Source organism: Lissotriton helveticus, chromosome 3_1, assembly GCF_964261635.1.
Source record: "Lissotriton helveticus chromosome 3_1, aLisHel1.1, whole genome shotgun sequence".
Taxonomy (NCBI): Eukaryota; Metazoa; Chordata; class Amphibia; order Caudata; family Salamandridae; genus Lissotriton; species Lissotriton helveticus.
The window spans coordinates 753588009-753660097 of NC_136061.1; positions in this window are offsets into that span (position 1 = coordinate 753588009).

The window sequence follows — 72089 nt, forward strand, 5'->3', positions numbered from 1 at the left end:
CATTTGTGGTGTCCATTGATCGGTGGAAAGCCGAACAAACTTCTCAATGTCGGGACTTTCTCGCTGGGTAAGGCGGCTCTGACAATGTAATTAGCCACACTTTTTTCTTTCTTATGTGCAAACAGCGGTAATATTTTCAAGTCTTCATGTAGTCCTTTTATCAGGTGCCAATTTGATGTAATTAGTTTCTTCAGTTGATTTGATGCCGGGCAAAATGTAGACACGCAGACTATCCGTTTCTGTTCCTTTTTGGGCCTTTTCTGTAGGAGGGATTCACGGGGCGTCCACCAAGCTCTCTTCAAAGAGTTTTTTAATAGTTTGTTGGGGTAACCTCGTTGGAGGAGTCTGTCTTTCAGTTGGTGGGCATGTTCGAAATAATCCTCCTTGCGTGAGCAATTCCTTCGTACTCTAAGGAATTGGCCGAAGGGTAAATTCTGCCTCAGGCCGCGTGGATGATTACTAGAATAGAGTAGTGCTTTATTCCTATCGGTCGCCTTACGGAAAAGTGTGGTTGCTAGTCCTCCATCTAATGGTTCTACTTTAACGTCCAAAAATGTAATTGATCTACTAGATGAAGTGCAACTAAACTTAATGTCGTTGCTTCGTGCATTCAACCAGTTCACAAATTCATTTAGGCTCTCGGGGCTACCAGTCCAGATGAGGAATACATCATCGATGTATCTCATGTAGTGGGAGATTTGCTCTTTAAACGGGTTGTCATTGTAAATGAATTTTTGTTCATACAAACCCATGTACAATACTGCTAGCTCAGGGGCAAAAGGACACCCCATAGCTACTCCTTTTACCTGTAAGAAGAATTCTGAGTCAAATGTAAAGAAGTTTTTTTGTAGGGCCATTGTCGCCAATTCAACTAGGAAATCCGTTGGTACTTGAAATGGTCTTTCCCGTTGGTCCAGGAAAAATGTTAATGTCTCTATGGCTTGGTCTTGAGGAATTTGTGTGTACAATGAAACAACATCTAATGTCACCATTAGTTGTTGGTTTTGGTCAAATTGTACATTCTCAATGCTTTGAAGGAAAGCGGTTGTATCCTTCAGGTGAGCTGGCACTAATTCAATGAATGGTTTTAAAAAATAATCTATGTACTTAGCTATTGGCTCAAAGAGGGATTCGCATCCAGATACTATTGGACGTCCGGGTGGATTGCTTTCGTCTTTGTGTATTTTTGGGAGAGCGTAAAATACTGCAATTCTGGGGGTTTTATTTTGTAAAAAAACCAATTCCTTTGGTCCGACAAACCCTTGTTCGTATCCTTTTTGTATGATTGGAAATAGTTGGTTCTGGAATTCAATCGTAGGATTTTTCGTGATACGTCTGTAACAGGTAGTATCGTTTAGTTCTCGGTGGACTTCCGTTTTGTATTTATTGACATCCCAGATCACCACTGCACCCCCCTTATCCGCTTGCTTTATGACAACTGATCTGTCATTTTTTAATGCTAGTAATGCGTCTTTTTCTGTTTTTGGTAAATTGTATTTCACGTAGTTTCTTTTTTTCTCAAACGTAGAAATTCCTGATAGAATTGTGCGCTCAAAGGTAATAACTTCTTTAGGTATTTTTGACCCTGCAGGGCAGAACGTGGATTTATTCTTTAGACCTGACACTTCTAGTTGATGTTCCTCAATGGTGTCCGAAAAAAATGTTTTCAGTCTGATTTTGCGACAGAATTCTAGAACCTCTAGTTTCATTCTGACAAAATCTGTTGGTCTAGATGGAACAAAAGCTAAACCTTTGGTAAGAATCGATGTTTCCGCTTCTGTTAGACTTTTTTCCGATAAATTAAATATTGGGGGAAGGTTTAATTCTTGTAGAATCGGGATCGTGTCCTCATTTCCCATGGTTGTACTGGGCGTGTACGACCTCTCCCCTTCTGTGGGTCCTGGCCTAAAAAAGAATTCTGATTCTGTTGTTGTCTTTGTTGTTGTTCTGATGGGTTGCTTTGTCTATTCTGATATGATCTGTTTGAGCTATTTGCTTCACTCCCTGAGGAGGATGTATCAGAAAATGAAATGAACTTGCGACGGGACCGTCCTTGATTATCCTGTAGGAATCTCCTTGATTCTGAGCTACTATAAAAATCTTTCCTTAAGTACGGGTAGACGGACTCCAGGGAAAAATTCTTCTTATCTAATTCAAATTTATTGCTTTTTTGAGCTACTGTAAAGTCTTTGAATTCTGCAACTTCTTTTTCAACTTTTTCAAGAAGTGCTTTGGAGTCGGTGATCAATTGATTGTCCTGAATTTCTTTCTCCAATATTGCAATTTCTTCCAATTCCTTGACAGATATTAGAGAAAGAAATTCAGGACAATCAATTGATCACCGACTCCAAAGCACTTCTTGAAAAAGTTGAAAAAGAAGTTGCAGAATTCAAAGACTTTACAGTAGCTCAAAAAAGCAATAAATTTGAATTAGATAAGAAGAATTTTTCCCTGGAGTCCGTCTACCCGTACTTAAGGAAAGATTTTTATAGTAGCTCAGAATCAAGGAGATTCCTACAGGATAATCAAGGACGGTCCCGTCGCAAGTTCATTTCATTTTCTGATACATCCTCCTCAGGGAGTGAAGCAAATAGCTCAAACAGATCATATCAGAATAGACAAAGCAACCCATCAGAACAACAACAAAGACAACAACAGAATCAGAATTCTTTTTTAGGCCAGGACCCACAGAAGGGGAGAGGTCGTACACGCCCAGTACAACCATGGGAAATGAGGACACGATCCCGATTCTACAAGAATTAAACCTTCCCCCAATATTTAATTTATCGGAAAAAAGTCTAACAGAAGCGGAAACATCGATTCTTACCAAAGGTTTAGCTTTTGTTCCATCTAGACCAACAGATTTTGTCAGAATGAAACTAGAGGTTCTAGAATTCTGTCGCAAAATCAGACTGAAAACATTTTTTTCGGACACCATTGAGGAACATCAACTAGAAGTGTCAGGTCTAAAGAATAAATCCACGTTCTGCCCTGCAGGGTCAAAAATACCTAAAGAAGTTATTACCTTTGAGCGCACAATTCTATCAGGAATTTCTACGTTTGAGAAAAAAAGAAACTACGTGAAATACAATTTACCAAAAACAGAAAAAGACGCATTACTAGCATTAAAAAATGACAGATCAGTTGCCATAAAGCAAGCGGATAAGGGGGGTGCAGTGGTGATCTGGGATGTCAATAAATACAAAACGGAAGTCCACCGACAACTAAACGATACTACCTGTTACAGACGTATCACGAAAAATCCTACGATTGAATTCCAGAACCAACTATTTCCAATCATACAAAAAGGATACGAACAAGGGTTTGTCGGACCAAAGGAATTGGTTTTTTTACAAAATAAAACCCCCAGAATTGCAGTATTTTACGCTCTCCCAAAAATACACAAAGACGAAAGCAATCCACCCGGACGTCCAATAGTATCTGGATGCGAATCCCTCTTTGAGCCAATAGCTAAGTACATAGATTATTTTTTAAAACCATTCATTGAATTAGTGCCAGCTCACCTGAAGGATACAACCGCTTTCCTACAAAGAATTGAGAATGTACAATTTGACCAAAACCAACAACTAATGGTGACATTAGATGTTGTTTCATTGTACACACAAATTCCTCAAGACCAAGCCATAGAGACATTAACATTTTTCCTGGACCAACGGGAAAGACCATTTCAAGTACCAACGGATTTCCTAGTTGAATTGGCGACAATGGCCCTACAAAAAAACTTCTTTACATTTGACTCAGAATTCTTCTTACAGGTAAAAGGAGTAGCTATGGGGTGTCCTTTTGCCCCTGAGCTAGCGGTATTGTACATGGGTTTGTATGAACAAAAATTCATTTACAATGACAACCCGTTTAAAGAGCAAATCTCCCACTACATGAGATACATCGATGATGTATTCCTCATCTGGACTGGTAGCCCCGAGAGCCTAAATGAATTTGTGAACTGGTTGAATGCACGAAGCAACGACATTAAGTTTAGTTGCACTTCATCTAGTAGATCAATTACATTTTTGGACGTTAAAGTAGAACCATTAGATGGAGGACTAGCAACCACACTTTTCCGTAAGGCGACCGATAGGAATAAAGCACTACTCTATTCTAGTAATCATCCACGCGGCCTGAGGCAGAATTTACCCTTCGGCCAATTCCTTAGAGTACGAAGGAATTGCTCACGCAAGGAGGATTATTTCGAACATGCCCACCAACTGAAAGACAGACTCCTCCAACGAGGTTACCCCAACAAACTATTAAAAAACTCTTTGAAGAGAGCTTGGTGGACGCCCCGTGAATCCCTCCTACAGAAAAGGCCCAAAAAGGAACAGAAACGGATAGTCTGCGTGTCTACATTTTGCCCGGCATCAAATCAACTGAAGAAACTAATTACATCAAATTGGCACCTGATAAAAGGACTACATGAAGACTTGAAAATATTACCGCTGTTTGCACATAAGAAAGAAAAAAGTGTGGCTAATTACATTGTCAGAGCCGCCTTACCCAGCGAGAAAGTCCCGACATTGAGAAGTTTGTTCGGCTTTCCACCGATCAATGGACACCACAAATGTGGATCATGTACCTGTTGTGAGGAGACAATTGAAGAGTCAGTGTTTTCTTTTAATAACATTAATTGGAAACATGAGACGTTTACAAATTGCAAGACGAAAAATGTTGTGTACGCAATAATATGCCCATGCCCGAAGCTGTATATAGGTAAAACCACTCAAGAAATCAGACAACGCATCACCCAACATAAGTCGAGGATACGGAGGGAAGTAGCGAACGCACCCTTGGTCAACCACTGGATTACCATGAAACATGACAAAGCTAAGATAAAATGGACTGTAATCTCTAAAATCGAAAATGACCCAAGAGGTGGGAATATTGAATCAAGACTAAACCAGAGAGAAGCGATGCTCATAATGAAATATGATGCAGCAGTGAATGGACTTAACGAACTGTCAGAAATTTATAGACCAAGCACGTAAATATCTCCTAAAATTCTTTGCGGACTACAGGTCCCAGAATCCTCAGGTTGTAAGCCACTCCCCCAGCGCGTTTCGTTGGTAAGAGTCACACTCAGCGTCCACAGTCCAAAGAGGAAGGAGTGAGAACCAGCGCGGCACATACTCTATACGGCATTCAAACTAATGGTAAGATCCACCACCACGAGACTCACCGCTTCCCCGCGGCCGCCGTTTCATATGAGAGAAGTGCGAGAAAATCAGCTCGCTCATACGTCTCCATTTGTTGTCTTCCAGGGCATGTATTGACTACATAACACTACCGATTTTACAGTCTTTGACTGGAGCGAGAGCCGACTACCTTAGCAACGCGGAGTTACACTCCGCAACGGGTAAGCCAACGCCTACGGCGCCTCACCGACACAGCCAAAAGCTTTATCCGCCAAACAGCCAACACTTACGTCTTCCCCATTCTGCCCTTTTGCAGATTCCACCTGCCGAACTGAAAACCCACAGAACAGGTAGGCTCACTACACCATGCCACCTCAAATAGTTGAATGTGCAAGTATAAATGTAGTGCACTAATTGCCTCTCTTTCAACTTGTTCTAGCCTTTCCTCTTTTCTGCATCACGTAACATCGTGTTGGAGCTATGACCCACATTAGAGGTAGGCTGAGATAGGATTTGGTGCTCATTAGGTGTTGAACCCTTAGAACCCACATTCATTAGTTTGTTCCTTTCCCTTGCAGTAAATGTTTGGTCCTGAAGAGAACCCTGACAATTACAGGGCTCGAAACGCGTCGACCGACCAGGTCCCAGGTCATCATCTAGAGTCTACCTTAAAGGAACCCCTTAGGGGAACACGAGAAAAAATTGTTTTGTTTTTCCTTTTTTGTCTGAAAAGTTAAAATTTAACTTAAAGTAGATCAAGAATAGACTGTACATTGGTTGAATTTAACATTTTATTTGACACTGGGACCAGAGTGTATGTTTTGTATGAATGGAAGGCCATGAATGAGTTGTATGGAAGTTGTTTATTCATTGTACATACCGAATCACTTGTTTATTTAGTTTTGTTTGTATATAAATGTATATAGAAAGTGTTTGTTGTTCCCATGCATAAAATCAAAAAATGATGCAGATCTGAAAATCAGATAACAAAAGAAATAAATAATCACTGCAATTCCTAAAGCAGGTGTGTATGTCCTTTGTGATGCACGCCATAAGGTTGAATAGTTTGTTCTAAAGAAATTCCCCAGCACTGGCAATTGTTGTGTTTATTACGTAGTATATTGGTTCAGCCTTGCTGTAGTTAGGAGCCAAGACCCGTTCGGTTTCCTAGACTGTATGTATTACAGCCTGTATCCCATCCAAACGAGCTATTGCTAAAAATGTACAGATGAGTAATGTTGAAGTGATGAAAATAATGATGATTGACATTGACGATGAACATCCGGATTACTTCCATTATGAGGTAGCTTCAGCTAAATGCTAAAAGGGCCGTCTGTCGTAATTTGGCAGCACCTGAGTTAGCATTTAGCTCAGCTGCACGAGCTCTTACTGTTAACTTGACTAAACGTGCGGGGGCCATTTTGTATTTGGTGGCTTCCATTTTGTATGAACATGCGGCCTCGTGGTCAGCGTGCCCTTTCGTCCTTCCTCCATGCCAATGAACCATTACCCTGCCCAGCAACAGGCTATTTTTAGCACTGGTCAATCTCGCACATGCGTACACACGATCTTTGGACTAACGAGTGGTCACTTCTTAGGAATGTTCCCCAAACTGACCAGTGGCATCAAACTCCTCCCACATGTTGGCTGTGTTCCAAAAATGCCCTTATATGTACCTAAAACTGTTCAAATGTATACCTCCTACCTTTTTATTACTGTTAAACTTGTATAAAAGAGGTCGCGCACCGATGTTCGGTGTGATACTTCTTGCATTACCGAAGGGTGCTGTAGGAATGTACCACCACCCCATGGGGTCCTAATAAACTTGTCTTTTGCATTTTCCAGTTTCCGTGCCAACTTCTATTTTATGGTGTTCGAGAGTTTTTGCAGAGTATGTAGACCTGACGAAACCCAATACCACAAACCTTGTGTAAAAACAACCCCAAATTCACCGAAAAATGGCAAGCTATACTAAATAAGTGCTCGTTGGACCCTATATTGCTCATTATAGAAGAACTAGCAAAACTCATAGATGACCTCATGAAAGAATCTCATCAACTCAAACAAGAATTAAATCAAATGTTGACGAAGGAAGAATTGGATAAAACACTAAAAGATATTAACTACCAACTAGAAATTTACACCAAATAAATCAATGAAAGAAAGATCAGGAAATTTAAAAGAGACATGTTAGATTACAAACTGGGCGAGGTCTACAGTTGGGCCGACATCTACGTGAGACGCAGACAACAAAGGCCCAATTTCAAGTCTACTGATGAAACATCATCATCTGACGAATCGCAACAGAGAAGGCAGCCACCTTCTGGAAGAAGAGATCAAAGTAAGAGCAGAGAAGGAGCATCAACATCGAGTGAAGGAACACATACCACTAACGTGTCTTTTTTAGAGAAAGACCAAACCCTCAGAGAAGACCCAGGAGGGGCAAAAAAAGCAACCGAAGCGGGCCCCGTGTCCAAGAACACGAGGTCTCAAAAAACCTAATCATCAACCTTTCTAAAACAAACATCACAAATTTTGAGACACAGGTACTACAGAAGGGTACAACATATGTACAAACTTTTCACTCTAATTTGTTGGACACACAAATATGTACCTATAAATTCATGAGTAACCATTAAAGAAAATGAGGTAGCCCACAAGGTATGGACCTGGGTATATTACGATATAAATAAACAGTGGTCCTAGACCTATTGATCACATAAGTTGACTCAATCAATCTTCATTTCTTAATTTTTGACAATCCAGAGCACTTCACCTGAATCTGCTCCAATTAAATTAATAATCTTAGTGAAAAGGAGATAACAAGCCACTACAACCAAAGGCAGAGATACAATGTGTTTAATTCATTGTCTCAACTTTTTAAATTCATTTTGTACAAATAATGTATTATTTCAATAAGTAAAAACCAACAGAGAGGTTGCCCAAACAGAGCGTGCAAGAAAGAGTGATCAGAGTGTTAGGTGAACAAGAAGGGAGAAGGAGTTCACAGTAGTAATCATAACAGTTTCACATTACTTATCAATCAATAACGGTATTATAATTCTTGCCGTATTGAGTACCTGGCCAAACACAAATTACTTTAAATAACCATTATAATCAAATATTTTGACAGGGACATTCATGCCCACAATATGCACTATGTAAGGTTGAAAATGGTCCAAGGTAAGGGTGATAGCGTCGACATTTCGACTCGACTTAAGGCCAACCGGTCATTTGAACCTGGGACATGCGAGTCTTCATCAGGACAAGATAAAAGCAGGGCAACCAAAGGGTTATCGATGACCCTGTAAAAAGATAGAGGGGATATTACCCAATTGTAGTGGCAATGGTGATTAATTCAAAAGGCCCATGAAGGGAGGGGGCATATGCTTACCCTACGGTGGAGAAGCAACGAGGTGAGTATCCTCGATCAGCAGTGCCTACTTGGTCTCCTGTAAAACAAATTTATATAATACATCTAGACTTGATCAATTCCAGTTATTTAGTCATCCATCTAGGCTCATGAAGGAATAGAAGTTTACCTTGATGAAAAGGACTCAATCGTCAAGTCTAAGGGGTGGGCACAATATCTCATGTATGTGCCAATGTCATGGTTGTACCTAAAGAATGAATAAATGGCAACATCAATCTACTGACCTGCCTCAGTATCAATCAAGGAAGTTGGAAATTAATTCACGGCTGTTACCTTAATCAAATTCACTATCCTTTTGGGTACATCCAGAGACACTCCTGTTAACAAAGTCCAGGCAGCTGTTTGAATGAAAGAGGAGGAAAAATAAATCACTCCATTTAAAATCCTAAATTAAAAAATCGGCCGAGGCGCGATGTAAATATAGTTACTCTGCTTGTTCAGCTTGTCAGAGCACACCGTAAGTACACTGAAAAGGCAAGAAAATTACCGTTTGGCCGCTTGTTCTGCACGAGTAAAGTGCCAAGCCTTAGTTCTGCAAGGACGCTACTACGTGGGACGTACTGTAGGAGAGGTGTGGCGCCGCGGCCAGGGCGACTGACGCTGGAATCTGGGGACCATGGTTCGATCCCCGGCTCCGGCGGCAGGTTAGCCCAGCACCATGCGACTCTGGGCAATAGTTCGCTTAATCTTCCCGACGGCCCCCAGCGCCTAGAGACCCTTACGGGTGATTGTGCGCTATACAAATGTGGACTTTACTTCCGCGTCCAAGTTATTCGGTTCTGCCCTGCGGGGATAGTCATAGAAAGGGGACTATCCTTCATTTGCAGAAAGGATACGCCAATGTGCGTCCCTACCCGGGCCAAATATTTCAAAATCCAAGGGGATCTTTCAAAGGATTACGATTAACGAATTAACAATATATAGCAAAGGGCAACATTCTTATCGTCTTATTTCTCGGTATAATAGCGGTCGCCATTTTACTATGGGATAAGGCATCCAAGTTATTCGGTGACTCCCGTCGGTGGTGATCATAGGAAAGGGACTATCCTTTTTGTTTACAGAAAAAGGGGAGAGAGACCACCTATGTACTTGGTCAATGAATTATCCATAATTTAGTCGTAAATATTACCGGTAACCACCACCAACATTCTTTTTGGAGGGGGAGGTGGCCCGATAATAGTCATACAATAATAGCCCTATGGTGATATTACCTGATATGAATGGGCAGTGTTAAGGTACAATGTGGAGATATCAGACAAAATATTGTGTTGCATTAACAAGACTTTTAGTTACAATTTCTCTGATGACAGAATCTTTTTAACCACAATATTACAGCGTTACCTTCTGATATAATTATGTACAGTCTGAAGGTTGAATCAAGGAAATAGGACAAGGTCAGTTTTTTTCTAATAAGTGTAGTCACATATTCATACATAAGTGCCAACGAGGAGTAAACAGTATTATTTCATATACCATATACACAAGGTCATATTGCATATTATTGCCTGTGATCATACAGTAATCTCACTTTAGCAAAGCTTACGTATCTTCTCATATCCTTAGCAGTGACACTTGTTTATTTATCTCCTCCAGTTCATTCAGGCCCTTATTGACTGTGTCTAAAGAGTATATCCATTTACACTCTCTTCTATTTAAAGTATTATGCAGGTCACCACCATGTGGGTTTGCTGTTACTTTTTCGATGACCCACCACTTCAAATTGTTCTCTGAGTGTTCGAATTTACTGAAGTGGTCCACTAAAGGAGCTCCTTGGACTCTACAGCGTATCCGACTCATATGCTGTAGAATCCGACACTTCACTTTTTGTGAGGTCTGGCCCACGTACATGAAACCACACGGACACATAATGGCATAAATTAACCATGAGGTATTGCAATTAGTGTGATCCGTGAGCTTATATATCTGATTGTTATGGCTGAACGTAGTTCCCTCTACAGTGAGCGGGCTGGCTTTACAAGACCCACATTTCTTATGCCCCGTCACTGCTGGCATTCCCCACAGTGTGGATTGACTTGAAGATTGTTGTGTAGGCAGCAATGATTTTACCAAATGGTCATGGATGTTTCTGCCCTTTCGGAATGCATGCAGTGGCGGAGGGATGCCCCCTAGTTCATTGCTGATTAGATGCCAATGCCGGTTGACGCATTTTTTGATGGCATTGCTTTTTGTATTAAACGTCGTTACACATACTAATCTTTCTTCTTTCGATTTTAAGTTCACATTCAGTAAGTGCTCACGGTGGTTATGCCAGGCCCGTTTACGGGCTTTCTTAAGTAATCGCATTGGGTAGCCTCGTTCACTTAATCTTGCCAATAAAAGTGCAGATTCATCAAGGTAATCTTCCTTTTTAAAACAATTCCGACGCAACCTCAGGAACTGTCCAAAGGGCAAATTGTCCCTGAGGTTGCGTGGAGGATGGCTCGTTTATCTAAGAAGGGTGTTTCTTTCACTGCTCTTTCTGTACAGAGTGGTGTATAGGCTTCCTTCTTCTGTTTTAATTTGTGCATCTAAAATATTGATGGACATCGCATCTGATTCTAGAGTCCTGGATCTCCTTGGAGCAATTATTCACCCAGCCATGGAAGTTCGTTAGTTCTGACTGTTTGCCCTCCCAAATAAGGAGGACGTTGTCAATATACCTTACCCATAATAAAATATTATTCCGATAAGGATTATATTGATTCAGAATGTATTTGTTCTCATATTCGCTCATATAGATAATGGCTAGATTGGGGGCAAAGCTTGCCCCCATCGCCACACCTTTAGTTTGAATATAATATTTGTCCTGAAATATAAAGGAATTCTTAGTCATTGCAATTGTTAATAATTGAATGATAAAGTCTGTAGGGACTCTGTGTCGTGCAATTCTCATGTTCAATACCCTTTCCATACAGATTAGTGCCGCTTGTTGGGGGATATTGGTGTATAAAGCTGCAATGTCCATTGCAGCTAATATACACTTGTTGCAATCGTATTGAAGTCGTTCCACCAATTGGATGGTATGCATGGCGTCCCTAACATATGTAGGAGTGGCGGTAGCGATGGGTTTTAAAAACACGTCCACATATTTACACAAAGGTTCCAACAGTGAACCACAGCCCGAGATTATTGGTCTTTCAGGGGGGTCTTCTAATCTTTTGTGCACCTTGGGGAGGGTATATTTTGTTGGCATTCTTGGGTTCATGTTATTTAAGAAATCATGTTCTTGTTTGGTGATAACCCCCTGCTCCAAAGCTCCTTGGATCAATTTTTGGATCGAGTCACTGATAGTTTTTGTGGGATCTTTTTTCAAAAGTATATAATTCCCCTGCACTGCCAATTGTGAAAGGATTTCAAGTTTATATTTCTCCAGGCTTTGGACCACAATAGCCCCGCCTTTGTCGGTGAGCTTTATAACAATGTTGCTGTTGTTCGTCCCAGAATGTAGTGCAGTCCTTTCCTGCCGGCTTATATTGTAAGGAACATATTGTTGTGCAGCTAATGTTTCATCAACATCTCTTAAAACCACTTGCTCATAAGCCATTATTTTATGGTCTAGCGAGTGAGTAGGGGGATTGAACTTTGACGGAGGCCGTAGTCCACTTCCCGAGAAAACTGGATTGTATGGAATTTTCAAAAAATAGTGTTTAAGACGGACTTTTCGAAAAAATTGTTGCAACTCAATTTTCAAGTTGAAATCATTAGGCATTGAAGTGGGCGGGCACAAAGGATAGTCCCTTTGACAGGACGTCCTGTTCTATAGGGGTCAATTAATAATCTGATATATTGATTATAGGGTTTTCTGGTTTATGGGTCACCATTTGTAATGTTGGCGCCTCGTTTTGATTTCTCCGTGGGCGTCCTGTTGGAAGTGCGTTTGTTTCCTCCCACGTCCTGTACCTCTGTTCCACACTGGAGTTCTCGAGCCCCTGGGCATCCCCCAGGGACGACCTCTCGCAGGTGGACCTCACCATTGGTCCTCGTCTAAAAAAGGTTGTTGTTCTGGGTTGTTCTGAACCAAATTGTTGGTAGATGCACCAGTACTAGTACTGGGGCGTTCTGAATCACTGTCCGAACTGCTCCCAAAGGAGGATCCAGAGAAAGTGTTGTATCTCTTATATCCCCCTCTGCCTCAGCTAGACAAACCACCTCGTTGATCCCTAACAAAGTAACCCTCTTGTAGGTAGGGATATGTGTTTTTTTTGTCATACACTTTGATGTCTTTGGCCACTTTCTCCAATTTCGTACCTTGTGGATAAATGTCAAATTCCCTTATGGTCTTCTCCAGCCTCTCCAAAGCCTCCTTTGCATTTACAAGGCCTTGTCATCGATAATTTCCTTTCTTAAATCCGCTATTTCTTTTGTGAGTCTTTCGACCTCCTCTACTGCAGTCTCAATGCCCAACACCATCCAGTGTCTTGAACAGGTGTTGGACACGAAACTGAAGTTTTCCTTAAACGTCGGATTTTCAAGGAAAATGGCCGGTTTGTTACGAACCTGAAGACCAATTGGAATCACGTTCGAACGGAGATATTTTGCTAAAGAGTGGCCATGGAGCCTAGTTCTAATTAGCTTTTTCTCAAGTCTCTCTAACTTTGAGATTTTACCATTCAATGATAGATCATTGGTCACGGTACTACCAGCTATGAAAGTCCCCCCTCCCTCTTCTTCCAGGAGTTTGTCTATATAGTCCTCACTATATGTAAGGGTCTCTTTTTCAGACATCGTCTAGTGTCTGCAACTGTTATAACATTTAGAACAAACAATAATAACAAACTACATAAATTTAACAAATACAACCCTCGCAGTCATGCTGCACAAAGGTAACCATTATAGAAAATGGGGTAGCCCACAAGGTATGGACCTGGGTATATTACGATATAAATAAACAGTGGTCCTAGACCTATTAAGGTAACAGCCGTGAATTAATTTCCAACTTCCTTGATTGATACTGAGGCAGGTCAGTGGATTGATGTTGCCATTTATTCATTCTTTAGGTACAACCATGACATTGGCACATACATGAAAGATTGTGCCCACCCCTTAGACTTGACGATTGAGTCCTTTTCATCAAGGTAAACTTCTATTCCTTCATGAGCCTAGATGGATGACTAAATAACTGGAACTGATCAAGTCTAGATGTATAAATTTGTTTTACAGGAGACCAAGTAGGCACTGCTGATCGAGGATACTCACCTCGTTGCTTCTCCACCGTAGGGTAAGCATATGCCCCCTCCCTTCATGGGCCTTTTGAATTAATCACCATTGCCACTACAATTGGGTAATATCCCCTCTATCTTTTTACAGGGTCATCGATAACCCTTTGGTTGCCCTGCTTTTATCTTGTCCTGATGAAGACTCGCATGCCCCAGGTTCAAATGACCGGTTGGCCTTAAGTCGAGTCGAAACGTCGACGCTATCACCCTTACCTTGGACCATTTTCAGCCTTACATAGTGCATATTGTGGGCATGAATGTCCCTGTCAAAAATTTTGATTATAATGGTTTTTTAAAGTAATTTGTGTTTGGCCAGGTACTCAATACGGCAAGAATTATAATACCGTTATTGATTGATAAGTAATGTGAAACTGTTATGATTACTACTGTGAACTCCTTCTCCCTTCTTATTCACCTAACACTCTGATCACTCTTTCCTGCACACTCTGTTTGGGCAACCTCTCTGTTGGTTTTTACTTATTGAAATAATACATTATTTGAACAAAATAAATTTAAAAAGTTGAGACAATGAATTAAACACATTGTATCTCTGCCTTTGGTTGTAGTGGCTTGTTATCTCCTTTTCACTAAGATTATTAATTTAATTGGAGCAGATTCAGTTGAAGTGCTCTGGATTGTCAAAAATTAAGAAATGAAGATTGATTGAGTCAACTTATGTGATCAATAGGTCTAGGACCACTGTTTATTTATAAATTCATGAGGAGATTGAGGCTAAAACATTTCTTTTGCAACATTATACCAGCACCCACGGAACCAAGAAAAGATACATTACTTGGATTACGAAATAAAAGCAAATTTATTCCTCCAACAAGCCACAAGGTATTAGACGCCTTTGAAAAGGTGGTACACAAAGAAATTGAAAGTATATACAGACAACCAAAATCGAAAACCACAAATATTACAAAGAAAGAACAACAAGTTCTAAAGAACTTGGCCAATAACTCAGAAATCACCATTCGACAAGCGGATAAAGGAGGAGCATTAGTTATCCTAGATACAGAATTCTACACGAACAGAGTAAACGAACATGTCCATGACATCCAAACATACTCCAAGATTGACCAAGATCCCACCAGAGAATTTTTAAAAATATTGAATTCCATCATTGATCAGGCATCAGCACTAGGAACAATAGGGACAAAAGAAAAAGAATACCTTGTCAAAGAGAATCCAGCCATACCATATATTTATATGGTACCTAAAGTACGCAAACATTCTACACTTCCTCCATGTAGACCAATAGTGTCCACAGTGAATTCGATCCATGAGCCAGTGGGAAGATATTTAGACAAACATTTACAGCCAATCGTACAAGCAATGAGTACTTACATTAAAGATACAACATACTTCTAGACAATTCTGGAAGACCATGCAACATTGTATTCCAAAGATATGATAATGTGTACCATTGACGTGAATACTTTATATACGTCAGTTCCGCACAACCTAGGAATGGAAGCAGTGGCAGCTCACCTCATGCAAACAAACATGGAAGAAGATTTGAAAATATTTATCAAGAATCTCCTACATTTCTCACTTTACCACAGTTATTTCACCTGGAACAAGGAATTTTTTATCCAATTGTCGGGAACATAGATGGGAAATTGTGCGGCACCTGCATGCGCTAATTTATTTATGTATCAATTTGAGTTGGAGAACATCTTGACCAAACCAGAATGGTCCAATAACCTCCTCCTATATAAAAGATACATAGATGATATCTTTGTCTTGTGGAAAGGCACAGAAGAGGATCTGACAGAGGCCATACTAACATTAAATCAAGTCAATGATCGCATTGGATTTACACATAACATACAGAGAGAACAAATACATTTTTTGGATGTCATGATACTAAACAAAACCGGAAACCTAGAAACCAGAGTTTATACAAAAAGTACTGACAGAAATAACCTCTTACACTTTCAAAGTTTCCATCAACATTCTCTAAAAAAACATCTCCCATACTCACAATTGCTAAGACTTAAAATAATTTCATCCACAGATACATCCTTCAAAGAAAGAATGCAACAAACATTAACTAAATTTGAGGAGCGAGGGTATCCAAAAGGTATCCTGGAAGAGGCAGTTTCAAAATCACTGAAGCTTGATCGAAAAACTTTATTACAACAAAAAACGAAACCTACAGAAGAAACTAGACTGGTTTCAATTTCAAAATACTCCACAGAAAGTTACCAGATCAAAAGAATAATCTTAAAACATTGGTCACTACTATCCATGGAAGATGACTTTAATGGCATATATGCCTTGCCACCCAGATTTGCATTCCAACGTACAAGAAATATTAAGGAACTACTTAATCAAAAAGATGAAAAAACAGCAACCGAATATAAGGGCACTTTGCCATGCCACAATTTCGGAAATTGCAACGCAATAATATAGGGAAAAGAATTTCAACAACCCAGCAAGGGGACTAACATCAAATTAAGAGTTTCAGCAACATGTGATATTCGAAATTTGATTTATATGACAAAATGTCCATGTGGTTTGGCCTATGTGGGGAAAACAGAAAGAAAAATAAAAACTTTATTAATAGAACACAAGAGCAATATCAGGACTAAAAGTGCAAAATCACCATTGGCAGTTCACTTCAATACGAATAATCATACGCCCAGGCAACTCTGTTTTTTGGTGTTAGAACAACCGAAAATTCTCCCTGGAAGAGACAACACACAACACTTACTTCGTCGAGAAGTGTTTTGGATTAATTTTCTCTGCACCGTCCATCCAAAAGGATTAAATTATCGAGTAGACTTTAATTGATTTCTCTCTTCCCTTTCAGGACGATAACAATACTATTGCTTAGACATGCAACTATACTTGTGACAATAACTCTTTACAACAAATGTATAATATAAACATGTATATATTGAATGAAAATGAAAGGTAACTTCTTGTGTTAACTTAGACCATTTAGATCATTTTTAATTATTGGCAAAGGTTAAAGCAAAGCGATTGCTATACCTCATTTACATATACCACACAAATTCAAAACATAATTTTACCCTGGTGGGTCATCGAATCACGATTTATTCATTAATTTGCACCACCATAATGGACCACACTCCACAGTACCAATCTGGTACATTACACATTTTTAACGTTTTTTAGATGCTAGACAACCTTCTAGTACCTATACCTCCTCAGTATTTTCGCAATTTCTATCGTAGTTTTTCAAACTGATCATCTTAACCGTCCTCCATTGGAGGGCCGGTACCACATGACAAGCACACGTGAGACACACATGCGACTTTTTGTAGTTCCCTGCAAAAGCACCCACTGAAACTTATTCCTGGAAGTAACGACAATAGGAAGCAACATCGGAACAAACCACCGGTGAGTTTATATCCCATGCGCTTCGTTTTGCATATTTTGAACAAGACGAAACTAAAAACTGATACCAGTTTTCTCTTGTAAACAGATCAATCAATCAATCAATCAATCAGGTCATTTGTAGAGCGCACTACTCACCCGTAGGGTCTCAAGGCGCTGGGAGTGGGGGGGTGCCGCTACTGCTCGAACAGCCAGGTCTTGAGCTTCTTCCTGAAGGAGAGGTGGTCTTGGGTCAGGCGCAGATTGGTCGGAAGTGAGTTCCAGGTCTTGGCGGCCAGGTAGGAGAAGGATCTTCCTCCTGTTGTCGCTCTTCGGATGCGGGGGACGGCGGCGAGGGCGTGGTTGGTTGATCTGAGGAGGCGCTTGGGAGTGTAGAAGTTGATCCGGTTGTTGAGGTAGCTCGGGCCTTGGTCGTGTAGGGCTTTGTGCGCGTGGGTGAGGAGCCGGAAGGTGATTCTCTTGTTGACCGGGAGCCAGTGCAGATCTCTCAGGTGTCCGGAGATGTGGCTGCGTCGGGGGATGTCGAGGATGAGTCTCGCCGAGGCGTTCTGGATCCGCTGGAGTCTCTTCTGGAGTTTGGCAGTGGTTCCGGCGTAGAGGGCGTTGCCGTAGTCCAGTCGGCTGGTGACGAGGGCTTGGGTGACCGTCTTCCTCGTCTCGGTGGGGATCCACCGGAAGATCTTACGTAGCATGCGCAGGATGTTGAAGCATGACGAGGAGACGGCGTTGACTTGTCTGGTCATGGAGAGGGAGGAGTCCAGGATGAAGCCCAGGTTGCGTGCGTGGTCCGTCGGTTTGGGTGCGGTGCCCAGGGCGGGGGGCCACCAGGAGTCGTCCCAGGCGGAGGGCGTGGAGCCCAGGATGAGGACCTCCGTCTTGTCTGAGTTCAGTTTCAGGCGGCTGGTCGTCATCCATTCGGCTACGTCTCTCATCCCTTCGTGCAGGTTGGCTCTGGGGGTGGCGGGGTCGTTGGTCAGGGAGAGGATCAGCTGGGTGTCGTCGGCGTAGGAGATGATGTTCAGGTTGTGTTGGCGTGCGATGGCCGCGAGGGGGCTCATGTAGACGTTGAAGAGGGTTGGGCTCAGCGAGGATCCTTGGGGTACGCCGCAGATGACTTTGGTGGCCTCTGACTTGTACGGTGGTAGGCGGACTCTTTGTGTTCTTCCGTCGAGGAAGGAGGTGATCCAGTCCAGTGCCTTCTCCTGGATTCCGATGTTGCTGAGGCGCTGTACTAGGGTGCGGTGGCAGACAGTGTCGAAAGCCGCGGAGAGGTCCAGGAGGATGAGGGCCGCTGTTTCTCCGTTGTCCATCAGAGTTCGAAGGTCGTCGGTGGCGGCGATGAGGGCGGTTTCGGTGCTGTGGTTCGCTCGGAAGCCGGACTGTGATGGGTCGAGGGATCCATTCGTCTCGAGGAAGGCGGCCAGCTGTTTGTTGACGGTCTTCTCGATGACTTTGGCCGGGAACGGGAGGAGCGAGATGGGACGGTAGTTCTTGAGGTCGGTGGGGTCTGCTGTGGGTTTCTTGAGGAGAGCGCTGAGTTCGGCGTGCTTCCAGCTCTCAGGGAAGGTGGCGGAGTCGAAGGAGGTGTTGATGATGTCCCGCAGGTGGGGTGCGAGGACAGCGTCGGCTTTGTTGAAGACGTGGTGAGGGCAGGGGTCAGTCGGAGATCCGGAATGGATGGAGTTCATGGTGCGGATGGTGTCTTCGGTGCTGATCGGGGTCCAGGTGCGGAGGGTGGTGGTGGGTGGCGTCGTTGCGGTTGTGGCTTGCGTTGGTTGGTTGTTGAAGCTGTTGTGTATGTCCGTGATCTTGTTGTGGAAGTAGGACGCGAGGGAGTTGCAGAGGTCTTGCGACGGGGTGATGTCGTTGTTTCCGGCGTTGGGGTTGGAGAGCTCGTTCACGATGTTGAAGAGTTCCTTGCAGTTGTGTGCGTTGTTGTCCAGCCGGTCCTTGTATGCATTTTTCTTGGTGGCGCGGATCAGTTGGTGGTGTTTCCGGGTGGCGAGCTTGAGGGTGGTCATGTTGTCCGTCGTTGGTTCCCTTCTCCAGGCTTTCTCGAGGGCTCGACAGTTCTTCTTGGAGCACTTGAGTTCGTCGGTGAACCATGGTGTTTTTCTGCTGCAGGATCTGCTGGGCGGGGTCCTCAGAGGGGCGAGTTCGTCCGCGCAGTTGCTGATCCACTTCGTGAGGTTGTCGGCGGCCTGGCTGGGGTTCGCTGAGTTGGCGGGAGGGTGCTGGCTCAGGGAGGCGGTGAGCTGGTCGGCTGTGATCTTGTTCCAGCTTCTTCGAGCAACCTGTTGCTGGAGGTGGTGGATCGTCGTTCTTCTGAAGGTGAAGTGGACGCAGCTGTGGTCCGTCCAGTGGAGTCCTGTTGCGTGGCTGAAGTTGACGTCTTTGCTGGATGAGAAGACGGCGTCGAGTGTGTGTCCGGCGAGGTGGGTGGGGGTGGTCACCAGTTGCTTGAGTCCGAGGTTGTCGAGCAGGGTGATGGTGTTGCGGTCGTTGTTGTTCTCCAGGTGGAAGTTGAGGTCCCCCAGGAGGATGTAGTCGGCGGAGGGGAGAGCGTGCGGGCTGACGAAGTCGGCGATGTCCTCGCTGAATCGTGTGCGTGGTCCCGGGGGTCGGTAGATCAGGGTGCCTCTGAGGGTGGTCTTCGGGTTGGTGTGGATCTGGAAGTGCAGGTGTTCAGCGGTGGTGAGGGTGTCATCGGTGTTGGTAGTGATGCGGATGGTGTCTCTGTGGATGATGGCGATGCCTCCTCCGGTCTGGTTGTCGCGGTCCCTCCGGGTGATCTTGTAGCCCTCTGGGATGGCGATGGCGATGTCAGGGGCTGAGGAGGCGTTCATCCAGGTCTCGGTGATGAAGGCAACGTCGGGGGCGGTGGTGTCGAGCAGGTTCCAGAGTTCTACGGCGTGTCTGTGGACGGAGCGGGTGTTGAGCAGGATACACTTGAGGTGGGTGCTGCTGGAGTTCGGCTTGGCGGGTGCAGGGAAGGTCCGGATGCAGGTGAACTTGCAGGCGAGGCAGCTGAAGGGTCCGTGGGTGTGCTTCGGGGCGGCTCGGTGACATCCTGGGATGTGGCCGGTGTTGAGTGCGATGAGGTCGGCGGCGCTGTAGGTTCGTCGGGTCGGCTTCCGTCGGTGGGGGCCAGGGGTCCTGATCGCACCGACCATCATATTACGGATAGACTGAAAGTATAAAGCGCCTCGCTTTCAATGTAAGTGTTTTATCTTTTCCACGAGGTCCATTTTGCACCGCGATTCACTGCATTTTTACCATGATCTCCGACAATCATTCCTTAAAATGATACCTTGTTTATCACACTCTAGACATAAGAGCAGTTATCGAAAGAAAGGTGAACTATAAGTCTACAACACACAGCTTTCGTGCTACTCCGTCAGTTCTTTTTTTTTCAGGTATGCCCGTTTTTCAACTTCATCAGGAATTATAGGGGACCGCATGTCCATCACCACTTTCCACATGCAGCTAATAGAGCATTTACTGTTTGTATTTATCACAGGACATTGATTGTTGCACACAAACCCACGGGGATATAAGGTTTAGGATACAATTGTAGAAAATAATGCAAAAACTTAATGCATAGTGCAAACATGAGATTGAGATCTGTTTTTTGATAATGTTGTGTATATTCTTCTAAACAGCCATTTGAAGCCCCTGACGAAGGGCAGACAGCCCGAAATGCATTGGGCCAAATGACATTGGATATCTAGAATGATAAGATGTGAATATAACATCAAAAACTAAAAATTGGAAATAATAAACGAAAGAAAAAAAATATGAAAAAAAACACGAATTATATTCAAAATAAAAAGAACTTTATTGACAAAGTGAAAAAATTGTTTACGAGGTGTTTTCTGACTAAAACATTTTACAGGAGTGCATTTGGGGACGTTGCTCAAGCACTGATCAACGCTTACAGACAATTTATGACAAATATAAAACATGGCTCCCAGTCTGTCACTGAAGACATGAAGGGCAGTTTTAAACTGCTAACTTGACATTGCAATTTAAAGCAATGGGAAAGTCCAATTCTCCCTTTTTAGGTCGAGCCTGTACAGCTCTTGTGCTGTCAGGCGATCTTTTGTAAGTGCTTTGTGGAAGTCTGACTCCTCTCAGGCTTTGGATTGGCTTGTGTAGGAGTTGTTTTGAAATTGTAGCCTGCAAATGGCTAATGGCGGTGTATGTCCCGCCTTTTTTCACAAGTTCACTCCCATGGAGTATTCCCTCGGGAGCGAGCAGCGATGTGCAGTGGCGGCTGCTACCTCCTCGAAAGCCGGAAAAGACCAGCTCCTAAGCTCCGATCGGTGCTCTAGGGTGAGTGCAGGTGCTCTCTCGTTTGCTCCGATCTGAGCTGCTGTGACAGGGGTGATGTGGGGTGAGTGCATGCAATCTCTCTTTCATGTATGTAGCATCAGTTCTGACACGATATGCTCATCCACACATGCGGCTTCCAGCTCATATGTGAACTTTAGACTTGCCCACATGCAGTTGCGGCCGCCATGACTCGCGGGTGGGGGGGCAGGTGGGTCACTCAGGGAGGTGAGGAGGGGTTAATTTAATTAAAACAAAATATATTAAACTTACCATCTCCTCCGGTCCCGCGTCGCGTTGCCTTGTCGCGTCTCCTCTCTCCTCTCCATACAGGAAGCAGGCAGCTTCCCTCCCCTCCCCTCCCCTAAGCCAATTACAATGCCGCAATAGCAGCATTGTGATTGGCTACGATGCAGACCCCACAGGCGTCTATAGGGAGCCCATTTTCTCTATGTAGACTGCTTGCAGAAAATGCTGAGTGCGTATGACTGGTTTGTTTGGCCCTGGGGCCGACTAAACAGTCAGCGCACTCAGAGTGGGCAAGCCACTCCTCCACTGGACGTCTGCAGGACCACCCACCCACCCGCCCCAACCAAGCGTACCCTGCTGCTTTCGCGCGGTGCGAAAAGCAGAAAAATTAAATGGTATTTAAAATACCATTTTATGTTTCTGCTTCTCACACTGCAAGAAAGCAGTGAGGCAACGCTCCTCCGCCCAGGTGGAGGAGCCGCCCCTGCCGGGCCACAAGGTGGAGCTGTAACATGACATTTTATTCTTAATTTGACCATGTCTTTGCTATTGTATCGTCGAGATTTGTGTACTGTTACATCATTTGCTCCTTTGCGTCAATGAGCAAGCTCGTACACATTGGTTTCATTTGAAATGAACATGACTGTGGGACTCCGAGGCAGACAGTCGGGGCAAGAACTGTGTTTAATTAAGATTGAAGAACAGTCGGGGCAAGAACTGTGTTTAATTAAGATTGAAGAAGATAAGCAACCAACGGCAGCAGTTTAAAAGACTACTAGGATTCACTCGAAACTGTATCTGATTCAACACTTCAGAAAACCCACTTGTCAGGAGGTGACGCAGGACGCTACATTCCCTTCCGTGTATACCCAACACAAGCAGCTAAGATTCACATCATCATCACCTCTCCAGCAACATGAAGTATAAACAGCCTTCCACTGAGTCACTGGAATTAGAGGTTTATTAAGTCCATCATTGATGTTTGATTACATGATTACGTTTGATTCAATTAATTTATTATTAACTTTGTTTGAGGGCAGTATGCAGTAAAAGAAATGGAATGGAAGGGATATGGTAGGGAAATGGATATACGCAGTAGGCTGTGCTGTTAATGAGAAATGATGTTGCGGATTCTCTGCTTTAGAGGTAGCTATTTTGATACATGTTGGTACTAAAGGGATGTTGAAGAACAGGGCCCTATGGGCCTGGCGGTACAGGGCACGCCTTAAATCTCCGAGTTCACCTGCCTTATCGGACAGAGACACGAGACACTCTGTTAGGCGTAGAAAAACAGGGTTTATTAGCTGCAGCTAAGCACAGTTGTCCTAGAAGTACAAAGTAGGTTCTCAGGAGACTGCCACTTTACTTCGTGGCGCACAATCTTTTATAACACACATATTTACAATGTATACTCCCAATACATACAAGGCTGGCCAATAGGAAAAGTTGGAAATGTCCCGAATACGCCCTTCTTTCAGACCCTGTGTGTCACCCCTGACCACAGGTTAATCAGTGCTAGTGCCTGTAATCCAATTTGCAGGTGGCAGGACGTATTTGTGTGCCTCAAATGATAGTTGTGTAATAAGAGAATACAAGGAGAGAATAGCGAAGGCCAGTCGCATAAGATAAAGTAAGAAAGAATAGGGAGAGCCAACAGTCAGTCGAGACAGGGATCAATCAGCCCAGACATGGATTAGTGGACTCGGCCAAACCCTGACATGGGTTTCGTAAACAAGGGCAGGGTGTTACTTTTTAACAGAAAAGACACGTAGCAGCTGGAAAAGACAAAACCACTCCGTTCGCCGTGCTGCCTGAGTGAGGGCAACACAAAATGGCGGCGGGACACAAAATGGCGGCCGCATACGGAACAAAGTCGAAAACCAAAGAACCTCAGACCCTCCTTTTACCATTACTCAGGCAAAACACAAAGGACTCGAGTTAGTCTGAGTCGATATCAATGGCCATGAGGTCGTCGAGCTGTTGCTGCAACATCATTCTAATGTTCTCTGTTTTCTGTGACACAGGCCTTGGGACACACATGGTGGCACAAAAACCGCAGATGGCAGGGCCACACTGTAAACAAAGACAACAAGAGAAAATGATGGCCAAAACCATTCCAAGGAAGGTTAATACCTTCCATCCCCATGTGGACAGTAGTCCCCAAAACCATCCCATTACAGACCAATCTCCTGCGTCCTGGTGTATCGACTCGGAAATTACATGCAACTTAGAGATGGCTTGGTATACTGTAGGGGCATTATCAGGAATATAAATGCAGCAACTAGACCCGATCAATTTACAGACTCCTCCGCGATCTGCAAGGACAATGTCTAGAACCATCCGGTTCTGCAAAGTCATAAGGCGGTCCGCCTGAAGTTCGGCTGTTAGATTACTCAAGGCTCCAGAAGTCACATTTATGGTAGCCTCAACAACACGACAACACTGTCTAATGTTTCTGCTATTGGCCATTGGGCCCCAGAATCACCTGCAATTTTCAGGTAGTATACTCCACCACAGACTATCGCCACATCATGTCGAAGATACGGCAACCACAGGAGAAACATGAAACATAAAAAAAGAATTTGACAACAATATGTCGAATTCACAATGCATAAATCTGATAAATTTATAACTGGTAAATTTATAACATTGTGTTGAAATAAGTCTCCTGTGGTTGCCGTATCGTCGTCATGATGTGGCGATAGTCTGTGGTGGAGTAAACTACCTGAAAATTGCATGTGATATCCATTTTAATTGCACATTATATAAGCAGTAGTTACCATCGGGTCCTGAAGAAAGCATTTGGAACATTTCCATTCGAATGCTGAAACATGTCGACCATTATTGCTCACAGATATTTTGTTAAATCTGCTTATTCACGTTATTTTTTAGATTTGGAGAACTGAGAGATAAAATTAAACTCTAACGTCTACTCTGTTGATCCAATTTTAGTCTCTCTTTTTTCACTGATTATTTTCTCACTTTTTTTGCACTGCTTATCCAGTGGCCATCTATATTAATAATTTTACATCTAACCACCCTTTTTGTGAACACATTTGGTTAAAGTACTAACACAGCCATGATATTATCTGCAGGTTGTGTTCTTTGTCTCCTGGGCAAGGAGTACCCACATGATGTCAAAAGGGCGGTACAGAATGGCTACTGATTGGAATATTTACCCATGCCCTTGAGTTTTAGCCTTGAGCACATATGTCACACTTGGTTGTACTTTTGGGTCTCCACTGTATCTGCCTATTGTGTTGAGGTCTGTGTCCACAGTTGAGTTACATTATTGTCTGACTCCTAGATACTTTATGTATTATAAGTGCTGTATATTGGGGTATGTATCTAGATTGGGTCATTAAACTTACCCTGGGACCCTACAATTAAGTGTTTTGTTTTGCGTACAGCTTCTTGCAACACATCGTCATCTTCTTTTTCAGACCTCGCCCGATCCAGACGTGCACTACTGAAAGGTACCAACCGAGGGACCCTTTCGCCCTCACTATCACCTACACCCTTGCGGACCCACTGGTCAAAATGCAAAGGCGAAGGTACCCTTTTGTAGTGCACATCATGGATCCAGTTTTTCTTTCCGACGACCTTTACTGCTGTACTCGTCACCAGAAGGACTTGTCTGGCGGCCCCCAGCGAGGTTCCAGATTCTTCTTCCGCTGAAAATTCTTGAGACAGACCCAGTCCCTAGGTTGGATGGAGTGGCCTGGGTCTGTGGAAGCCTCCGGCAAAGCGTTTTGAACCTGCTGATGAAGAACACGCAATTTAGTGGTGAGGTCATGCAAGTAGTCAATCAACATAGGATACGGAATATCAGAGTACTTTTTAGGTCGAGGGACTCCCCAGACGTTAGCTGGGTGCCCAAAAACAACCTCGTATGGACTGAGTCCCAAGCGAGAGTGTACAGCTGTTCTCGTAGATAGGAGTGCCAAAGGTAAAGCATCGGGCCAAGTAAGACCCGTGCTGGCCTGAATCTTTGCCAGTTTGAGCTTGAGAGTGCCATTATAGCATTCTACCAAGCCTGCTGACTCAGGGTGGTTTGCCTCATGGAATTTCTGCCTAATACCAAGACCTGCACACACCTTTTGCATAATTTGGCCTACAAATTCACTTCCATTGTCACTCCAGACAATTTGCGGCAAACCAAACCTCGGGAAGAATTCTTTCAAGAGGGCTTTGGCAGTGGACAAAGCAGTATTATCCTTTAGGGGTAGGCCTCTATACATCTGGAAAAGGCACACACCACCACCAGAACATACTTGAGGTTATTGGAAAGTTCCATGTGAATGTAATCAATTTGTAATACCTCAAAAGGATATGTAGGAGGAGCAAAATGACCTGCCGGAGTTGGGGTTCCCTTTCTTGGATTATGCATCAAACAAACGATACAATGTTTCACCACATTTTCCACACATTTAGGGATACCTTCATTCTGCCATACTGGAGCCAGAAGTTTGCATATCTCTTTCACACTGATGTGAGCTGGACCATGCGCCATAGCAACTACGGGAAATACATAGGCGTCTGGTAACAGCCAACGCTGGTGTTCTGACAATTCTGTCCAACACCCTGTTGCGTCCAACATTCCCGTACTTTCTCTCCACTTACTCAATTCCTTCTCTGTAGCCTCTTCTTGAATCATTTTCACACTTTCTATTGTGTCCTAACACATTCCTCCTTCTCAGACCCATCTTGCAGGGCCTGCAACATGCATGCGACTTGTAGCATCTCTCGCTGTTTCTTTCGCTACCTCATCTGAAAAAGCATTCCCGCGACCCACCTCATCAGTGATCCTTTTATGTGCACTACACTTCACAATTGCTATCTGGGTAGGCAAAGCAAGTGAATCGAGAAGGTCAGTTACCAACTGACCATGTTGTATCTTAGTCCCATGGGAAGTAAAGAATCCTCTTTCCTTCCACAAGCGGCCGAAGCTATGAGCCACGCCAAAGGCGTACTGGCTATCGGTGTAAACATTCACTCTCTTTCCCTTAGCCAATACATACGCTCTCGTCAGGGCAATTAACTCAGCTGCTTGGGCTGAATTCTGTCTAATGTGTGCTGTCTCCACTACTGTATACAAGGTGGTAACAGCATAGGCTGAAGTTGTCTCGCCATTAGGAAGTTTGAAACAAGAACCATCCACCCATAGGATCCCATCCGGGTCCACGAGTGTTGTATCTTTTAAATCTATTCTGCCTTTCGTTTCCTCCTCTATACGGAGAAAACAATCATGTTGTTCTTGGGTGTCTTTCCCTTCTGGAATGGGTAACAGTGTTGCTGGATTCAAAGTATTACATCGCTTGATGTGTATATGACTAGCCAAGAGCGTCAGCTCGTACCCAGACAAGCGGGCACTCGTGAGATGTTGTGTTTTCGTTCTGTTCAAAGGAGTATCCACTGCATGTGGTACCATAACAACGAGAGTGTTATCCAGTACCAATCCAGCAGATTGACGAATGGAGATCGCTGCTGCTGCTGTAGCTTTGAGGCAACTAGGCAATGCTTTGGCTACCGGATCCAGTGTAGCCGAAAAATAGGCACATGGCCGCTGTTTGTCTCCAAATTGTTGCGTTAAAACTGACAACGCACAACCTTCTCTTTCATGAACATAGAGTGTGAAAGGCTTACTGTAATCCAGAGTACCTAACACAGGAGCAGAACACAGGGTAGTTCATAAGTTAGAAAAACTCTTTTGACATTCGTCAGTCCAAGGAAGGGGTGCACGTTTGAATCGGAAACTTCGCCCTCCGAGAGAGAAGCCAAAAAGATCTCTACTCTCCTCAGCAATAGGAATGCTGGAGAAAGCATTCTTGAGATCGATAACTGAAAACCAGGCAGCCGAAGCAGGTATCATTGTGAGCAAGGCAGTGATATCTGGGACGACAGGAAACTGGGTACAACAATCTTGTTAACCTCCCGAAGATCGATCACAAATCGATATACAGGAGGCTGAGAAAAATCAGTACGTTTAAGAACAGGTAGAACAGGACTATTGCAAACATTTCCTCTTGTTTCTTCAACCACACCCTTCTGAACTACATCATAGATGATAGCCAACAAAGCTCTTTTGCCATCGCTAGAAATTTTATACTGAGGACTGCGTGGTAATTTAACATTTGGCTTAACAGTAACCACGTAAGGTGGAATCTGAAGCAGATTCTTTTATAACACACATATTTACAATGTATACTCCCAATACATACAAGGCTGGCCAATAGGAAAAGTTGGAAATGTCCCGAATACGCCCTTCTTTCAGACCCTGTGTGTCACCCCTGACCACAGGTTAATCAGTGCTAGTGCCTGTAATCCAATTTGCAGGTGGCAGGACGTATTTGTGTGCCTCAAATGATAGTTGTGTAATAAGAGAATACAAGGAGAGAATAGCGAAGGCCAGTCGCATAAGATAAAGTAAGAAAGAATAGGGAGAGCCAACAGTCAGTCGAGACAGGGATCAATCAGCCCAGACATGGATTAGTGGACTCGGCCAAACCCTGACATGGGTTTCGTAAACAAGGGCAGGGTGTTACTTTTTAACAGAAAAGACACGTAGAAGCTGGAAAAGACAAAACCACTCCGTTCGCCGTGCTGCCTGAGTGAGGGCAACACAAAATGGCGGCGGGACACAAAATGGCGGCCGCATACGGAACAAAGTCGAAAACCAAAGAACCTCAGACCCTCCTTTTACCATTACTCAGGCAAAACACAAAGGACTCGAGTTAGTCTGAGTCGATATCAATGGCCATGAGGTCGTCGAGCTGTTGCTGCAACATCATTCTAATGTTCTCTGTTTTCTGTGACACAGGCCTTGGGACACACATGGTGGCACAAAAACCGCAGATGGCAGGGCCACACTGTAAACAAAGACAACAAGAGAAAATGATGGCCAAAACCATTCCAAGGAAGGTTAATACCTTCCATCCCCATGTGGACAGTAGTCCCCAAAACCATCCCATTACAGACCAATCTCCTGCGTCCTGGTGTATCGACTCGGAAATTACATGCAACTTAGAGATGGCTTGGTATACTGTAGGGGCATTATCAGGAATATAAATGCAGCAACTAGACCCGATCAATTTACAGACTCCTCCGCGATCTGCAAGGACAATGTCTAGAACCATCCGGTTCTGCAAAGTCATAAGGCGGTCCGCCTGAAGTTCGGCTGTTAGATTACTCAAGGCTCCAGAAGTCACATTTATGGTAGCCTCAACAACACGACAACACTGTCTAATGTTTCTGCTATTGGCCATTGGGCCCCAGAATCACCTGCAATTTTCAGGTAGTATACTCCACCACAGACTATCGCCACATCATGTCGAAGATACGGCAACCACAGGAGAAACATGAAACATAAAAAAAGAATTTGACAACAATATGTCGAATTCACAATGCATAAATCTGATAAATTTATAACTGGTAAATTTATAACATTGTGTTGAAATAAGTCTCCTGTGGTTGCCGTATCGTCGTCATGATGTGGCGATAGTCTGTGGTGGAGTAAACTACCTGAAAATTGCATGTGATATCCATTTTAATTGCACATTATATAAGCAGTAGTTACCATCGGGTCCTGAAGAAAGCATTTGGAACATTTCCATTCGAATGCTGAAACATGTCGACCATTATTGCTCACAGATATTTTGTTAAATCTGCTTATTCACGTTATTTTTTAGATTTGGAGAACTGAGAGATAAAATTAAACTCTAACGTCTACTCTGTTGATCCAATTTTAGTCTCTCTTTTTTCACTGATTATTTTCTCACTTTTTTTGCACTGCTTATCCAGTGGCCATCTATATTAATAATTTTACATCTAACCACCCTTTTTGTGAACACATTTGGTTAAAGTACTAACACAGCCATGATATTATCTGCAGGTTGTGTTCTTTGTCTCCTGGGCAAGGAGTACCCACATGATGTCAAAAGGGCGGTACAGAATGGCTACTGATTGGAATATTTACCCATGCCCTTGAGTTTTAGCCTTGAGCACATATGTCACACTTGGTTGTACTTTTGGGTCTCCACTGTATCTGCCTATTGTGTTGAGGTCTGTGTCCACAGTTGAGTTACATTATTGTCTGACTCCTAGATACTTTATGTATTATAAGTGCTGTATATTGGGGTATGTATCTAGATTGGGTCATTAAACTTACCCTGGGACCCTACAATTAAGTGTTTTGTTTTGCGTACAGCTTCTTGCAACACATCGTCATCTTCTTTTTCAGACCTCGCCCGATCCAGACGTGCACTACTGAAAGGTACCAACCGAGGGACCCTTTCGCCCTCACTATCACCTACACCCTTGCGGACCCACTGGTCAAAATGCAAAGGCGAAGGTACCCTTTTGTAGTGCACATCATGGATCCAGTTTTTCTTTCCGACGACCTTTACTGCTGTACTCGTCACCAGAAGGACTTGTCTGGCGGCCCCCAGCGAGGTTCCAGATTCTTCTTCCGCTGAAAATTCTTGAGACAGACCCAGTCCCTAGGTTGGATGGAGTGGCCTGGGTCTGTGGAAGCCTCCGGCAAAGCGTTTTGAACCTGCTGATGAAGAACACGCAATTTAGTGGTGAGGTCATGCAAGTAGTCAATCAACATAGGATACGGAATATCAGAGTACTTTTTAGGTCGAGGGACTCCCCAGACGTTAGCTGGGTGCCCAAAAACAACCTCGTATGGACTGAGTCCCAAGCGAGAGTGTACAGCTGTTCTCGTAGATAGGAGTGCCAAAGGTAAAGCATCGGGCCAAGTAAGACCCGTGCTGGCCTGAATCTTTGCCAGTTTGAGCTTGAGAGTGCCATTATAGCATTCTACCAAGCCTGCTGACTCAGGGTGGTTTGCCTCATGGAATTTCTGCCTAATACCAAGACCTGCACACACCTTTTGCATAATTTGGCCTACAAATTCACTTCCATTGTCACTCCAGACAATTTGCGGCAAACCAAACCTCGGGAAGAATTCTTTCAAGAGGGCTTTGGCAGTGGACAAAGCAGTATTATCCTTTAGGGGTAGGCCTCTATACATCTGGAAAAGGCACACACCACCACCAGAACATACTTGAGGTTATTGGAAAGTTCCATGTGAATGTAATCAATTTGTAATACCTCAAAAGGATATGTAGGAGGAGCAAAATGACCTGCCGGAGTTGGGGTTCCCTTTCTTGGATTATGCATCAAACAAACGATACAATGTTTCACCACATTTTCCACACATTTAGGGATACCTTCATTCTGCCATACTGGAGCCAGAAGTTTGCATATCTCTTTCACACTGATGTGAGCTGGACCATGCGCCATAGCAACTACGGGAAATACATAGGCGTCTGGTAACAGCCAACGCTGGTGTTCTGACAATTCTGTCCAACACCCTGTTGCGTCCAACATTCCCGTACTTTCTCTCCACTTACTCAATTCCTTCTCTGTAGCCTCTTCTTGAATCATTTTCACACTTTCTATTGTGTCCTAACACATTCCTCCTTCTCAGACCCATCTTGCAGGGCCTGCAACATGCATGCGACTTGTAGCATCTCTCGCTGTTTCTTTCGCTACCTCATCTGAAAAAGCATTCCCGCGACCCACCTCATCAGTGATCCTTTTATGTGCACTACACTTCACAATTGCTATCTGGGTAGGCAAAGCAAGTGAATCGAGAAGGTCAGTTACCAACTGACCATGTTGTATCTTAGTCCCATGGGAAGTAAAGAATCCTCTTTCCTTCCACAAGCGGCCGAAGCTATGAGCCACGCCAAAGGCGTACTGGCTATCGGTGTAAACATTCACTCTCTTTCCCTTAGCCAATACATACGCTCTCCTCAGGGCAATTAACTCAGCTGCTTGGGCTGAATTCTGTCTAATGTGTGCTGTCTCCACTACTGTATACAAGGTGGTAACAGCATAGGCTGAAGTTGTCTCGCCATTAGGAAGTTTGAAACAAGAACCATCCACCCATAGGATCCCATCCGGGTCCACGAGTGTTGTATCTTTTAAATCTATTCTGCCTTTCGTTTCCTCCTCTATACGGAGAAAACAATCATGTTGTTCTTGGGTGTCTTTCCCTTCTGGAATGGGTAACAGTGTTGCTGGATTCAAAGTATTACATCGCTTGATGTGTATATGACTAGCCAAGAGCGTCAGCTCGTACCCAGACAAGCGGGCACTCGTGAGATGTTGTGTTTTCGTTCTGTTCAAAGGAGTATCCACTGCATGTGGTACCATAACAACGAGAGTGTTATCCAGTACCAATCCAGCAGATTGACGAATGGAGATCGCTGCTGCTGCTGTAGCTTTGAGGCAACTAGGCAATGCTTTGGCTACCGGATCCAGTGTAGCCGAAAAATAGGCACATGGCCGCTGTTTGTCTCCAAATTGTTGCGTTAAAACTGACAACGCACAACCTTCTCTTTCATGAACATAGAGTGTGAAAGGCTTACTGTAATCCAGAGTACCTAACACAGGAGCAGAACACAGGGTAGTTCATAAGTTAGAAAAACTCTTTTGACATTCGTCAGTCCAAGGAAGGGGTGCACGTTTGAATCGGAAACTTCGCCCTCCGAGAGAGAAGCCAAAAAGATCTCTACTCTCCTCAGCAATAGGAATGCTGGAGAAAGCATTCTTGAGATCGATAACTGAAAACCAGGCAGCCGAAGCAGGTATCATTGTGAGCAAGGCAGTGATATCTGGGACGACAGGAAACTGGGTACAACAATCTTGTTAACCTCCCGAAGATCGATCACAAATCGATATACAGGAGGCTGAGAAAAATCAGTACGTTTAAGAACAGGTAGAACAGGACTATTGCAAACATTTCCTCTTGTTTCTTCAACCACACCCTTCTGAACTACATCATAGATGATAGCCAACAAAGCTCTTTTGCCATCGCTAGAAATTTTATACTGAGGACTGCGTGGTAATTTAACATTTGGCTTAACAGTAACCACGTAAGGTGGAATCTGAAGCAGACCAACATCTTTCGGACCTGTAGCCCAAAGCGTAGTAGGAAGGGAATGCAATTCGGGTGGGAGTTGGTCCTTAGATAAATACATAGGAGAAACCAATTTCGCACCTAAAGTAAGATGTACACCAGAGGGGGAACAGTGCAATGTTGCATGAAGACGTTTCAATAAGTCAAAACCCAGATAATTCTCGCATAAGGACCAATTGAGATAGGCAAAGTGCAAGAAACCGGGTTACGAACTGGGGCGCCAGAAAATCCTACAGAAATGTTTGTTAAGCCAGACAACGGTGCCCCAGGGAGTTTGGAGTGAATGATAGAACTTCTCATTGCACCAGTATCCAAAAGAAAGGGCTCTGAAACACCCAATGCAACAACTTCAACATAAGGCCCATTCTGATCCACTGGAACTGATACGACTCCCTTGCTTTGTCCATGGCTGTCCTAACTAGTGTGAAAATCCTGATTCTCACTTTCAACACAATAGTCGTCATTGTAATATTGTGCAGACTGAGTATTCTGCTGGTCAAAATAATTCATAGAATTCTGAGAGGGAAAGGAACGCTGTGTCTGAAGCAACGCACCTCGCCCTCTACCCCTGGATGCTGACTGAAAACCACCACGGCCTTGCAGCCCTGGCAGTACACCATTACGCTGCAATAAAACCGGACAACTATTCTTAAAATGACCTTCCTCTTTACAATAGGCACATTGATTAGGACCTAGCATAGGTCGCGAAACAAAGGGTTCAGGTTTCTGTAACAACCTCTGAAACTGGGGAGGCTGTTGAAATGAACGCTGAGCAGAACGAGGAGGATAAGCCTGTTGCAAAAGAACCTTCGTTTTTAATTCTTTAGTCTTTTTCTCGAGTTTATCCTTTTCCTCCTTATCCCTATTCTCGTAATACTGAGCAGTGGCTAATATCTGGGCAGATGAAGAAACAGCCCAGGAACTCTCAGAGTTTTTCAATTTATGCGATAATTCTGGAAGTAAATTAAATACAAATTTATCAACGAATAATCACTGTCCACCCTCAGTACTCATATCTTGACCACTGTGGTCGATGAACGTCTCCTCGAAACGGGTAAAGAAATCGGAGGCACTCTCATCTTTCTTCTGTTTACACGCAGCTAACTTATCCTAGTTAACATGTAGGGCAGGCATCATTATTTTCATTAGAGTGATGATCCTACCAGGCAATTCTGTAATCAAAACATCGGGTTTAGCACCTCCTACTTGTGCTGCATCTGCTGCAGTTATAGCAGCCCAGTTAGAACCTAAAGCTTGGTCATGGTCTTCCCTCCGAATCCGAGCCCATAACGCTTGTGGGACTACATTTCCCATCAACATATCAATATCGGCCAAATTCATGACGCACGCATCAACAGTCTGGTACAGCTCTTTATAATACCCAGCAGGATTTTTACGAGGGTCCGGTAAAGACTGTTTAAGCGGCAAAACCTCTGATCTTTCCAGGGAACATGTACCCATATACGCTGGAAATGAGCAGGGACAGCCGCAATATTGCCTGCTTGTGGAACCACATCTCTCCATATTGGAGGAACTTCTCTCATAGGATAATGTTTCACTTTGTGTCTAACTGCAGAATCAGGTTCAAGAAAAGCCTGAGAAAAGAATAAAGACCTGAAAGTGACAAGTGTCCTGACGGCGCCCTCAACCTCAGAACCCACAATAAATCCTTTATCAAACTTAGCCTGTATGTCTAACAGACCCTGGGGAGTTAAACCCAAATCCATATCCTCCCATCCTTTGACAAGAATGTCACACATAACATTAAAAACATATCTCTGTCTAGGCGCATCCCACTGGTGAAAAGTACTCATGATATCCTGCACACCATATTGTGGACCACTCATGATCCATTTGTGAGCAAGATTGTCCAACACAATTCGCTCGTCGGGACCTGGGAGTTGACTACGGGATTGCCTTAGAGAAAGAGCACGAGTCAGGTTAAAAGACCCAAAGAGGGGGGAGAAAAGGCCAGAAATAGTGTCGACCAATCTTTTACGAGCTGTGGGAGAATCTGACAATAGAACGGGAGACAAGGCATTAGGCAATGCAGGAGATGGATTATCAGTTCCAATAGGAACCGGGAATAAAGGAGACTGAGATATAGGAGTCTGAGGGACAGGAGTCGGTGGCAAAGGAGGTGGGGGTGGAAAGACTGGTAGGGGCAATTGTGGAGGAGCCGGAATCACTGGATGAACGACGGGTGGCTGAACAAGTGGCAACAATGCGGGTGCATTAGCACCTTGTACATAGGGCGGAGGCAATCTCAGCAAATGGGACATTAAGGGATCTTCGTCAAGATCCTTACTCTGTGGAGAAGTAGGCAACACATGGGGCCAAGGCAGGGCGGCAGTCAGGGCAGCAGTCGTCAGCAGCCGTCGGAAAGGAGTAGCTGCACTGCAAAAGACCTTCGGTCCACTTCAACATGCAGGGGTCGCTTGACGTGGTTCGCGAATCCTCTGGAATTTTCTTGCGAGGCTCCTCACGACCCTCGGGCTGAACCTCTACCGCTGAAGCCGCCCCGCGCTGGGCGCCAGTTGAAACTGGGACCTTATGGGCATGGCGGCGCAGGGCACGCCTTAAATATACGAGTTCACCTGCCTTATCGGACATTGACACGAGACACTCTGTTAGGCGTAGAAAAACAGGGTTTATTAGCTGCAGCTAAGCACAGTTGTCCCAGAAGTATAAAGTAGGTTCACAGGAGACTGCCACTTTACTTCGTGGCGCACAATCTTTTATAACACACATATTTACAATGTCTACTCCCAATACATACAAGGCTGGCCAATAGGAAAAGTTGGAAAACAAGCTATCAAATGTCCCGAATACGTCCTTCTTTCAGACCCTGTGTGTCACCCCTCCCCACAAGTTAATCAGTGCTAGTGGCTGTAATCCAATTTGCAGGTGGCAGGACGTATTTGTGTGCCTCAAAGGATAGTTGTGTAATAAGAGAATACAAGGAGAGAATAGCGAAGGCCAGTCGGATAAGATAAAGTAAGAAAGAATAGGGAGAGCCAACAGTCAGTCGAGACAGGGATCAATCAGCCCAGACATGGATTAGTGGACTCGGCCAAACCCTGACATCGGTTCCGTAAACAAGGGCAGGGGGTTACTTTTTAACAGAAAAGACACGTAGCAGCTGGAAAAGACAAAAACGCTCCGTTCGCCGTGCTGACTGAGTGAAGGCAACACAAAATAGCGGCGGGACACAAAATGGCGGCCGCATACTTAACGAAGTCGAAAACCAAAGAACCTCAATGTGTGTAAAACAGCGTCAGTAACACTATATAAAGTGCAAGTCGCATAGTACTGAGGTACGAAAATCATGTGGCTAGACTCTTCTTCGGTCCAACAATTATTTTGAAGCCAGATAAGATATAGCTATCAACATTCTTACCGTCACCTAGTCTGAAACTGTAATGTAGTGGCTAGGCCGACGTAGTGAATACCATTTTATTGTCATGCCATTTAACGCGTGCAGTAGAGTGGGGGATTACCCGACAGTGCAGTCTGTGTGGGGAAGGAAGGATGAATTACACACAGGTTGACGATTTAAAGAGGGGGTATTTACATGCTGTCTACTGCGGATCACCCTAACTAAACACAACGGCAGCTCCCCAGGGGAGTAAGAACATTGAGGAGGGTTGCCATGGGGGCCCGCAGTGACCCTTGTGTCTCTAAGTTAAGACTCACATCCAGCAGTTCAAGCAGGAGTGGATCCGGTAGCATTTTAGGGATGTCACAAGTGTCAGCCAGAACCAAACTGTGTTACATTAAGCTTTTTCCAGTCCCAAACAAATTATAAACCCTAATGGGGTACGAGTACTTCAAATCTCTTCTAGAGACACTTCCAGGACTAATACACGTTCTTTCAAGTCCCCCAAGGAAGTTCTTTCACTATTGTAAATTTGTATTCTACGCTTGTACAAGTGTCATCCTGGTGTGTTTGTGAATGACTGCCATCTCTTGTATCTCGTTTGTTTCTGTAACATGTACTTTTGTAACGTTTCTCCTCATGTAACGTAACTGGTCCTATTGTGAAGCGCTCTGACACCTTTGGTTAAAGTCCACGCTATAAAAAATGCATAAATAAATAAATACTTTGATCAGTCACATAGGCATCCAGCCATGAGCACAGCTTGGCTCATTACCACCTCGTCCAGCTCCCGCGTCGCATTATGTCTAACAGATCTAAGGGAGATCCCCCACTCAGCGCATGGTGACCACCCTTGCACTTGAAATAAAAACTTTACCATTTAATGTTTAAACCCACCCCTCTCCCCTCCAGTGATAACCAGGGTCTCACTAATTTGTACACCCTCTTTTTCATTTTTACCCTCTGCATGGCAGCTGGTTGCAATCGACTACCATAAAGAACCTCTGTAGACATGTTGGTCTAACTTTTTTAATTAACATACAAATGTTACTTTAGAGGGTAATCTTTGGGACAATTGTCATATGCTGTGGAGCAGAGCTTCTCCACGTTATTTATGCAGATGTGACGCGGTCATCGGTGGCCAGCCAGTCACGTGGGCTGTTGGGGCTAAGGCTTAGAGGCATTCTAATCCTTTATGGGCTTCCTGAATAGCGTGTGTCAACATCCCATCAGGGGTAACAAGCGCCATATAAATACAAACCTTTTTCCTCCTCTATCCTTCTGCTATCATTCCAAATCCAAATGACCTATCCACCACTTAAAATGTACTTGCATGTTTCACTATACTAATTCAACACTAATCCTCCTTGGGTCCCGGAGTTGCGTGCTACTCCCCGAAAAAGCGCTTTGACACCTCGTCAGGGGTAGAAGTGCTATATAAATGCAATTACAATACAATACAATTCTAATTCAAAGGTTTTGATTGCCTTAAAGACTATAATAAAAGGGCCCTCAGCCAATCGAAGGTCTTGATTCAATCTGCTTCATTCCACAGCCAATTAACATCTGGCAAGATCCCCGTAGCCAATCCCAAATAATGGATGTCAAAGGAGCCTGCTACTGTGGAATGCCTGACAGTTTCCAAAGCTAATCCTTTTATTTTTTATTTTATTTAGTGCATTTTTATAGAGCGTGGACATTACCCGAAGGTGTCAGAGCGCTGTACAATAGAGCCAGTTACGTTACAAAAGAACAGTGGAAACACAATACAACATTACAAACTAAAAATGAAGGTTACATAAACACACAATCCAACAATGCACGCAGGAGAGAGGAATGTACAGGAAAAAAATACAAATTTACAATGAGTGAACTTCCAAGAGGGGCCTGAACATGACAGTATTAGTTCTGAAAGTGTCTTTGAAAGAGGAGCGATTTGAGATCAGCTTTGAAGATCCGGGTAGAGGAGGTGGCAAGGAGCAAGGGGGGAAATGAGTTCCAGATTCTCATCGCATTGCCTGAGAAGGATTGTGCCATCGATGTTTCCCTGTGAAGATGGGGGCTCAAGCAGAAACTTTTCCGCATTACGTGAGAGTCACGAGCCACCGGACAATTTCAGTTTGTTTGCCAGGTAACTAGGGGAGGACGTGTGCAAAGCTTTATGCGTGATACAGGCAGTTTTGTAGATAGATCTTGCCTCGATCGGAAGCCATCAAAGGGAGGACAGGATAGGAGTGATGTGGTCACTTCGTTTAGACCCTGTAATGAAGCGAGCTGCTGAATGGAGGATGGATTTGAGAGGGAGAGGTGAGATTTAGGTAAGCTCGTCAGAAGAGAATTGCAATAATCCAGTCTTGAGAGAACGAGCGATTGTACCAAGGTTTTTTAGTCTTTCTCCTGGAAAAACCGACAGATCCTCCACACTAGGCGCAACTGGTATCGTGCGTTCTTAGCAATAGAGTTGATGTGGGAGATTAGGTTGAGTCTTTTGTCCAGTATGACACCTAGGGATTTCGCGCTGTTGACAATGATAGGTTTGTTGTTGAGTAAGTTCAGCTGATCCATCCACGCTTGAATGGGAGGAGGTGAGAGAGAGGTAGAAAGGAGGAGGAATTCAGTTTTTGTGGGATTTAGAATGAGTTGGTGAGCTAACAACCAGTTGTGAATGGAGTTGAGAGTAGAGTTGAGTAGTGAGAGACTGTGTGCGGAAGACACCTTGAGGTAGATTTGAGTGTCATCCGCATAAAGATGGTAATGGATCCCAGATTTGCTTAGAACATGGGTACTCACAAACTTTCTGTCGGGGGCCAAAATGACAGTGTGCTTTGTGGCCGAGGGCCGCACTGTTAGGGGTGGGGTTAGTTGGGGCGGGATCTGTGGGGGGCGGAGCTAGAGCAAAAAAAAACCTGTTTCAAAACATTAGACAATGCGACAATGCTGTATTTCAAAATCAGATGTAACTACAAAGAGCACATTTTGATAAAACATTTTTATTTGAAGGCCTTTAGTGAAAGTAGAATAGCAAGTACAAAGGCAAATGTAATGGGATATTTTGATATAATTGAAGCAAAGACTCCCAGAATGCAGTGGTTTCTTAAACGAAAGTGCAGGATTGGGCACATTGGGAATGGCTGACAATGAGCGACCTGCATCCTGGAATGGACTCTGTTGCTTGTGACCCACATGTTGTGCTTTCTAGTGGACTCCGGTGCTGGGGACCCTGTTGGACCTGCATGTGGCTTTACAATGCGATCTTGGCCCCTGGGCGCTGGGTCAGGGTCTCGGTGCACGTGCGTGCGCAGCTACGCTGTCACCCCTTGCACACGCAGAGATGACTACAGGTTCATAAAGAGCTGTCAAATTTTGTGGAATCACATAATATTCTGCACCCTCATCAATCTGGCTTCCGTCCAAAACACTCCACGGAGACGGCTCTCATGGAATTAATGGATACCATCAGAAATGTACAGGATGAAGGGAAGAACGCCGTCTTGATTCTCCTTGATTTATCGGCGGCGTTCGATACCATCTCCCATAAAATCCTCCTTGATAGGCTGAAACTAAATGGTATAACAGACGGGGCTCTAAATTGGATAACATCTTTCCTATCAGAAAGAACTCATACCATTGCCTTAGGACCCTTCCACTCAAAGGAGAAGAGTGTCACCTCAGGAGTCCCCCAGGGCTCCATTTTGAGCCCATTACTCTTCAACATTTATATGGTGCCCCTCATTTATTTGATTGAATCCCATGGGATAATGGTAACATCATACGCTTATGATACACAATTGATTGTATCCCTGGATAAAGACTCCGGTTCGGCTGAACAAAATTTTCGGAATTGTCTTGTGGACGTTTTTCAATGGATGAATGATAACTGTTTAAAATGTAACTCCGAGAAAACAGAAATACTGCCCATTGGGAAAAATGTTAACTTCAGTCCCAATGACTGGTGGTCAGAGGGAGCCACTGCACCTCCGAGCTCAGTAGAAACGGCCAGGAATTTGGGCATTCTTTTTGATGCGTCATTATCTTTCGACCACCATGTAAGGAGTTTGGCCGATAGTTGTTTTAATGTCATCAAATCATTGAAGAAATTCTTTGACTTTCTCCCTATTGATGTGAGAAAATCAGTGGCGGTGGCCCTTATACTCTCCCGCCTCGACTATTGTAATGGTCTTATGGCGGGAGTAAAGAAAACGACCTTAAAAAAACTACAGAGCGTCCAATATGCAGCGGATCGTCTGGTACTGAAACTCCCCAGGAAATCATCTGCCTCTGCGGCGCTTCGGAAACTTCATTGGCTCCCCTACATAAAAAAATTCTCTTCAAAATTTTGTTGACCTCCTTTAGAGCTTTAAACAACATCGGCCCCAAATATCTCATTAAAAGATACTCCCACTATTGTCCCACAAGACTTCTGAGATCAACAGGCTGTAATTTAGCCAATATCCCCTCCTTCCACCTCAAAACCAAAGGGGGAAAAACCCTCAGTGTCCTAGCCTCTAGGGCATGGAATGGGATGCCAAAGGAGCTAAGGCTACTTGATCAGGAAACGCCTTTTCGCAACAATTTAAAACTTGGCTTTTTAATCTGTCAGATGCTTATGTACTCGCTGCCATATAGATCTCACTTTTGTTGGCCTCCCCGTTCCTATAGTGCCAGGATGCTTCTTTCGGAGCGATAGTTTGCGCTTTATAAATTCCAAAATAACATTAACATAACATTACCATTAACATTAACATTAGCTACGCCCCCTCCCAGTGGTCTTAGGTAGAAACACACACACACACACTCTCAAGGTCTCAGCAGACAAATAGGTGCTCCCTGCCCCCACACGCCTGCACGCAGGTGAATAAGTCGGCCACGTTACATCTCAGAAAGCAGGTACATGCACAGCCTCAAAGTATCACGGCACGGGGTAGGTTCTCGCGGGGACGCACTGAGGGCCTCGTTGGCTGCACTGTTAACTTCAGGGTTTCTGGACGCTGGTGAGTATAGCGCTTTCAAATAAGAATTGTATGAACAGCCCACCTTTCTTCTCAGAAAGAAGGTGGGTTACAGCACCCTAGGCTTGGAGGGTGCAGGCGGGTGAACCCCACCTTCCGCCCCGGGTAGAAGGGTACAGGTGGGCACAGTCTCGGGATGGCTGGTGTTCAATGAGGACCTGGTGGAACATGTGAAACAGTTTGGAGGTGCAGGTGAGCGCATGAAGCCACACGCACGTCTGAAGTGGCATTTGAAATGGAAGTCACCCCTACAGGTTGCTGTCATAGAGCAGTGGTTCCCAAACTTTTGACTCCCGAGGACCCCCAAGCAATTTGTACAATTTAAATTTCTTTTAAAAAACGCCTTTTGAAGCAGAGGCAATTTCAAGAGGGAGACAGCCTGAATTGGGTCTATTGGCATGGACATGTATGCATACAGCAGTGTATTATTTACTGGATCTATTTTTACCTGCCTGCCAAGTAACGGTAACCTATAGATATGTGCCTTTCAACGTTTTATTGCTTTTATTGTATTGCCTGTATTTTCATTGTTGTGTCTGTGACTGCTGTTGTCTGTCTTTTTCTTCCCTTTGTTCCCCTCGCTGTCCCCCTGCTCTCTCTTCCCGGTCTTTCCTACTGTACCCCTCCCTGCCCTGTGTCTCTGCCCGGTTTTCCCTTCTGTTCCCCTCGCTGCCCCCGTACCTCTCTGCCCGTTCTGCCTTCTGTTCTGAGCTGCCCCTATATTTCTGAATTCTGTATTTTGCCTCTGTGCCATTCGTTTTTTGTGCCCGTCTGCCCTCTGTGCCACTCGTTTTTCCCTCGTTTTTGTGCCCCTTTTGCCTTCTGTTCCGCTAGTTTTTTGTGCCTTTCTGCCCTCTATTCCACTTGTTTTCCCCTTGTTTTTTTGTGCCTTTCTGCCCCATGTTCCACTCATTTTTCCCTCGTTTTTTGTGCCTTTCTGCCCTCTGTTCCTCTCGTTTTTTGTGCCTTTCTGCCCTCTGTTCCTCTCGTTTTTCCCTCATTTTTTGTGCCTTTCTGCCCTGTGTGCCACTCGTTTTCCCCTCGTTTTTTGAGCCTTTCTGCCCTGTGTGCCACTCGTTGTTCCATTGTTTTTTGTGCTTTTTCGCCCTCTATTCCACTAGTTTTTCCCTTGCTTTTTGTGCCTGGTTAATGTACATTTTCCCTCCTGCCCAGCTCCTCTCCTAGGCTCCTCTTCTATGTGGAGCAATACTTCGCTTGCCCTGGTTCTGTTTTCGTGGCACCGTGCAGAACTTGCCCCCTGTGTGCATTTGAGGTCTCTTGTGACTAACAGCCAGCCCCCGTACACCGAAGCTCCCCGCGGCACGCTCTCAGCAGCCACTACTCTCCACGAGCACCGGCTCCAGTGGCATCACAGCTACGCAAGCATGCAAGCAGGTGAGGGCGGGGGCGCAGGTCAGCATGCAAGACACTATTTGTCTGCGCATGGCCATTCTCGGCAAATGCGTTCCCTAAGGAATCACTACAGCAAGTCTGTGACTGTCGTTGTTTTCCCTGGGGGGCCGCAAGGAGAAGTCTGGCGGGCCGCAAATGGCCCGCGGGCCGTACTTTGAGTACCGCCGGCTTAGAAGGTTCCCCTATGGTTCCTGTTAGAGATTAAACAAGGTGGGCGCCAGGATAGAACCTTGAGGGACGCCTTGACCTACAGCCAATAGGGATGAAAGACGGTTCGCTTTCTTAATCATTTGGGATCTGTCCGAGAGGAAAGAAGCAAACCATTTCAGCACTGTGCCATCCAATCCCATTCTCTGTTGAAGAGTGTTGAGGAGGGTGCTATGATTAACAGTGTCAAAGGCTGTAGAGAGGTCTAGAAGAATCAGAAGGCACGATTCCCCAGAGTCGAGTACATGCAGCGCATCATCAATTACTTGCAGCAGGGCTGTTTCAGTGCTGCAATTTTGGATGAAGCCAGATTGGAAAACATCAAGGAGATTATTGTCCATAATGTGTAGGGCAAGTTGTTTCACAACACATTTTTTTGTGATTTTTTAAAGAAAAGGGAGGTTGGTGATAGGGCAGAAGTTGTTGAGGTCGTTCGCATCAGCAGAGGGTTTTTTAGAAGAGGGGTAACCTGACATGATTTAAGGGCGACTGGGAGGGAGCCTTGACTAAGGAAGAGATTAACTAGCCTGGTCCAGTAAGAGAGAGTATGGGTGTAGAAATCGATGGCGAAGACGCTAGGGATGGGGTCAGAAGAATGGTTGAATGGTTTGGTTTCACGGATGCATTTGAGGAGTTCAACTTCCGAGATGACGTCAAAATGTTGACAGGTGACTAAAGATTTCCTCTCCTCAAAGGGGGTGGGGTTGGCAACCTGATTCACCAGGGCTTTGAACTTTTCATCAAAGAAAATAGAGAAGTCGGCTGCTCTCTTTGTGGAGTCCTCTGGCTTAGTAGTTAGGGGAGAACAGTTAGGGTTTTTGATGAGGTCAAAAAGTTTTTTGAGTCTGTTTTTGGCTGATTCGAGGAGGGACCTGAAATGTGAAGCCTTTTTGTGGAAGATGTGGTTGTGGTATTTGGATCTTGCTGAACGTAACCGAGGGAGATTGGAGGTGGAAGGAGATTTTCTCCAATGTTTCTCCAGGCTTCTAAGGTTTTTCCTTTGTTCGTAGAGAGTTTTAGTGAACCAAGGTGCTGAGGGGGTGGGTCTTTTCCTTTTGTTTTGGAGTATACCTACCGTGTCAATTTCGACAGCTTGGACTGAGATGCACTGAGAGGTGAGAACGTTCACATCCATGTTGGGGTGAAGTCTAGGAAGTGACAGCATAGCAGAGTCACAAAAAGTGTCAAGATCAATGTTTTTAGTGTTGCCGAACCAGGTAGTAGCTCTTTTAGGTTGACCGAGCATTATAACGTGCAAGAGATGAAAACGGAAGGGAAAAAGGAAGTGGTTAGACCAGTCTACATGGATAGGGGGAGCAGTAGTCAGCAGGTCTGCTTTGGATATAACAAGATCCAAAATTGAGCCCTTGGAACGAGTGGTTTCCGAGCAATGTTGGAAGAGATCGTTAGCTGAGAGAAAGGTAAGGTGGCAAGCTTGTTGCAGCCGAGTCTTCCAATGAGCACCAATGGAGATTAAGATCACTCAGGAGGATCTGCCTATCACTTTGAGAAAATTGGTCACTGAAGTCAGTGAGTTCCTCCACAAAGGCAGAGCAGTTACCGGGCGGGTGGTAGATGGCGTGGAATCTAAAGGGTGAACCATGATGTATTTGTAATTCTAGGGATAGGCATTCGAAAGTGCAGAAAGGGATAGTAGGGAAGGCTTTCATTAGAAGGGAATTCCTGAAGATGCTAGCGACACCGCTCCCAATTTTGTCTGATCTGTCATTTCTTAGGATAGAGTGGTCAGTGGGTACCAGAAGATCAAACAGAGTTTGAGAGGAGTCATTAAACCAGGTCTCAGTGAGGAAGAACATGTCAAGGTTCCGGAGGGTGATATTGTCAGAAATTTCCAAGATGTGTTTGATTGCAGATCTGCAGTTGTGTAGCAAGCAGTGCAGTTCTGATGCAACTGTTTTGGTGACAGGGGTGTTAGGGCTGTTAAGAGAGATAGGGATGAGATTCTTGAATGAGGGAGCCCGATACGAGGGAGGCTGGTAGGATCTGACAGAGGAGATGGTCTGAATAGTGAACTGCGTAGAATTCATAGGAGAGGAAGGTGGAAGGGGTGACACTGGTGGTTTTGTAGCTGGCTAGTAAGTTGGAGATGTCTGTAGAGGTTTGACTGTGGTTGGTATTATTGTTGCGCGGGAGCACGGAACCCCTCGATAGGATATTAGGGGAGGGGGACAACTTGGCGCTTAAAAGTGAGATGGACGCAACAAGCTGTGAAATAGAAGAGATGAGAGAATCAAGTTTCCTTTCCAGGGAGAGGAGAGTTGAGCACGGAGTGTTGGGTGGCACGATGGATAAGGGTGGGAGTGCAGAGGGTGAGGGGGGATGGGGAGGGGTGGGGGAATGGGATAAGAGAGGAGGTGCAGAGGGTGATTGAGGACGGGGAGGGATGGAGGAGTGGGAAACAGGAGAGAGAGTAGGGAGTGAGGGAGGACGGGGCAAGGTGGGGGAACAGGATAAGGGAGGAAGTGCAGAGGGAGGGAGGGGAGGAGGGGAACGGGTGGGGACTTGGGGAGCAAGAGTAGAAGGTGGGGGAAGGTGGTGAGTGATAGGAGTGGATGGTAAAACAGTGGTGGGAAGAGAAATATTTGTACTGTGTTGAACAGAGGGGAGGAGTAGAGGTCCTCAATAGGAGGAGAAATTTGAGGAGTTGAGATTAGTTGAGAAAGTTTAGATAGGCCATAGGGGGTGCATATGAGTGACGCTCTCGTCACGGGGGTCTGTCACTGACATCCAGTCGCCTGTTGGGCCTCATGGCTATCAGGGAAGCGCTACACTGCAGTGGGCAGCGTGAAAGAAGGCAGGCTGAGGTATCCACAAGCTGGCAGTGGGTGCCCAGAGAAGCAGCTGTCAAGCTCTGGCTTTTTTAATCAACGGTGCATTGCATTTCGGGACTCGTAGTTTTATGTGTAATGCTGTACTGCGGACTAAAGGGGTCGGACGTCAGCTGGCCGCTGTGCTACCCTCAGCTCCCAGAAGCCTGTACGAGGCCTGCAGTGATCAGACTCCCCAAAACCCGAAGGAACTGCCAGGCTGGCACTGGTATATTATGTGTATTTGCTGTTCAACACGTTCGTTATACCTATGCAATACAAGTACCCCATATTGTTTAATAGATCACATACCAACACAACATGACTAATGTGCATTCATGTTTATATCTTTCTACAAGTTGTTTTATATTCATAGACGTTCTGCATTTCTTTGTACAGTTCTGGCTTTAAGGTGGTGCGAGCTATGCGGTCGCACTGGGTGCGAAGGTGTAGAATGGGGGTTCACAAACGAAAGCACCAACACTATATGATTTTAATGAATCGTCTCGTCATAGACCGTTAGATTACAGTCTTTAATGAAATTAAGGATGAATCTAGTAGTCTTGTATATTGCTTACTCGCAGTTCTTTCGGAATATCACTTGCATGAACGCGGTTGCAGGAATTTTGCTAGACAACATTACGAGAATGTACCATTCTGTAATGAACAGTAGGTTTACGTGCTATTGATAGCGAACTAAGAAATGCATGGAATTTTACCCAGATCTTTCCTTAGTTTAGCTCCGCCCCACAGGCCAAGCCTCGTAGATTTTCTTCACTGCCAAATAAATGCCCAGCTGCTTGCAGATGTTCAAAGTCGTAGCCATGTTAACATCAGGGAAGTCGCGTTTGCTCTTAATAGTATGCTGGGATCATCATCTGCCAGATTAGCCAAACGCCTGTCTTTAAGATAGTCGCCTCAGAGTGCGTTACTCCCGTACCTGTGCAGCTGCTTCTAATGGTCTGATGCCACTGGCTCCATGTGTAAAATTTCTCTAATTAATCCTCCCCGGTAACTTTAACCGAAAAGTAACTATTCGGATGTAACGTATTTCTGAAAATCTCCTCAAATAAGTTGGGATTTAATTGAAGTATAGTTTCATTTCGAACGACATTCTCTTCAACAACATATATTAGTATAGTACATTAATTACGAAGTTTGATTTAAGGAAGAAATACATATATTTCAAATTGCATTAGCTAATACTGTCCATCTTTCAATGGACTGGAAAGCAGCGGGCACTGGAGCTATCCAGTTTCAGCGTGGTTCATGTAGGTAAGGCCATAATAGGAGTTTTATGCAGGGAGGGTGAGAAGGGTGGACATCTTGGGGTGCAATCTAGTCCTCCCTATTAATGTGTATATTCTTCAAACACAACGATTAGGGTTTCAAAGCTGGAAAGATTTCCGTTTGCTTATGTATGACATCTGCAGATTTTCAGTTTGGTTATCATACATGACAACATTTGAAAACAGGAAAGTAGGAGATTTAAAAAGAATAATCAGAGCTCTCTACTATTTTGCCATTCTTGACACGTTAACAAAAATGCTTACAACTTTTTTATTATAGCTTTTCAACATGCTACACAGCAGCCATGCTGCTCTACAACGTAGATTAAATACATTGGCAAAGCCAATAGCTCTGGCTAAACACTTCTAAGGTCCCATGTCCTTTTACATGTTCCAACTGTAAAACCGCACAATTGTCGTTTATACTGGGGAAAAGGCTAGTAGCCCAATTGAAAAGTGCAGAGTTATACGCTGACTCCTCAGCTTTGCTAACTTCTGACTGGGGCTACTAAAGTTGGTACAATAAAATATCAAACAACTCATTACATTAAGCCCAACTTGATTCCCAAGTTGAAATTAATGTAACTTGTTATTGTGTGCAACTTTTACAAAGTTGCCACTTTGTTGCCCAAAGTCTCATATACCAGTTCACAGTTGCACATGGGTCTGTCTCCGAGACAGCTTTCTGCCCTAATGGAAAGACTTGTAAGCAACTCCCAGGAAATGACACAATAGAAGCCTGCATGGGGAGAGGTGTTATCTCTCCATGGCAGGAAGTCACACTGGTGTTGTCATTCCAACAGCTATTGCCCATCCACACCCTCACCCATTATTGTATGGACAGTAATGGAACTCTTAGGTATGATGACACCTTCAATAAGTATTGTTCTGATAGAGTTGTTTTGAATATTGCCCAGAGCTACACTGGATCAGAAACTTTTCAAGCAGTGCCTCCGTGCACTGATAGGTGGCGCTGTGTCGTTCCACACATATTTTTATGCTCACGAAATTATGTGAGCAGCCTAGAGAGGTGCCACTCCTGTGCACTGATGTCAGTTCTTCTCTTTCATCACCACCAGAGATGGACCCTGATCTGGTTGATGCTTTACCAGCTGGATTTGCTATCATGAGGATAGACAGAGTAGGTAAGAGAGGTGGCGGTTTGGCAGTGGTCTATCTGGAGCACCTCAAGCAATATGCAAGCATGCAACAGCAATAGATAGTGAAGCAATGCGAGTTAGCTGCAAACTATCCAATAATACCAACTTTAATAGACTACTAATTTACATAACACCTGGACTGAAAGCAAAATTTCACTATGGTTTAGGAGACATTTTAGACTTGTGTATGCGTATTCTAATTTGACTCTTTTAGGTGATTTTAACTTTCATTTAGAAAATAGCAATGATAAGGACTCTGGGCAACTTATTGATATCCTAAAGGGTTTTAGTTTGACTCACCTGATGAATACCACTACTAATGTTTCAGGGCATGCCCTTGATAGCATGTTCTCGAATAATTTGGACTCAAAAATAGCCTACCTGTTATTTGATTAGGTCATATAGCCGTCAAATTTAGCTTAAAATCTGACCCAGCAACTTCTAACAACAATAAGAGTGTCCAAAGTAAGAACGTTCATGCCTGGAATAGAATTAACAAAGCCAACTTGATAGTAACCTTAGATAAATCCCGGCTCCTAATCATGAAAGAATCTGGACTAACTGTATGCAAATACTCTGATTGTCTAGGGACTGCAGTCAGTAAACTTGCACTCGGTAAAATTGTCGAAAACTACAAAAGTAGGCCTTCTGCACCTTGGTTTTCTTTGCAGCTTAAGGAATTAAAGCAAAAAAATGAGGACGGCAAGAGAAAGCGTGGAGAAAAAAATGATCTCATGGAAGATAAGACTAGATATAATCAGGACATGCAAGACTATAAAAAAAGAGATTGTTCTTAACCCCTTCGCTGTTAGGCCTTTCCCCCTCCTGTGCTAAGCCTTCTTTTGGCGATTTGGGGTAGTGCGCACTTAAGCCCCTGTAACTTTTTTACCACATAAGGTATCCTTGCCAAATTTGCGTCCTTTTCTTCCAACATCATGTGGATTCTGAAGGTGCCCAGGGTTTGTGGATTCCCTTGGAGGGGTCCCAGAAATTAAGCAAAATACAGTAACATTTTTGTTTGTTTCAGAAAAATGGGAAAAACGGGCTGCAAATTAAAGCCTCTGGGTTTTTCCCTGCAAATGTTATCAAAAAAGGGGCTGTGGGGCTGAAATCTAAATTTTCTCAGCTTTTAGGGAATGACAGTCTTTTGTCAGAGAACCAACATTTTTCACACAGTTTTGGCATTTTTCTGGGACATAACCTATTTTTGCTATTTTTAGAGCTTTTAACCTCCTTCCAGTTAATGGTGGAAATGAGTTTGAAAGCAATAATGGAGCCTGGAAAGCTATACATTTTCGAAAAGTAGACAATATTCTGATTTCAGAATGGGGTAATTTGTCTAAATAGTGAGACTAGAACAATCTAGAATCATCCCCCGTGGGCACTCGTTAAATCGTCTTCTGAATGAGGAAGACTTCCAGTTTGAGGTTTTTCTCAAATGTTCATTTTATTTCATGATTGACATTTAAAGTCTTTTTTGATTATTTTTGCAAACAATTTGATAATATCAGGCAATGTCCATTTCAAAATCACCAATGCATTTCGGGCATTAGATTCATGCCCTTCATCAGGGAGACGACACTACAAAAGATATATGATGAGTGACTGTTAATATATGATTAAAAACGGGTAAACAAACAGTTAAAGCAACATGGTTAACTCATTAGCATTAGGCTAAAAATGTAATGTACTAGTCAGTTGTTAAATTGGTTGGACTTCGTTGTACCAAAGACAGGTTGTTGCAACAGAAAACATTCAAATAAAGAACAGTGTGTCAGTGTCACTTACATGCCTTTCCAAATCAGAGGTTCGAAGTCTAGAAGGAAAGTAAAGGGACTGGTTTACTATTAGTGCGGTCTGCGCGGTCTAAAAGCGTTATTAGAGGGATGGTCAGTGAGAAAAACGTTGGGATAAGACTAACCTGAATAGTTAGATTCCGGGTGTAAATAATCCAGTGCTCACTTCGGTAAATGCGGCACGAAGAAGACGCGCTTCCCTATTCAAACAGAGAGTTATCTGGTCATGTGGGTAGTCACATGACAAAAAGGATAGAAAAAAGACTAAACGTAGTTGGGTGGTTCCACTCGCTAAAGCGAGGGTAGATATCCATCTGCAGCTAGATGCCCACTCCAAAAGGTAAAACAATTTAGCACGAACTCATGTTTACCAGTTGGCAATATAATCTGGAGTATGCTACGCAAAAAAAATAAAAAAATAAAAAAATGAAATTAAAATCAAAGGACTCGATCCACTGTGTGTTGCATGTGGGGAGTGTGAGGTTGAGAGATTAGTCTGTTGCGCCACCGTAGTGGTGGATGGTATCAACGAGTGTTAGACCTTAAGCCTAATGTTAGTTAGGGATGAGTGTGATGAGTGTCCTGTGTGAAATATACCAACGCAATAGGCACAATAAATGATCATAGGAGCAATTAATTACAGGTAACATGCAAGTTCAATTCTCTCATTCAAGCCCATTGGCTTCTGGGTTGACAGTTTCTGGATCCATTGATTTTCTCTGCGGAGTAGATGGCTGGAATTGTCACGACCTTCAATTTTAGGAACAGTTTCCAACACAATGAATTTGATCTGTGAAATGTTATGTTTCTCTTCCGTGAAGTGCAGTGATAAGGCTGATTTGATATTTTTTAGTCTGATGTTTGACTTATGTTCAGTTAAGCGCACTTTGATGCGGCGCTCAGTCTTGCCCACATACATCTTGCCACACGGGCAACGTATCCCGTATATTAGGTTGCTTGATTCACAAGTTGCATTAACCTTGAGTTTGATTCGATGGCCTTTGGATGGGTGGTTTATGCTACTGCCTCTGATGATGTTATTACAGTGACCGCAGTTGAGGCACGGTCTAGTACCAGAGTAAGTGGTCTTGTCCGTGCTGGGGTTTTGTAGGATTTCTCCCAGGTTCTTAGCTCTGCTGAAAGCAAAAAGTGGTGGTTGGCTAAATGATTGTTTAAAATCAGGTTCAAGATTCAGAATTGACCAATGTTTGCGAATGATTTGTTTGTATCTTTTGCTGGCTGTTGAAAATTTTGATACCGCCACTATCCGTGACTGTTCTGTTTGTGGTTTGTAAGTGAGTAAGGTGGTTCTGTTGATGTTGTCAATTCTCTGTCTAGCTTGATTGACCACAGATGGCGGATACCCTCTTGCTAGAAACTTGCTAGTCATTTCTTGTAGTCGTACCTCCAAAGTGGTTTCATCCGATGTTATTCTCTTCACTCTCGCCATTTGGGAGAATGGTAAATTGTTGATTAGGTTTGGTTCATGAAAACTAGAGTGTAGCAGCATGTTATTTCTATCCGTAGGTTTCACGTAAAGGTCCGTTGTGAATCCCATGGGGGTTCTTGTCACTTTAACATCCAGGAAATTGACTTCAGTATTGGATGTGACCCATGTCAGTTGGATGCGTTGGTCGATGTCATTGAACTTCATCAGAGCATTGATGAGTTTCTCTTCGGTGTTAGTCCAAACGATGAAGAGATCATCGATGTATCTCACGATCATTTTCAGGTTGTCAGTCCATTCCTTATTAGATAGAATGTGTTGGTTCTCATACCACTGCATGAAGATGTTAGCATACACGGGCGCTGCCGAATTGCCCATTGCCATCCCGGTGAGTTGTTGGTACCAGGTGTTGTCTATTTTGAAGTAACTATGATATAGTATAAAGTACATCAGTTCCATAAGGAAAGTTTGGAGGTCTCGATCCAATTGAGTTTGAAGGAGGGCTGCTTCCATCGCTTCAATGCCTATGTCGTGAGGTATGCTAGTATACAGACTCCGTACGTCTGCAGTGCATAGGATGATGTTTTCTGAGGGGTTCAGGGTCACCTTCTGGAGTTTTAGAAGAAATTGAGACGTGTCTTTGATGTATGTTTGCATTGTCTGTACCGTGGGTTGCATGTATCTATCCAGTAGTTGTCCGATAGGTTCGTGGAGACTGCCTCGTGTGGACACGATCGGTCGCATGGGTGGATCAAATGTGTTCTTGTGGATCTTAGGGACCAGTCTAAGTGTTGGACTTCTGGGATGCAGGGTTATCAAGAAATTCTTCGTCCTCTCGTTTATGGTGCCGTTCGTGAATGCTGTATCAATTATGGATTTGAGGTTTTTTGAATATTCTGAAGTTGGGTTGTAGTCCAATCTTCTATAGGTGTTGATATCCGTGATATGTTCCATGACTTTAGCATTATACATCTCGCTGTTCATGATTACGATGGCTCCCCCTTTATCCGCTTTGGTGAAATTGATCAATTCATTAGAAGCCAGTTTTTTTAGAGTATCTAGATCCTTCTGAGTAGTGTTGCGACTTTTGGGTTTCTTGTGTGATATCTTGTGTAGGTCTTGTTTCACAAGGTTTTCAAATAAATCCAAGGTTTTGTGGCTGGTCGGTGCTTGGAAGGTACTGTGCGGTCGTAGTCCACGTAGTTGATCGCTGTCGGGTTGTGGGCGGTCCGGCACGATGTTGTCGAAGAAATGTCTCAATCTGAGTTTACGCATGAGTTTGAAAAAACTCACCTCCAGTTCTAGATTGTCAGTGGTGGCTGTAGGTACAAACGATGTTCCTTTCTGTAATAATGTCAGTTCATATGGGCTAAAATTGTAGTCGCTTATATTGATCACTAGTTGTTTTGTGGTAGATTCTTCTTGGTTCTTTTCTCCTTCTCCTTGTCCTTCTCCTTGTTTATGGCTGATGTACTTCGTGTAGTCGGTGGGTCCCTTTCTTTGTCTTTTCCTTGGCCCTCTCCGGGGTCTCCTTTTTGGGCCTGGCCCTGGTCTAAAAAAGGATTTATATCAGAGGTTTTGCTAGTGGTGGGTTCCTCCGTTGGTGTCTTATCATGAGGAGTACGGGTGGATTGAGGCTTGCGTGATCTCTGCGTGTCACTATCTGTGGAGGATGTGTCCGTGTTTGAGTTGTATGGGCGGTTTCTGCGTTTTTGTGCATAAATATCTGCCCATGTGTAGACTTCCCCAAGGCGGTAATCAAGAGTATCCCTTTTGTATTTGCGAATTTTTCGTTCGTTTATTTCCTTGGTGTGACGGTCTATTTGGTTTTTGATGTCTTCCAGAGTATTTTTAAGTTCATCCTCAGTCATCATCCTAGATAGTTCAGTTGAAGTTTCCTCAATCTCCGTGCTAAGTTCTTCTAGAATGTTGGATAGTTCCTGTATAATTAACAGAATCAGGTCTAATGAACATTTGTTCAATATTTCGTACCAACGTTCTTGAAATTTTTTTGAGTGCTTGCAGAGGGATGGTTTGAGTGCAATCCTCAGGCCACGTGGTATGCGTGCGTTCCGATGGTACCTTATGAGTGTACTTGCATGTAGTTGTTGGTTGGTTTTTCGTTTCGTGAGGTACAATAAATGTCTTATATTTTGCTCTTTAGATCGGCTTGTGCTGTCCTGCGTAAGTTCTTCCCTGATTAAGGAGTAAATCTGATCGGCATCTTTGGTTTCAAAAGCGAAAGTGGAGGCCCTAGCTTCCGTGCTTTTCGTGATATCGTCGTAGTTGCTCATAGTTAGTTTAAGGAGTTGTGATTAGGTGCGTGCCATCCGTCCCGTGGACTCTATGTGGACAATAATCTATTGGTGTTGGATGGATGCACAGCTCAAAAGTTATTTGATATTTGAACCAAATTTGGGGAGGGTTCTGGTGCACCAAAAGGGTGGCGTCGAGGGTCCCACGACGTCAATACAATGCTGAGATAGTGAGACTAGAACAATCTAGAATCATCCCCCGTGGGCACTCGTTAAATCGTCTTCTGAATGAGGAAGACTTCCAGTTTGAGGTTTTTCTCAAATGTTCATTTTATTTCATGATTGACATTTAAAGTCTTTTTTGATTATTTTTGCAAACAATTTGATAATATCAGGCAATGTCCATTTCAAAATCACCAATGCATTTCGGGCATTAGATTCATGCCCTTCATCAGGGAGACGACACTACAAAAGATATATGATGAGTGACTGTTAATATATGATTAAAAACGGGTAAACAAACAGTTAAAGCAACATGGTTAACTCATTAGCATTAGGCTAAAAATGTAATGTACTAGTCAGTTGTTAAATTGGTTGGACTTCGTTGTACCAAAGACAGGTTGTTGCAACAGAAAACATTCAAATAAAGAACAGTGTGTCAGTGTCACTTACATGCCTTTCCAAATCAGAGGTTCGAAGTCTAGAAGGAAAGTAAAGGGACTGGTTTACTATTAGTGCGGTCTGCGCGGTCTAAAAGCGTTATTAGAGGGATGGTCAGTGAGAAAAACGTTGGGATAAGACTAACCTGAATAGTTAGATTCCGGGTGTAAATAATCCAGTGCTCACTTCGGTAAATGTCCCTTTACTTTCCTTCTAGACTTCGAACCTCTGATTTGGAAAGGCATGTAAGTGACACTGACACACTGTTCTTTATTTGAATGTTTTCTGTTGCAACAACCTGTCTTTGGTACAACGAAGTCCAACCAATTTAACAACTGACTAGTACATTACATTTTTAGCCTAATGCTAATGAGTTAACCATGTTGCTTTAACTGTTTGTTTACCCGTTTTTAATCATATATTAACAGTCACTCATCATATATCTTTTGTAGTGTCGTCTCCCTGATGAAGGGCATGAATCTAATGCCCGAAATGCATTGGTGATTTTGAAATGGACATTGCCTGATATTATCAAATTGTTTGCAAAAATAATCAAAAAAGACTTTAAATGTCAATCATGAAATAAAATGAACATTTGAGAAAAACCTCAAACTGGAAGTCTTCCTCATTCAGAAGACGATTTAACGAGTGCCCACGGGGGATGATTCTAGATTGTTCTAGTCTCACTATCTCAGCATTGTATTGACGTCGTGGGACCCTCGACGCCACCCTTTTGGTGCACCAGAACCCTCCCCAAATTTGGTTCAAATATCAAATAACTTTTGAGCTGTGCATCCATCCAACACCAATAGATTATTGTCCACATAGAGTCCACGGGACGGATGGCACGCACCTAATCACAACTCCTTAAACTAACTATGAGCAACTACGACGATATCACGAAAAGCACGGAAGCTAGGGCCTCCACTTTCGCTTTTGAAACCAAAGATGCCGATCAGATTTACTCCTTAATCAGGGAAGAACTTACGCAGGACAGCACAAGCCGATCTAAAGAGCAAAATATAAGACATTTATTGTACCTCACGAAACGAAAAACCAACCAACAACTACATGCAAGTACACTCATAAGGTACCATCGGAACGCACGCATACCACGTGGCCTGAGGATTGCACTCAAACCATCCCTCTGCAAGCACTCAAAAAAATTTCAAGAACGTTGGTACGAAATATTGAACAAATGTTCATTAGACCTGATTCTGTTAATTATACAGGAACTATCCAACATTCTAGAAGAACTTAGCACGGAGATTGAGGAAACTTCAACTGAACTATCTAGGATGATGACTGAGGATGAACTTAAAAATACTCTGGAAGACATCAAAAACCAAATAGACCGTCACACCAAGGAAATAAACGAACGAAAAATTCGCAAATACAAAAGGGATACTCTTGATTACCGCCTTGGGGAAGTCTACACATGGGCAGATATTTATGCACAAAAACGCAGAAACCGCCCATACAACTCAAACACGGACACATCCTCCACAGATAGTGACACGCAGAGATCACGCAAGCCTCAATCCACCCGTACTCCTCATGATAAGACACCAACGGAGGAACCCACCACTAGCAAAACCTCTGATATAAATCCTTTTTTAGACCAGGGCCAGGCCCAAAAAGGAGACCCCGGAGAGGGCCAAGGAAAAGACAAAGAAAGGGACCCACCGACTACACGAAGTACATCAGCCATAAACAAGGAGAAGGACAAGGAGAAGGAGAAAAGAACCAAGAAGAATCTACCACAAAACAACTAGTGATCAATATAAGCGACTACAATTTTAGCCCATATGAACTGACATTATTACAGAAAGGAACATCGTTTGTACCTACAGCCACCACTGACAATCTAGAACTGGAGGTGAGTTTTTTCAAACTCATGCGTAAACTCAGATTGAGACATTTCTTCGAAAACATCGTGCCGGACCGCCCACAACCCGACAGCGATCAACTACGTGGACTACGACCGCACAGTACCTTCCAAGCACCGACCAGCCACAAAACCTTGGATTTATTTGAAAACCTTGTGAAACAAGACCTACACAAGATATCACACAAGAAACCCAAAAGTCGCAACACTACTCAGAAGGATCTAGATACTCTAAAAAAACTGGCTTCTAATGAATTGATCAATTTCACCAAAGCGGATAAAGGGGGAGCCATCGTAATCATGAACAGCGAGATGTATAATGCTAAAGTCATGGAACATATCACGGATATCAACACCTATAGAAGATTGGACTACAACCCAACTTCAGAATATTCAAAAAACCTCAAATCCATAATTGATACAGCATTCACGAACGGCACCATAAACGAGAGGACGAAGAATTTCTTGATAACCCTGCATCCCAGAAGTCCAACACTTAGACTGGTCCCTAAGATCCACAAGAACACATTTGATCCACCCATGCGACCGATCGTGTCCACACGAGGCAGTCTCCACGAACCTATCGGACAACTACTGGATAGATACATGCAACCCACGGTACAGACAATGCAAACATACATCAAAGACACGTCTCAATTTCTTCTAAAACTCCAGAAGGTGACCCTGAACCCCTCAGAAAACATCATCCTATGCACTGCAGACGTACGGAGTCTGTATACTAGCATACCTCACGACATAGGCATTGAAGCGATGGAAGCAGCCCTCCTTCAAACTCAATTGGATCGAGACCTCCAAACTTTCCTTATGGAACTGATGTACTTTATACTATATCATAGTTACTTCAAAATAGACAACACCTGGTACCAACAACTCACCGGGATGGCAATGGGCAATTCGGCAGCGCCCGTGTATGCTAACATCTTCATGCAGTGGTATGAGAACCAACACATTCTATCTAATAAGGAATGGACTGACAACCTGAAAATGATCGTGAGATACATCGATGATCTCTTCATCGTTTGGACTAACACCGAAGAGAAACTCATCAATGCTCTGATGAAGTTCAATGACATCGACCAACGCATCCAACTGACATGGGTCACATCCAATACTGAAGTCAATTTCCTGGATGTTAAAGTGACAAGAACCCCCATGGGATTCACAACGGACCTTTACGTGAAACCTACGGATAGAAATAACATGCTGCTACACTCTAGTTTTCATGAACCAAACCTAATCAACAATTTACCATTCTCCCAAATGGCGAGAGTGAAGAGAATAACATCGGATGAAACCACTTTGGAGGTACGACTACAAGAAATGACTAGCAAGTTTCTAGCAAGAGGGTATCCGCCATCTGTGGTCAATCAAGCTAGACAGAGAATTGACAACATCAACAGAACCACCTTACTCACTTACAAACCACAAACAGAACAGTCACGGATAGTGGCGGTATCAAAATTTTCAACAGCCAGCAAAAGATACAAACAAATCATTCGCAAACATTGGTCAATTCTGAATCTTGAACCTGATTTTAAACAATCATTTAGCCAACCACCACTTTTTGCTTTCAGCAGAGCTAAGAACCTGGGAGAAATCCTACAAAACCCCAGCACGGACAAGACCACTTACTCTGGTACTAGACCGTGCCTCAACTGCGGTCACTGTAATAACATCATCAGAGGCAGTAGCATAAACCACCCATCCAAAGGCCATCGAATCAAACTCAAGGTTAATGCAACTTGTGAATCAAGCAACCTAATATACGGGATACGTTGCCCGTGTGGCAAGATGTATGTGGGCAAGACTGAGCGCCGCATCAAAGTGCGCTTAACTGAACATAAGTCAAACATCAGACTAAAAAATATCAAATCAGCCTTATCACTGCACTTCACGGAAGAGAAACATAACATTTCACAGATCAAATTCATTGTGTTGGAAACTGTTCCTAAAATTGAAGGTCGTGACAATTCCAGCCATCTACTCCGCAGAGAAAATCAATGGATCCAGAAACTGTCAACCCAGAAGCCAATGGGCTTGAATGAGAGAATTGAACTTGCATGTTACCTGTAATTAATTGCTCCTATGATCATTTATTGTGCCTATTGCGTTGGTATATTTCACACAGGACACTCATCACACTCATCCCTAACTAACATTAGGCTTAAGGTCTAACACTCGTTGATACCATCCACCACTACGGTGGCGCAACAGACTAATCTCTCAACCTCACACTCCCCACATGCAACACACAGTGGATCGAGTCCTTTGATTTTAATTTCATTTTTTTATTTTTTTATTTTTTTTGCGTAGCATACTCCAGATTATATTGCCAACTGGTAAACATGAGTTCGTGCTAAATTGTTTTACCTTTTGGAGTGGGCATCTAGCTGCAGATGGATATCTACCCTCGCTTTAGCGAGTGGAACCACCCAACTACGTTTAGTCTTTTTTCTATCCTTTTTGTCATGTGACTACCCACATGACCAGATAACTCTCTGTTTGAATAGGGAAGCGCGTCTTCTTCGTGCCGCATTTACCGAAGTGAGCACTGGATTATTTACACCCGGAATCTAACTATTCAGGTTAGTCTTATCCCAACGTTTTTCTCACTGACCATCCCTCTAATAACGCTTTTAGACCGCGCAGACCGCACTAATAGTAAACCAGTCCCTTTACTTTCCTTCTAGACTTCGAACCTCTGATTTGGAAAGGCATGTAAGTGACACTGACACACTGTTCTTTATTTGAATGTTTTCTGTTGCAACAACCTGTCTTTGGTACAACGAAGTCCAACCAATTTAACAACTGACTAGTACATTACATTTTTAGCCTAATGCTAATGAGTTAACCATGTTGCTTTAACTGTTTGTTTACCCGTTTTTAATCATATATTAACAGTCACTCATCATATATCTTTTGTAGTGTCGTCTCCCTGATGAAGGGCATGAATCTAATGCCCGAAATGCATTGGTGATTTTGAAATGGACATTGCCTGATATTATCAAATTGTTTGCAAAAATAATCAAAAAAGACTTTAAATGTCAATCATGAAATAAAATGAACATTTGAGAAAAACCTCAAACTGGAAGTCTTCCTCATTCAGAAGACGATTTAACGAGTGCCCACGGGGGATGATTCTAGATTGTTCTAGTCTCACTATCTCAGCATTGTATTGACGTCGTGGGACCCTCGACGCCACCCTTTTGGTGCACCAGAACCCTCCCCAAATTTGGTTCAAATATCAAATAACTTTTGAGCTGTGCATCCATCCAACACCAATAGAGTAATTTGTCTAAATCCATAAAGGTTTCTTTATAGAAACTAACAGTTAAATATTGGAATAATTGAAAATTAGTTGAAAAAACCAGCCTTTTGTCTCAACATTTTCACCTGTAACTTCTTGTAATTTTAACATCTCTTTAAAAGCAACATACCGTTACATCCGTTTGACCTTCCTGGTTGTGGGGATACATAGGACTTGTAGTTTCACTAAGAACCCGACGAACCCAGAGCCAAAAACTGAGCAGCAACTTGCAATGGTATTTCATTATTTACCGTGTATAGAGCACTTATTCTTGGAAAATGTATACATGGAAAAATCGGTATGAAAGACACCTATGTATTTCTGAATTGGGTACAAATTATAGAGTTTAGAATCAGTATATATTTGCACATTTTCAAAATTGGGAATATTCATACTAGCATGAAAATTATTGGTCATTTTTCAAAAAGATTTTTTTTTTACACAATGTCTTTCATTGGGAAGGGAGAAATGCATGAAAACTCAATAGGTAATAACAGTTGATTTACAAATCTGAATTACCCTAAGTCTCCCGATAAAAACGGTACCTCACTTGTGTGGGTCGGCCTTGTGCCTGCGACAGGAAACGCGCAAAATGCAACGTGGTCACACCTCAATTTTGCAGTTAAAAATTGACCCTTTTATGGCAAAGTGCCTAGCTGTAGTTTTTGCACCCTAGATCTACCGGCACCTAGGGAAACCTAGCAAACCTATACATTGTTTAAAACTAGACACCCAGGAGAATTCAGGATGGGGTGATTCGACCGACTCCCACCAGGTTCTGTTACCCAGAATCCCTTGCAAGTCACAAAAATTAGAAAACAAAACGCATTTTCCTCACATTTCTGTGGTGGAAAGTTCTGGAATCTGCGTGGTTCAACAAATTTCTACCCACCCCGTGTTCCCCAAAGTCTTATGAGAAAAATGGTACCTCACTTGCCTGGGTCTGCCTAGTGCCTGCGACAGGAAACGGTGCAAAACGCAACGTGGTCGCACCTCAATTTCACAGTGAAAACTGGCCCTTTTTTGACAAAGTGCCTACCTGTAGTTTTTTAACCTTAGCTCTGCCGGCACCTAGGGAAACCTAGCAAACCTATACATTTTTGAAAACTAGACACGCAGGGGAATGCAGGACGGGGTGACTCGACTGCCTACCACCAGGTTCTGTTACCCAGAATCCGTTGCAAACTTTAAAAATTGGAAAACAAAACGCATTTTCTCACATTTCTGTGGTGGAAAGTTCTGGAATCTGCGTGGATCAACAAATTTCCCAAAAAAATGGTACCTCACTTGCCTGGGTCTGCCTAGTGCCTGTGACAGGAAACAGCGCAAAATGCAACGTGGTCGCACCTCAATTTCGCAGTGAAATCTGGCCCTTTTTTGGCAAAGTGCCTACCTTTCGTTTTTGAACCCTAGCTCTGCCGGCACCTTGGGAAACCTAACAAACCTATACATTTTTAAAAACTAGACACCCAGGGGAATTCAGGATGGGGTGACTCAACTGCCTCCCACTAGGTTCTGTTACCCAGAATCCCTTGCAAAGCTATAAAAAATTGACAAAAAAACCGCATTTTCCTCATTTTTCTGTGGTGGAAAGTTCTCGAATCTGCGTGGATCAACACATTTCCACCCACCCAGCGGTTCCCCAGGTCTCCTGAAAAAAATGGTACCTCACTTGCCTGGGTCTGCCTAGTGCCTGCGACAGGAAACAGCGCAAAACGCAACGTGGTCGCACCTCAGTTTCGCAGTGAAAACAGGCCCTTGTTTGGCAAAGTGCCTACCTTTTGTTTTTGAACCTAACTCTGCCGGCACCTAGGGAAACCTAGCAAACCTATACATTTTTGAAAACTAGACACCCAGGGGAATTCAGGATGGGGTGACTAAACTGCCTCCCACCAGGTTCTGTTACCCAGAATCCCTTGCAAGTCAAAAAAATTTGAAAAACAAAACGCATTTTCCTCACATTTCTGTGGTGGAAAGTTCTGGAATCTGCGGGGATCAACAAAATTCCACACACCCCGCGTTCCCCAAAGTCTAATGAGAAAAATGGTACCTCACTTGCCTGGGTCTGCCTAGTGCCTGCGACAGGAAACGGCGCAAAATGCAACGTGGTCGCACCTCAACTTCGCAGTGAAAACTGGCCCTTTTTTGGCAAAGTGCCTACCTGTAGTTTCTGAACCCTAGCTCTGCCGGCACCTAGGGAAACCTAGCAAACCTATACATTGTTGAAAACTAGACACCCAGGGGAATTCAGTATGGGGTGACTCGACTGCCTCCCACCAGGTTCTGTTACCCAGAATCCCTTGCAAACCTAAACAATTGTGGAAAAAAACGTATTTTCCTCACATTTCTGTGGTGGAAAGTCCTGGAATCTGCGTGGATCAACAAAATTCCACCCTCCCGGCATTCCCCAAAGTCTTATGAGAAAAATGGTACCTCACTTGCCTGGGTCGGCCTAGTGCCTGCGACAGAAAATGGCACAAATTGCAACGTGGTCGCACCTCAATTTCGCAGTGCAAACTGGCCCTTTTTTGGCATAGTGCCTGCCTATAGTTTTTGAACCCTAGCTCTGCCGGCACCTAGGGAAACCTAGCAAACCTATACATTTTTGAAAAGTAGACACCCAGGGTAATTCAGGATGGGGTGACTCAACTGCCTCCCACCAGGTTCTATTACCCAGAATCCCTTGCAAACCTAGGGAATTGACAAAAACGCATTTTCCTCACATTTCTGTGGTGGAAAGTTCTGGAATCTGCGAGGATCAACAAATTTCTACCCAACCAACGTTCCCCCAGGTCTCCCAAAAGAAATGGTACCTCACTTGCGTGGGTAGGCATAGTGGCTGCAACAGGAAAAGGCCCAAATCGGTGGAGACTTAAAAGTAACCTATAGCAAAACTACCTTATTTTTGGGGGGAGTTTTTGGCCCAGGGCTCGGCGGCAAACTTGGGAAACTACCAAACCCAAACAGTTCTGAAAACTAGACACCCGGGGGAGTGCATGGAGGTATGGCATGCGGGGGTCCCCCAACGTTTTCCTACCCAGAATTCCCTGCAAACCTTACAATTAGGTAAAGAAACACTTTTCCATACATTTTTGCGTGGTATCAATGTGCCGGCACAAATGTCCTACCACCCAGCGTTCCCCTTGTTCTCCCGAGTAAAATTATAACCTCACTTTTGTGGGTGTCCAAAGCAGAACAGGCTAAAAATGTATTTTTAAGAAATTGTAGCGTTCGGGATTGACAAATAAAGCACAGAGAATTCTACTGTTTTGGGGTCATCCTAGTCACAGGCCTTTTGCCCATCCACACAAGTGAGGTATCATTTTACTCGGGAGAACAAGGGGAACGCAGGTTGGTAGGACATTTGTGCCGGCACGGAGATCCCACGCAAAAATTTATGGAAAAGTGTATTTTTAACCTAAATTTAAGGTTTGCAGGGAATTCTGGGTAGGAAAACGTTGGGGGACCCACGCATGCCTTACCTCCCTGGACTCCCCCGGATGTCTAGTTTTCAGAACTGTTTGGGTTTGGTAGTTTCCAAAGATGGCCGCCGAGCCCCGGGCCAAAAACTCAGGTTCCCCCCCAAAAAATAAGGTAGTTTTGCTATAGGTTATTTTTAAGTCTCCACCGTACGATTTGGCCCTTTTCCTGTTGCAGCCACTATGCTTACCCACACAAGCGAGGTACCATTTTTATCGGGAGACCTGGGGGAATGCTGGGTGGGAGAAAATTTGTCTGAGCCCAGTGATGCCATGCTTTCCCACACAGAAATGTGTGAAAAATCAGATTTTTTTCAGCTAAAATTGAGGTTTGCAAGGGATTCTGGGTAAAGGAACATTGGAGGATCCATGCAAGCCATACCTCCTTGGAAGACCCCGGGTGTCTACTTTTCAGAAATATGTGGGTTTGGTAGGTTTCCCTAGATGGCCGCCTAGCACGGGGCCAAATACCCAGGTAATCCCCTTTGCAAAAGCTGGTGGTTTTGACATAGGTAATTTTGAAGTTGCCTATGTCAAAACTACCCACTTTTGCAAGGTGGGTCACCTGGGTTTTGGGCCCCGTGCTAGACGGCCATCTAGGGAAACCTACCAACCCCACACATTTCTGCAAAGTAGACACCCGGGGTCTTCCAAAGAGGTATGCCTTGCTTGGATCCTCCAACGTTCCTTTACCCAGAATCCCTAGCAAACCTCAATTTTAGCTGAAAAAAATCAGTTTTTTCACACATTTCTGTGTGGAAAAGCGTGGCATCACTGGGCTCACACAAATTTCCTCCCACCCAACGATCCCCCAGGACTCCCGATAAAAATGGTACCTCACTTGCGTGGGTAGGCATAGTGGCTGCAACAGGAAAAGGCCCAAATCGTACGGTGGAGGCTTAAAAATACCCTATAGCAAAACTACCTTATTTTTGGGGGGCACCTGAGTTTTTGGCCCGGGGCTCGGCGGCAAACTTGGGAAACTACCAAACCCAAACAGTTCTGAAAACTAGACACCCTGGGGAGTCCAGGGAGGTATGGCATGCGTGGGCCCCCCAACGTTTTCCTACCCAGAATTCCCTGCAAACCTTAAAATTAGGTTAAAAAACACTTTTCCATACATTTTTGCATGGGATCTCCGTGCCGGCACAAATGTCCTACCACCCAGCGTTCCCCTTGTTCTCCCGAGTAAAATGATACCTCACTTTTGTGGGTGTCCAAAGCAGAACAGGCTAAAAATTTATTTTTAAGAAATTCTAGCGTACGGGATTGACAAATAAAGCACAGGCAATTCTACTGTTTTGGGGTCATCCTAGTCACAGGCCTTTGGCCCACCCACACAAGTGAGGTATCATTTTACTCGGGAGAACAAGGGGAACGCTGGTTGGTAGGACATTTGTGCCGGCACGTAAAAATGTATGGAAAAATGTTTTTTAAGGTTTTCAGGGAATTCTGGTTAGGAAAACGTTGGGGGGCCCACGCATGCTATACCTCCCTGGACTCCTCCGCATGTCTAGTTTTCAGAACTGTTTTTGTTTGGTAGTTTCCCAAGTTCGCCGCCTAGCCCCGGGCCAAAAACTCAGGTGCCCCCCCAAAACAAGGTAGTTTTGCTATAGGTAATATTTAAGTCTCCACCGTACAATTTGGGCCATTTCCTGTTGCAGCCACTATGCCTACCCACACAAGTGAGGTACCATTTTTATCGGGAGACCTGGGGGAACGCTGGGTGGGTGGAAATTTGAGGATCCACATAGATTCCACAACTTTACCACACAAAAATGTGAGAAAAAAGCTTTTGTTTTGCCAAATTTTAGCTTTGCAGTGGATTCTGGGTAGGAGAATGATGAGGGACCCATGCAAGCCATACCTCGCAGGAGTCCCCCGGGTGTCTAGTTTCGAGAAATGTATGGTTTAGGTAGGTTTCCTTACATGGCCGCCGAGCCCCGTGCCAAAAACTAATGGGAACCCCCTTGTAAATCCAGATTGCTTTGTGATAGGTAATTTTGCTGTTGCCTCATTAGGTTTTGGGCCCTTGCCTGTTGCGGGTCCTTAAATCACCCATGCAAGTGAGGTACCATTTTTATCGGGATACCTGGGGGAACGCTGGGTGGGTGGAAATTTGTGTGAGCCCAGTGATGCCACACTTTTACACACAAAAATGTTTGAAAAAACTGTATTTTTTCAGCTACATTTAAAGTTTGCTAGGGATTCTGAGAAAAGGAATGTTTGAGGATCCACGCAAGCCATACCCCCTTGAAAGCCCCTGGGTGTCTACTTTCCAAAAATGTGTGGGTTTGCTAGGTTTCCCTAGATGGCAACCGAGGAAGGAGTGCAAAACCCATGTGACCCCCCCTGGCTAAACCAATTAGTTTGACAAATTTAGTTGTTTACTTGTGCAGCGTGACAATTTGGGTGCGATATTGCAAGGAAAATATGACGGACATTGTGAGTTTTGCAGGATATTGTGGATAAAATTAATTGTTAGATTTCACCAGAGAGACATCACCATGTAGTCCCATGGGTTTTCAACAATATCTACAATTGGCAGGTTATTCGTAGGCGGAATGTACACCTTGGCAGAGAGACTAAAAAAAACAAGATCCCTGCACAGCCATCTATTCCTCAAACACACACACATACTGGTTGGATTTGGCACGAGGGCGAGTGATGGTTCAGTATATATAATTTTATTAACAAGAGATTTCACAAAAATGAAATGCACTGTCAATTACATGGACAAAAAAACTGAACCAATGACTCGCAGCTCGTGAGCTGTAAAGCCACTTCAAGGCACCAACTGCTTTACAGGCCATTCACACACCTTTCATACCTGACACACAGAAGACCATTCACACCACCAGGCGCAAAAGCAACACATCACAACATTTACAAAAAAAGTGACAAGGTGCGCCATGATTCAAAAAACAACAAAAAAAAACTACACAGACATCAAGTTCCCAAACACACACACATACTGGTTGGATTTGGCATAAGGGTGAGTGATGGTTCAGTATATACCATTGTATTAGCGAGTGATTTCACAAAAAATGAAATACACTGTTAATAATGGAAATGACGAGAAACTGAACCATTGACTCACAGCTCGTGAGCTGTAAAGCCACGACAAGGCACCAACCTCTTTACAGGCCATTCATACACTTTTCATACATGTGACACATACAAAACGTTCACACAGCCAGCCGCGGACCCATCACATTATTACACTTCCACCAGCAGACAACGCCAATCAAGGGCCCATCAGTTTCACACGTCCACATTCCTGGCACAGCAACCACACAAACTCATGGATTGCATGGAGTGGCACTCAGCTAGCACTGTGTAGTAACCAGCATTAAGTCACTTCCCACACACCGCCAGCCGAGCACCAGTCCACGCACACCACCAGTCAAGTACCACACCACACACACCGCCAGTCAAGCACCAGACCACGCACACCACCAGGCAAGCACCAGTCCACACACACACCACCAGGAAAGCAGCAGTCCACAGACACCGCCAGCCAAGCACCAGTCCAGGCACACCACCAGCCAAGCACCAATCCAAACACACCACCAGGCAAGCGCAAGACCACGCACACCGCCAACCAAACACCAGACCATGCACACCGCCAGCCAAGCACCAGTCCACACACACCACCAGGACAGCACCACCCCACACACACCGCCAGCCAAGCACCAGTCCAAACACACCACCAGGCAAGCGCAACACCACGCACACCGCCAACCAAACACCAGACCACACACACCACCAGCCAAGCACCAGTCCACACACACCACCAGGCAAGCGCCACTCCACACACACCACCAGCCAAGCACCAGCCCAGGCACACCACCAGCCAAGCACCAATCTCAACACGCCACCAGGCAAGTGCAAGACCACGCACACCGCCAACCAAGCACCAGACCACGCACGCCGCCAGCCAAGCAACAGTCCACAGACACCGCCAGCCAAGCACCAGTCCACAGACACCGCCAGCCAAGCACCAAACCATGCACACCGTCAGACAATGGACACTACACGCAAACCAACATCATACTTTAGTTTTTTTTCAATACAAACAAAAAACAAAAACAAATTGCAAATTGATACAAATCTACTAACACAACAACTAAATCTAAATACACTACACAAAGGCCAACTTTGAAACTGAACAATAAGTTTTAAAGAATAGAGACCAGCCAGTTCACTTTACCACTCATGGATGCTTCCAAAAATTATTTTGCGTGTGGTACATTCTAAAACAAGCAGGTACACACAGCCCACGTTTAGAAGGACAGTTGGGGCAGTACATACGAACCTCCTTCCGCAAACCTCTTCGCCAACAGACTCTACATCTCCGACTGGGAAAGTCTTTTGAGGTTGTAGGAGGAATTTGATCAGGAAGTGGCGATCTTTCAATCTGGCAACATCCTCTACTACTCCAACTCTAGGAACACTTGCCTATTCCACTAAAACAAGGCTGCCTAATACAGACTCCTGAAACTTTACAAAAGTCATCTTTGACTGAGGACAAGATTGCTGGAACACAACAAAAGCATTAAAGGTTGCCAAGTGGAAAAGATGGATAGCCAACTTCTTGTACCAAATGTAAGCCTTACGAAGAGCACCATACGGTTCCAACCTCTGATCTACTCTGTCAACACCACCCATGTGCCTATTATAGACTAAAATGCACACAGGTTAGCGCGCTTCTGAAACCTGACCCCAAACAGTCACCGGTTAAGTGGTTTCATCATGTATGGAAGTCAACATGTAGACATCTCTCCTGTCTGAAAACTTCACAGCTAGAAGCTCCGCACAACGCAATACACTGCACTGTCCCCGAGCAAGCTTTTGACAAACAAGTTCTTTTGGGAAACCTTTACGGTTAGAGCGGATTGTGCCACAAGCAACAGTGTCCACTTTGGCCAATTCCCTGAACAGCCGCACACCAGTGTAGAAGTTATCTACATATAAATGATGGCCTTTGTTAAAAAATCCTCGACCAAGTTCCCACACAATTTTCTCAGTCACTCCAAAAGTCGACAAACACCCAGGGGGGTTAATCCTGGATTCCTTACCGGTGTACACCCTGAAATTAGAGACATATTCAGTCCGACTGTCACACAGCATATAAAGCTTAATTCCATAGCGTGCCCTCTTACTAGAATGTATTGCCTAAATACCAAGCGGCCCTTGAACAACACCAAAGACTCATCCACTGCAATTTCTTTCCCAGGAGTAAAGATCTCAGGAAATCGATCAACAAAATGATCAATGACAGGCCGAATCTTGAAAAGACGGTCACAATCAGGGTGATCTCATGGCAAAGCTAAACCATTGTCAACAAAATGCATCATCCGAAGCAGAAGCAAATACCTATCACGACTCATGACTGCCGGAAATATAGCTGTCGCCATCAAGGGACTAGCAATCCAATATGAAGCCATTGATGGTTTCCTAAGCAAGCCCATCAAAAAAGTTAAACCCAAAAACTTTTTCATCTCCTCCAAATTTCACCGGGTAGCTCTAGCGAGGGGCTTAAGGCTGGCACCGTTCTCCCTCAAAAACTGTTCTGCATACAAATTAGTCTGCTCTACAATCTCTGCCAAAAACACATCATCCATAAACAACTTGAAAAAATCAATTGGCAAAACGTTTTCAGTGTTCACCCTACACCCTTGAACACCAGTAAATTCAGGCAATGCCGGCTGCACCATGCCTGGGGCAATCCAGAGGTCAGAACTTTCAACGACAAGTCTTGCAGACTCAGGCTGCTGCCCAGCTGCCTCTTGTCTCACTACACCAACTGGAAGTCTAGCAGCCCCAGGCTGCAGCTCAGATGCCTCTTGCTGCCCTATCGGCACAGCAATGTCCTCCGCAACCACAGGCACTTCATCCACACCAAAAAAAGCTTTATCAGCACTCAGAGTATCTTCATCATCAGATGAAGCCATGTGTAGAGAAAACTCACTACCTGAATCTTCACCTCCCACCTTTGCCTCAGAATCAGAGTCAGTCTCTGGACCATGGTCAGATGAAGAATCAAAGAGCATTCCAACAACTTGCTGAGCAGTAATCCGGCGGCTAGCCATTATCCTTACTAAGAAAGGAGTCTGCACAAACAACCCAACAACCAACACTGTGCAAAGTAAGTAAAAAAATGTAAGCCTTTATCACAAAGATCTATATACTGAAAAAATATACAATTCACCTACAAGAGACAGCTACACTCACCAGCACCTACTCTGCAAAGACACAGCAAATAGGCAACGATATCCCACTAGAAAGAAGAAACAAAACTTACATCTACAGAAGTACACATCAAGAACAAATGCAAAACATGTTCTACAATCACAAAAAACAGAAACCAAACATACTCGTATTATTACACACTTTGCAAAAAAAACAATTACATTGAAATTGAACAAAAAAGGTCTCTTACCAAACACATGCAACTACACAAACAGCAGAACAGCAGAACCACCAGTAACGGAACCGCACACTGCAAAAATCTAAAGAGAAAATAAAACAATACACATTAGAAGAAGAAAAAACAATACACATTACAACAGGCTATGTCACAGGGTATGTCACAAATGGGGTGTCTGTCCCCATGGGGGGCAGAATATAAATCTTTTTAAATTTGGGCCCCCTGGAAGCAACCCTTGCCCAAGGGGTTGCTTCCATTTTTTTTAAAAGATTTCCCTGATGTCAAGTGTTTTTTTTTGCTCCCTCCAGAGGGCAGAAAGGCCAAATTAAGACACTAATCTGCCCCAGAGGGGGCAGAATATATTTAAAAAAAATATGGGCCCAAGGAAGCGACCCTTGGCCAAGGGGTCCCTTCCTATATACAAAAAAACAATCCCTGGTGTCTAGTGGGCTTTTCCACCCCCCCCCCCCCCGGGTCCACAATCAGAAAAAAACCCAGCCGATCTGCCTCTAGGGGGGTCAGAAAAGTCTAAAATATTTATATTGCCCCCTGGTCGCTTCCTTTATAAAATAAAAATCCCCGGGTGTCTAGTGGGCTTTTCTACCCCCCCCCCCATGGTCCATATTCGGCCCAAAAAACGGCCGATCTGCCCCAGAAAAGTCTAAAATATTTTTTTAGCCCCCTGGAAGCGACCCTTGCCCAAGGGGTCGCTTCCTATACAAAAAATAACAATCCCTGGTGTCTAGTGGGCTTTTCTACCCCCCCCCCTAGGTCCAGAATCAGAAAACAAATGGCCACTCTGCCTAGTCTAAAATAAATATTTATCCCCCTGGAAGTGACCCTTGCCCAAGGGGTCACTTCCATTATAATAAAAAACATAATCCCTGGTGTCTAGTGGGCTTTTCTACTCCCACTGGGTCCAGATTTGTCCCAAAAACCGGCCGATCTGCCCCCAGGGGGGGGCAGAAAAGACTAAAAAAAAATGTGGCCCCTTGGAAGGGACCCTTGCCCAAGGGGTCGCTTCCTTTGCAATAAAAAAATAATCCCTGGTATCTAGTGGGCTTTTCTGCCCCCCCTGGGTCCAGATTCGGGAAAAATAGACCAACCAGATCAGCCCCCAGGGGGGGGCAGAAAAGTCTGAAAAATATATTGCCCCCAAGGAAGCGACCCTTGCCCAAGGGGTCGCTTCCTAAATATAGAAGAAAAGGATCCCTGGTGTATAGTGGGGGCTTCCTGGTGCAGGATCGCAACGCTGTGCGCGATCCTGCACCAGGAATGCCCTGCATTGGGACATCAGGGGAGAGGAAACACTGTTTCCTCCCCCCCGATGCCTCAAGGCACCGAGAAACGGCCCCCCGCCCCACCGGAGAGCAAACACCTGCCTCTCTCCTTTGGACGCGCTGGAAAGAAATGGATTCCAGCGTGTCCAGCGCCTCCTGATGACGTCGGCACGCGTAACAGCGCGCTGACGTCACCAGGAAACGCGGGGGGGCCCGGGGATGGCAGCGGAAAGTCTTCCGCTGCCACCCCCGCTTGAGGCATGAAGATCGGTGCCCCAGGGGGGGAGCGCCAGGGCTGTGCCGATGACGGAGCGGTTCCATCATCAGCGTCGAAGGGGTTAAGAAATACAAGAATTCCACAAGAGGACTCACTAAAACATTCTAGCTTCTTACTAGTCTATCATCAAGTCCTACGGGGCCTCCATGTAAACTTTTTTGTGACAAGCTAGCTGAATAAAAAAAAAAAAAGTGGAGACAATTCATGGCAGATTAAATCTGATGGATAAGGCTTCAGCTCCAATCGTGGGGGGTTCTCAGGTATTTTACGATAAAAAATACCTTTTGCAAGTTTACTCCTCTCACAGAGGAAAGAGTAATTTAAATTATTGGTCAAACAAAGTCCGGGGCTCCATTGAATCCCTGTTCTCCAAAAATCGTTCAAGATATAGCAGAGTTTGTTGTTCCCCCCCACACCATACTATTGAACACAATTATTGACTCAGGATTCCCCCCCCCCCCCAGAGTTAAAAATAAAGCCTCCATCCTCCTCTTGTTAAAAAAAAGTTGTTCGAACCAAAAGAGAAAAAGAACTATTTACCCATATCTCACCTACGCTTTGTAACAAAAATTATTGAGCAGCATGGGAATATAGCTCTTTCTAGATTTTTGAAGGAGAAGGAAATTCTGGACTCCGCGCAATTTGGATTCCGACCAAATCAAAGCACAGATTCTGGTAGGGGCTACTGAGGAGTTGGGAGCTATTCTAGATAATGGTAGGAAAGCTGCAATGATCTTGTTGGATCTACTGACTGCCTTCAATAACGTAAACCATGCACTCATAATGGAATGTTTGGTACATTTAGGTATCAGAGGTGTCACCCTTGAACTGTTCCTTTCTTTTCTCACTGATAAAAAGCAATCAGTCACTCTGGGGGACTTGGTTTCTAAGCCCTTTTCACCTATCTGTGGTGTCCCCCAGGAGTCAATATCTATGTGGCTCCCCTGACAAGATTGATCCACTCGTTTGGCTTCACTCCAGTAGCCTTTACACATGACACACAAATTGTTCTGTCCTACTCGAATGATGTTGACAAGACTGCATTTTGTTTCAATAACTGTTTGGGAGCAATTGGAGAATGGATGAGTAACAATAGCCTTATGCTGAACATAGACAAAACCGAAGTTCTCCTTTTTGGTAAGGACAAGGTTGTTTGGGATCAATCTTGGTGGCCTCAGTTCACCTCCCACTCTGGTATCCTCTGTTAGAAACCTGG